Source organism: Anastrepha obliqua, chromosome 5, assembly GCF_027943255.1.
Source record: "Anastrepha obliqua isolate idAnaObli1 chromosome 5, idAnaObli1_1.0, whole genome shotgun sequence".
Classification (NCBI taxonomy): domain Eukaryota; kingdom Metazoa; phylum Arthropoda; class Insecta; order Diptera; family Tephritidae; genus Anastrepha; species Anastrepha obliqua.
Window position 1 is genome coordinate 109641756 of NC_072896.1, and position 72089 is coordinate 109713844.

General features: G+C 37.3%; 3 protein-coding genes across 3 annotated transcripts in view; all 3 read right to left on the reverse strand.

Annotated features, from left to right (window-relative positions):
- LOC129248456 (uncharacterized) overlaps window positions 1-12439 on the reverse strand; it is a 13178-nt gene extending 739 nt beyond the window's left edge. The window contains exons 1-3 of the mRNA XM_054888010.1: window positions 12099-12439; window positions 4868-5012; window positions 4255-4529 (exon numbers count right to left, since the gene is read on the reverse strand). Coding sequence (XP_054743985.1) covers window positions 4255-4529; window positions 4868-5012; window positions 12099-12299 — 621 coding nt within the window. The 5' untranslated portion in view covers window positions 12300-12439. The remainder of the gene's footprint in view (window positions 1-4254; window positions 4530-4867; window positions 5013-12098) is intronic.
- A 3364-nt stretch (window positions 12440-15803) lies between these two features.
- LOC129248459 (uncharacterized) lies at window positions 15804-22867 on the reverse strand. Its single transcript, XM_054888011.1, has 3 exons — window positions 22488-22867; window positions 22235-22376; window positions 15804-16722 (listed from the first exon to the last, which is right to left on the reverse strand). Exons 1-3 carry the CDS (start codon window positions 22704-22706, stop codon window positions 15815-15817), a joined length of 1269 nt encoding a protein of 422 aa, XP_054743986.1. The 5' UTR covers window positions 22707-22867; the 3' UTR covers window positions 15804-15814.
- Window positions 22868-29274: 6407 nt separating this feature from the next.
- On the reverse strand, window positions 29275-39349 carry LOC129249296 (sodium channel protein Nach). The gene is made up of 8 exons (XM_054889019.1): window positions 39187-39349; window positions 38994-39120; window positions 38635-38919; window positions 37224-37311; window positions 36296-36381; window positions 33194-33562; window positions 32933-33039; window positions 29275-29417 (listed from the first exon to the last, which is right to left on the reverse strand). Exons 1-8 carry the CDS (start codon window positions 39347-39349, stop codon window positions 29275-29277), a joined length of 1368 nt encoding a protein of 455 aa, XP_054744994.1.
- Between the last annotated feature and the right edge of the window lie 32740 nt (window positions 39350-72089).

The following is a 72089-nucleotide window of genomic DNA, read 5'->3' on the forward strand; positions in this document are numbered from 1 at the left end:
AAAATAAAGGATGTAATAGAAAATAAAAGCAATTAATTTAATATTATATATAGGTTGGCGCAAATTTAATCGTCCTAAGGCAAAATTTATAATTTATGCGAATTTAACGCTGTCTAGCAGCTGCAGCGTAAAAACAGGCAAACAATGGAGCGCGTGAAAGGTCAACATACAAATTTTCTTCACTCAAAATTATAATTTTTTAGTTAAAAAGTTACTCAAAAGCAAAATTTAATGATTAATTTTGTGCCACATTTTAGTATACAGAAAAATTCGTGACTGCGGATCGGTAGCTCATTCATGAGTTCATGGAGAGCCTAATGGACAGTGCAGCTCATCAAGAGAGAGCCTTCACTGAAATATTAGTGAAAGAGGAGTTGCAAAGGATGTGTTTACGTTGTGAGGGTATTTGAATAGTTGACTTAATTTTGGCTGCATTCCTCCTTGACGAGAAAAACAGCTCCTTTGTGATATCGCTTTAACGCTCGTTTTACGCCTTCCTGTTCTTTCTTGATTTTTTAATTGTATAAACCTTACAAATTCAAAGGCATCCACCGAGTTCAGGTTCATCAAACTACCAAAGATTTATTAGACTTTTTAAGTCGAAGCTACTGATCAGACCTTGCAAAATTTGGCTGTATAAATCTCTAGTCCAACCAGTTCTTTGCTGCGTATAGGTTGGATTATAAGTGAAAAAGACAAAAATAAATTTCAAGTATTCGAGAGAAAAGTTTTGAGGCTAATCTTCGGTATAGCCAAGTACAACGGCGACTGGCGTTTAAGAGGGAACCATTAACTGGACCAATTTATAAGACGGGAAAATGTTGTGCGGTTCATCTAAGCTCAAAGACTACGATGGCTAGGCCATATCACGAAAATGAACCACACGAGAGTTCAACGAAAAATAATTGACGCTAAAATAATGGAAGGATTGTCGAACTAGAAACCGACATAGGGATACTCAAGGTGAACAACCGGAAGGAACCAACCAAGAATCGGGGCAAATGTTGACATTTTGTGCAGCAGACCAAAGCTCAGACAGAGCTGTAGCGCCAAATGATGATGATGGATATTTAAAAGCGAACCTTCTTACCCTTACTTTCTTAGTGGCAGCAACGATCATTTCGACGCTTTCAATTTATTCGTTGGCACTATGAAGCTCATTTGCCAGCAAAGCTATTCTTTTAGCAGACTTTCTCTTACCTATTTTAGGCTAGATTTGCGGTGCTGTGCTACAAGTGGGTCTTGCCTAAAAACTTCTGTCTGCCTGCGCGCGAAAATTTATTCTGAGCCGGAACTTACCAGAAGCTGCTGGCGTGTACGCTTAATGAGAGGTGTGCAAAGGGTAGGAATAAGTGGTCGTTTGAGAATTCGAGTCATAGAAATTATCTGGCATTTATCTAATAAAGGAAATTGTCTATATGGACAGAGCAGTCTTTCGAGCAATTCATTCTGCAGCCCTTCATTCAAAAGATTTGTGGAACTCTAAGACTTTGAAACATTCGAATGACAATGACTGAGCGATCGCTGCTAATGGTGGAAGGTGCTGGAAGAATTAAAAGTGCGATACCGGCTCGCGGCCACCGTAGCCCAATAGTCTGATGAGAGACTAACGTTCGGAAGTGCACAGGCTCGAATCTCCGTACATGAAATACCAAAACGATAGAAAGTTTTTCCTAATAGCGGTCCACCGTCGATGGACAATGACAAATCTTCGGGTATATTTCTACCATGAAAAAGCTCCTCACAAAAAATATCTGTCGCTCGGAGTGGGCTTTAGTTCCGTCCATTTGAGGAATAACATCACACCACAATTAAGAGGAGGAACTCGACCAAGCACCCAAAGAGGTGTAAGTGCCCTTTAAATATATACATATATCCGACTTCCACTTGTTTTACTGTGTATTCCGCTCATTTCGGTTCTTTGATGGAATGTCTCATTCTTTACTTATTCCAGTAGATATCACTTTTGATATTATTAGCAGCTTTGGAACCTGTAAACAGTGCTTACTGCCAGTTAAAAGGAAGTATGGAAGCTTATCAGGAGCTTGGTTGGTCATTATAAAATCACAATCCGCATAGTGGCCGCCATAGATGAATGGATTGGTGTGTGACTACCATTCGAAATTCAGAGACTACGTAGGTTCGAATCTCCGAGAAACAGCAAAATGAAGAAAAAGTTTTTTGTAATACCGGTCGCTCCGCGGCAGGCAATGGCATGTCTCCGAAGGTATTCCTGCCATGAAAAGGCTCCTCATAAAAAATATCTGCCTTTCGGAGTCGGCTGTTTTTTTTTTGTTTTTGAAATCCATATATGAGCACCAGGGTTACGAAAATTACAATACCATCATTTTTATCTCCCATTCTTGCTGAGCTCTATGAAAGAATAAGAAAGGGCAACGCATGGGTTTGCCACCAAGACAAAAAGGCGATTCATTTCACATTGCCAATCAAGTGGTTTCTAGCAAAGCACAGTATCCCAAAGTTACATTATCTACCTTATTTGCCAGACTTTAAGCCATGCCACTTCTTTCTGTTTTCTAAGGTTAAAACTACAATAAAAAGGAGTAAGATTTGACTCCGTGAAAGCTGAGAACAGGTTATGGAATTCTTCTACTTGGATGCCATAATTACATCATCAAAAGTATTAACAGAAAACACCCACATAAATAAAGCAACACGAAACCCTGGATGCTGACGCAATGAAAGCATCTAAGCTTAGAAGGCAAAGTCCGAAATTATAAAACATGTGTTCGACCAGTACTCATCTATGCCGTTGAAAACCGAGTAAATACAATTGCAACACAACAAGCAATGAAGAAGGTTGAGGTGGCAGCATTGCTATCGATCATAGGACATACTCAGAGAAAGCAAAGATCTTATGAGAAATGGAGATACTATTAGAGGCAAACGCAAGGCATTGTTAGGCGGAGCCGAAGACGAAGATGAGAATTAAAAACCACTTGCCACGCATGCCCGACAATAGACAATGGCTAAATCAGTAATGACGGGAAAGCCGATGATTACGAGACCACCCGGATGCCCTTCCAAACACTGGAACGAGTGTTGAACAACCAGCTCTAATTTTCTTTTTTACTCTCTCTTGTACGCTGCACAACTGTGTCATTTACCAACCGATCGACTTCAACATATATGTTTTCGATACGTCAATTTAGTACAATCTCAACCATGCCGTCCATCAACGACCAAGACGTTCCAATGAACTTATTGAAGAAGTGAGGGAGAGCGTTGCTCGGGAGCCAACCGTGTTGTATCGTCGTCGCGCTCAGCATTTTCGCGTCAGTGGAACCACAATGCGGCGCATTTTAAAGGATGATTTAAATTTGTTTCCGCACAAAATTGGCATAAAGAATATAGCCGACAGACCATTCACGTCGCTTGGAATACGGCCAAACAGTCGCTCAAATGGTTGACACTGAACCCAATTTTTGGAAGCAAATTTTAATGACTAAGGAGGCACATTTTAACCTCTCTGGCAGGGGGTCGTCTAGTGTCAAAAAGAGACGACATCTACTGGCCCCCAGATCACCTGACTTAATCCAACCCCCACGGACTTCTTTTTGTGGAATTATCTGAAAAATAAGGTGTAGGCCAACAAGCCGCAGACTATTAACCAGCTTAAGGCAAAAATTTGTGCCAAAATCGATGCTATAAGACCCGAAATGCTTGACAAGGTGATGACAAACGCAGAAAAAAGATCGCCGTAATAAATTGTAAATAACCAAACCAATAAATAAATTGTAAATAACTAAACCAAATAAAAATACCTCACGTATACAAATCAGTTGTTTTTTTTTTTCAAAGTTATTCAGTGTTTTCATACCGACATAATAGATGGCGCATCCTGTACTTTTACTATTTCTTGTACAAAAATTGTTGAAGAATGGGATTTAATTCTATTATAATTATAAAGAAGAATAAAAAGAGGAAGAAGAAAAATAAGAAGAAAGAAACTGAGAAGTAGAAAAGTTGAAAGCGGCACGCGCAGCAATACTACATACAAATCAGAGCATAAAAGTTTTATAAAAGCATGTTCGCTATCTAATAGTTGCGTCTCGTTTTTAGTCAGCCAATGAATTGAAATTAGTTCAGCACCCGATATAATTTGTTTCTTTTTCCATGCAATATTAATAAATATTTATTAGCGAAACTGGTTTTAATTACGATTTTACTTGTATTATAATGTTCTTAATTGAATTGCAAACAAAGTAAGCAAAGGCAAAACATTTTACTTACCTTTACACCAGCTGTATAGAAAACCACTTTCGGCGACACAGTCATCTCCCGCAACACATCCCGCAGCTGCTCGCCAATATTCACCTGATTCCTCTCTTCATACGTAATACTGCACGCGTGCATTGTGGCTAAACTTTTTAAGAGTACATCCATTTGTGATTGTGTTAGAAACTCCGCCGGGTCCTGCACTGGCTCATAACCCAAATCAACGATATTTTGCATGACAAACAGATCTCGACGGGTGAAATAGCATTGGGCGCACCAGATGGTCGTTGCTGAGATTCGTTCACAAATTAGAAGAGATAAGTCTATTAATGTGTCATAAAAATATAATGGCACTAAAAACAGTGTTGATTTATGATGTAAATGATAGGAGTGAAGATAAGAGTTTGTTGGAGATACAAAACATAAAACAAACAAGAAACTAATTGGGACTACAAAGTGGGGAAGTGGTGGTGGGTGCTACTAACTACAGTACCAGTTCCTATTCAAGAGTGAAATTAGTTGGGCAGATAATATAAGCATCGCTTTTGAAAGCTGTTGAATGTGTGTGGTGTAATTTATTTTTATTTATTTATCTAATTATGCCTTCTCGGCTCTCCCAACTACTCACTCAATTTCCTCAGCTCATTCAAGAGTCGCTCATAGATCGCTGCCTCTTTGGTGAACATGCCACAGTCTTCAATAAACGCTGTCATCTTGGGATTATGGTAGGGCAATGATTTGACAAACACGCGCGTTGTTTGAATATCATTTGACTGAAATATAAAAGAAAGTAATAAAATAATTTAATAGAAATTACTTTGTTTTTTGTGCTTGTAAACTGAAATTGAAAACTAAAAATGTAGATGTAACTAAGTGTAAATGTGGACTGCAAGTACTCGTATTGGTAGTTATTAAAGCCTGGCCGGCCATCAGAAACAGGACGTTTCGAGGTTTAGTTTGGATTGAATTTCTTCATGGATAAAATAGAAAAAATATTATAGATCTTTAATTATTTAAGAAAGCAATAAACGAGGGTTTTTTGCTCTACAATCGATGCCATTTTTATTGTAAGACAAATTGCTAAGAAGGCAATCGAATCTAGCGGTGTACCATAATTTGTGTTAACGTGAGCTAACGTGAGAATGCGAAACATTCCAGGATAGCTGGTTGTGCGTTGGGTTTGGGACCCGCCACTTAAAAATCCCCCCCAATGAAAAATTTAAAAAAGCCTCGGATGAGACCTCCCTATACTGATGACGACCCCTGCAAACGAACTAAGGACTATGATTTGAGGGCATGCACCTGGAAGAGCGATATTAACATCATCGGCCTTAACAACCGCGCTGTTAGTTCTGCTTTCTCCAAACTGGATAAAGAGGCAAAGCGAATGGGTCTGGTGGTGAACGAGGACAAAACGAAGTACCTCCTGTCTTCAAACAAACAGTCGGCGCACTCGCGTATCGGCACCCACGTCACTGTAGACAGTTATAATTTCGAGGTTGTAAAAGACTTCGTTTATTTAGGAACCAGCATTAACACCGAAAACAATGTCAGACTTGAAATCCAACGTAGAATCTCTCCTGCCAACAAGTGCTACTTTGGACTAAGTAGGCAACTGAGCAGTAAAGTCCTCTCTCGACGAACAAAACTAACACTCTACAAGACTCTCATCATGCCCGTCCCAACGTGTGGCGCAGAAGCTTAGACGATGACAACATCCGATGAAGCGACGCTTGGAGTGTTCGAGAGAAAGATTCTGCGTAAGATTTTTGGACCTTTGCCCTTTGGCAACGTCGAATATCGCAGACGATGGAACGATGAGCTGTATGAGCTTTACGACGACATAGACATAGCGCAGCGAATAAAGATCCAGCGGCTACGCTGGCTGGGTCATATCGTCCGAATGGATACAAACGCTCCGGCTCTAAAAGTATTTGATGCGGTACCAGCTAGTGGTAGCAGAGGAAGAGGGCGGCCTCCTCTGCGTTGGAAAGATCAGGTGGAGAAGGACGTGGCTTCACTTGGTGTGTCCAACTGGCGCCGGTTAGCACGAGAAAGAAACGACTGACGCGCTTTGTTAAGCTCGGCCAAAATCGCGTAAGCGGTTATAGCGCCAATTATGAAGAAGAAGAATCTTACCAAAGCATTCGACAGAGTTAAGCTATGTGACGTAATCAAGTTATTACGCAGCTAAAAATATAATAGCGCTAATACAGTAAGCCCTGGGTTACATACCTTGTGTTGGACTAAAAGATCGAAATTTTTTTATTTCACATTCTAAAAGTACATCATCTTAAGAATATAAATTCAAAAAATCATAAAGATCGGAGCACTAGAACGAAAGTTACAGACCGTGGAAGCGCGCGACCTTTCTTGGAACGAGGCTTAGCGCAAAACTTTAGACGCGATTATCACGAAGTCGTGTTTTTTGAAAATTACCGTCGCGGTGATCATTATTTATCAAAAACTATTTGACCGATTTGCATAAATTTTTTTTTTAATTATTCGAAGTTATAACCTCGTGAATCTGAACGGTTCACTTTTTATAAATATTTGCATAGTTCGCTAGAATTAATTTTTTTTTTTAATTTTTCAACTCCTCAAAAATCGTTTTTTTTTTTGGTGCAAAGCGATTTTCATATCGAAATTTTTTTGGGTAAATAAACCGTTAAGATTCACTAAAAAACATTTTCCTACAATAATCATTTAATTTTTTTGAATTCAGTTGAGCTGCTCATGCGCTACCGTGATCACCGGAAGTCTCTTCTAAAAAACGGCGTTTCGGAGGAGGGGCGATATCAACAATAAATAATAACATTTTTTTAAATAAAAACACCAAAATATATTCTTCAAGAGTTACGCTTCAGTATGATATATGCCCCATTTGAATAAAAGTTCTAAAACATATATTATTTAAAAAATATTATGATAATCGTCCATTTTTTCGGGCTAGCAAGGTACATATCGTCCCCTTAGTATTAAAACAGCCTATAAATTTTTTGATGTTTTGAGAAAATGAATTTCAAACTTTTTGTCGAAAGTAGCTCTCACTCAAATCTCGTTATGTCTGTAAATATTTATTATTTTTTGACTGACATTTCATCATGGAACGCTACACACTTGAGCAACGATTGCAAATCGTGCAAATTTTTTATGAAAATAATCGTTCTGTTGCTGCTACTTTAAGAGCATTACGGCCATTTTACGGTCCATTTAACAAGCCGTCCCGTTTTGGGGTTATGTGAAGTCATTGGTCTACAGTAACAAGCCGGCGACGATTTGTGAGCTCAGAGCCAATATTGAACGCGAAATTGCTGGAATTTCGGCCGATATATGCAAAAGAGTGGTCGAAAATTTGGTTCAACGATTGGACTTCGTAAAACGTGCACGCGGTGGTCATTCAAAAGAAATCGAATTTCATACTTAAATGTATATGTTCAAACTCGATAATAAAAAAAGAATTAGTTAAAAAAGTCAAACCGTTTGTGTTTTATTCAAAAAAGTTCAAAAGTTGAAGCGCACTTACTGAAAACCCCTATATAACCCTTTAAATTCGGACTTAAAATCAGATCCAACACCTATTACAGTGGGTATTCGACTGTTTAGTGTCATGATGGATACGGCTGAAAAAGCGGTTGACGAATTTAATATGGGAACCTCGACTGAAAAAATCGAATCAATGGCAATAGGCTTACAATAAACTGATTGCAGAGGTGCTTGAATGCAACTATGGAATGCTAGTTACCAGAAACAAAGACTTAAAAAAGAATCGAAGCGGCTGTCATATCAGCAGGTTTATAACGAGAGCTGATACAACAGCAATACAACAACAAACAACAACTGCTTAAACGCATACACTTAAAATATCGCTGGGCCCACTCTGTACGATAGAAGACGATCGAGGTCTCTGAAGTTTGTGAAATCGATGATATCAACAAATTTAGTAGAAAGAGAAGAAAATATTGGCGGAATCATGTCTCTCACATAATATTATAGCTAAAGTAGTTTTGAAAGCTAAACCAAATGTTATAAGGCCACAAAGACAACCCCCCAAAAGATGAAACGAATGATGGATATCGAGCTCTCAAGACAATTTGACCTAACAGAAAACACAAACACGAAATCCATTTTTACTAACATCATATCTTACACCGGATTTACACACGGAGACATCCGGAAGGGAGACACTGGAAATTCTCTTTTCATGTCTCATTCGCGGCCACACGGGCAAAATTGTTTTCGGCAACATTTTGACGTCTACTACTTCAGCATCTTCTGGTGGAAACATATTCTACAAACCGCTAACATGTAAAGCGGAAAACGTTCGTCAATAATTTCTTAAATATATGAATGAAAAATGCGAACTGGTTAAATAATAAATAATTTGTTGTTTTTTTATTTAAAAATATTTATAAATTGTTGTACTTGAATAAAAAAAAAAAAAATTAAAAATACTTCATATATGAATAATAAACTTAAAATTAACTTGAGTATCTAGAAATGCGCGGAAAATTAGAATTCAACATAAACATGCCCCATAACTATTTTAAATTATACCTACTTTACTAGCAAAAATAATAGCGCATTTTCTAAGCAGCGTTCCGATGTTTGTCATCGTTGTTATCTTCCTTTTGCTAGAAAACCAACACATAACTCAGAACTTTCTCCCACAAAAGAAGAAAACAAATGAAGCAACTGTCAAAAATTGCTTTAAGATTGGAAATACGAATAAGAAGAGCAAAGCGTGTCGCCAGTACGGGAGACAAATTCCCTTCTCTCTTCCGCGGCCGTCCTTCTCCTCCGAACAAAATGTTTCCCTTCCAAATGTTTCCGTGTGTAAATGGGCACTTATAGTTTAAATATTCATACATATTTAGAATTAATTAAATATTCACATACATTGTATTTTTTAGTTTTAGCTATTTTTTGAATATTTTTTTTTATAAAAGTTTAGCTCATTTTCGAACAAAAACCACATAAATCCAACTTTCAAACCAAAACAAAAATTAGAAACTTTTTAAATTTTTAACAAAAATCAGCGGCTTTCAATTAGAATTTTAATAAAAAGATTTGGTATACAGTTTTATAGCTTATTAGATTTTAATGTATAAAAAGTAAGTTTGAATTACATACAAAACCCCTTTGTCTTTCAAAAAATTTTTGCTTTCCGCCGTTGAGCCTTTGCTTCTTATAACAAATGGGCGAAATTTTTTTCTGACAAGAACCAAATGTGCGGTAAGGTCGCGGAAAAAAATTAAAAAAAAATCGAGCAGATTTTTTTACAGCTTCAAATTTGTACTTTAATTAAAAATAAATTTAATAAGATATAAAACTGCATGCCAATAAACTTTTTTGGACATCAAAAGTGGCATACCAAAATCGTGAAATTGACATGAAAAGTTTGTGGAATTACTTTAATTTTTATATTCAATAGTTTTCGAAGTTTCACCGAAAAATTAACAAATTGCTGTTGCTTTCGAGTTCGAACTCAATAATAATTAACTTTCGTAATATACTTTCAGATTTGCCAGAGTTGTAACCTTTTTTCAATCTTTCTGTTGATTTATGGGTCCGCTAGTGGGTATATTCGGTGAATATTCCTATTGCAACACACTTTCTGCTGTCTTTTGCTAGTCTTGCAGTTTGCAAAACTAATATTACCCTTCAAATGGCCCCGCATTTAAAGTTTTATGCAACTTTCGAACCACAGACGGGATTTGGTATGAGCAACTTTTACATGGCTGAGTTGCACTCGAAGAATATCCATTTCCGTTGCCTTTGGCTATGAGAAAAGACGTTTTTTATCATTTGACTTTAATTTACTCATACATGACGTCGGCCTTTATATAAGGTGGCGCAAAATTAATCATCCAATTTCGTTTTTGAATAACTTTTTTACTGGATAAACAAAAAAAATAAAAAAAATTTGGGTGATGGAAATCTGTATTTGGACCATTATACGCTCCATTACTTTCTGTTTATATACTGCAGCTGTTTAGTTCACGTGCGTCAAATATGATTGACATGCGACGGCGTTTGCAAAAATTATAATTCTTCCGGTAGGATGATTCATTGTGTATTCACACTGTATTGCCCTTCCAGGCTACAGAGCAGTGTGTGCTTGGGTATCGTAGGTGCCATGAGTACAACATCTGGTGTTACCCTTAATGCCATTCTGAACTTGCAACCTCTAGATCTTCAAATTCGAAAGGAAGCAATGAATGCGGCGTAAAGGCTCAAGTTAAACGGAGTCTGGGGAAATGAAGTAAGCACTGGCCACTGTCAACCACTAGTTGTAGGAGCGGTGCACACTTTTCTCGATGCCGTTGGACAATCGGGTGCCTGTCGTTAGCTTCGGTAGGAAGTATGACGTTTTGATCCTAGATAGAGATCAATGGTTAAGTCCAGAGAACCTATTAACGGGATATCAACACACTTTCTACACCGACGGATCCAAAACCAGTGATGGAAGCGGATCTGGATGGTACTTAGACGAAGACACTAAGTACTCCTATGCCACAGGACAGATGGTCACGGTATTCCTTACGGAAGTCTATGCCATCTTGAATGTGGCGTACTGGCTAATTGAGAAAAAATGGCGGGGCAACAGTACTGGAATTTATAGTGACAGTCAAGCTACACTGAAAGCTAACCCACGCTGCTCTTCGAAGTTAGTCGGTAAGACAAAACTGACCAGTGTTGCAAAACACAACAAAGTTAGTCTTATTTGAGTGCCTAGACATTGTGGTATTGCAGGGAACGAGTTAGCTGATAAATTGGAAAATGAAGGCTCTGCAAGTATACCACTAGGCCGTGAACCCTGAACTTTCTAGGTGTCAATTCCGCATCGATTCAACTATGGATTGAGGACTTCATGAGGTCTACCCACAGAGGTCGTTGGTCTGAGTTGAACTCGTGCAGATTTGCCAAGTGCTTTGTGAAAGAACCAAACAGGAAAACAGCGACCTTTCTCCTAAAACTCAGCAGGAAGGACCTGAGAGTACTGGTGAGTGTAATCACAGGGCACAACGTATGTGGTCAGCATATGGCTACCGTGGGGGTCGTGGACAGCTCGATATGTCTATCCTGCCTTGAAAATGACGACACTGCATCGCATTTTCTCTGTAGCTGCCCTGCGTTTTCCAGAATCAGACTTAGGATATTGGGTTGCGATACACTGAGTATGGACAAAGTTCATACTCTTCCTCTTCCGGATCTCTTAAAGTTCATCAATGAATCCAAGAGATTTGTAGAAGAGTGACTTCAAACTAATTTATCCGTTTTTACCATCCACCTTTTATCTTTCCTATCTCTATTCCTTCTACTGATATCTATCCGGGTGTAGTACAATGATCTACTGACTGAGTGCTTGGACTTGCCCAGCCCGCCACAAATCTAATCTAATCTGCATTAAATAACTACCAGGAGTTATTGATAAATTTTGACGAATTATTTGTTTATATAAAATATGGTTCATTTCCCTCCAAAAACCATATAAATCCATGTGCCAAACTTTAATAAATTAAAAAAAATTCACGAACATATTTTTCTTTTTCCAAATTCCACAAAATTCTGTACCCATTTTAACATACGAGTAATCTATTAAAAACTCTCCGGTATGCAGTTTTATAGCGTATTGAATTTTGATATAATAAAGTGTAAGTTCTCAATGCATCAAACATCGCATTGGTTTTTCTGGCGGTACTTTGCATTTCCTCTAAATAAAGAAGACTCTACATTTTTTATAGTGAAGAAAACACCCAGAGATTTAGATTAAAAAGCGCACAATTTTTAAATTGTAAAATTTAACATTACAAAGCACCCTTTATCTTCAAATTTACGTCTAATCACACACTCACCTCACCAATTTTATACTTCAGTTGTAAGTGAAAATATTCACCCAAGTAACCGGTTGGACCGCACTCCGACACCACTTCGTACGAAACCAAGAGACCGGCCGATTCCGATTGCAACATATTGTTCAGTATTTCCGCCACTTCCGCGTGTGAGAAGAGCTCATTTTGTGTTTGAGCGCGTTGGAGTGCCGAAGTAGGGCTCATATTTGATTTTATTTCAGCTGAATTATTAATAAATTAAAAGTGATAACCAACTATAACTAAATTACAATCAACAATGCTTTGCTCTTCGTTGAATAATTTGTTGTAACAGAAAAACGAAGGCGCACTCACGATCGCATCTTCTCACTGCGGCACTCAAATAGCAACTAAATCACGGCAATTTGTAGTCTATTCGTTCCTTATACTAATCTCGTATGAGTTTTTGCATGTTTGTAAGCATGCATGTTGGTATATTGTTGTTGCAGCGATTCATAAACATACGAATTTATAGGAAATGAGCAGTAAGCGCTTTCAACAATTACTCGTATTAATTTTGTCTCATTTTTGTATTGCCAATATATGATAATAATTAAGAGAGTGCATCTGATAAAAGCGACTATCAGATAAGACAATTTGATAGAGTAGTTAAAACGAGGGTTGGCTAGCTGAAAAGTAATACTGATAGTGGCACAATATTTAACTAAATGAACTTCAGATTGTGATTTTTTTTTCTGCGAAAGAAAAGTTAATTCGCAGCTGGTATCTGTACGTATACCCTATGATCAGAAAGTACCGGGAAGGTGATGTTGACTGTTTTCTTCGATTGCCAAGGCGTAGTGCACCATGAGTACCTTCCATCGGGCCAGACAGTCAATAAGGAATATTATTTATTCGTTTTGAAGCGTTTGAGACATGCTGTGCGTCGCAAACGGCCGGAAATGTGGGCAAACGATTCTTGGATTTCGCATGTTGTTAACGCGCCATCGCACAGAGCCCAAATTGTGCTGGATTATTTGACCAAACACCAAGTAAATACCATCATGCAAGCACCGTATTCACCTGATATGGCCCCGTGCGACTTCTATTTGTTTCCCAAGTTGAAGTTAGCACTTCGTGGAAGGAGACAAAGAGAATGCAACGAAGGAGCTGAAGGCCATACGTACATCGTTGAAACTAAAATCTGAAAAATGTTTTTTTTTTTCAAAAAATTGCTCGATAAAATGAATGTATTGACAAAAACTGGCTAACTCTAATTCTTAAGTTTTGATCCAAGGCAGTATCAATAACTTTTCAATATACAGATTTGATGCTTTAGTGAATATTCGATATTTTTATTGTTTGTTGATATTATTCGACCTCAAAAATGATGTGGAAAATAGAAGTAAAATGGAGCATAATTCGAGTTAACTTTTACAAATCCAGCTTTGGACTTACTCTGGCCTAGGCGTATTTTTAGAAAATGTCAAATACGAAATCCGAGTTTTCTTTGGCTACGTGAAAATTGTCGCAGAGCATAATAGAAAATGAGGTCTAATGATTTAAGAAAAATGTGATCAGTCATAATCACGAAAACATTACAGATTGTGTTATCAAAAACATCAAAACAAATAAAAAACAACAAAAAAAAAGAAAAAAGAAATTGTTCGGTAATCAAGTATGATAGATTACCAGGTTTGGCCATCAGCTATGATGAAAAAAAAGATTGTGAGAGTAACTTCGGCTGCCACGTCATATGAAACTCAGCAGTAGAATTCTGCCCGTTCACAAGTATTCATACACTCGTCCAATCAGTCGTTGTTCAGGTCGATCAATGGAGAAGGCGATGTTGATTTTCTTCGCATATCACTAACACAATCTCAGTTTTTTTCATGAACGAACCGTTGCCATGACCCTTGTGATGGCAGCCTATCAGCTGATTCGTTCAAATTCGCTGAAAGCCGGTTAGCGGTCCGATCTTGGTCACGGCTCTAAAAATCTTTTCACCATGGCTCGGTAACATTACAATCCGGCATTAGGTAACTTGGTAAATTTTCTGCGTCTGAACGCACTAATTTCCCGTTCTTTCTCGGTAACGAGAAAATTACTGATTGTGGTAAGAATTTTTCCAAAATAAGCTAAATTTTATTTAAGTATATTATTTTAAAGATCTCGCTACTGTTTCACTCGATTGGAAGTAGATTAATGAATGCCAAAACAAACCGTTTGATGCATTACCAAATTGGTTTGCAACTTGATTAGGCTACCACATAAGCAACTCGGGATTAGTTTCTTCGGTGTTCGATAGGTTTGAGAATAGCAAAATGCATGAAAAGTTTTCCCACAGTAGGTAGTTCTGTGTTAATGGAACGACCAGGATTTTTATCTGGACAAAGACTGCCACTCCAGCAGCATTCCTCGTACATGTATGAAGAAAGTTTATGCTGCTAATTTATGCTGAAATTTGCACGAGATCACTCGAAATGCTCCAAATAAAAACTGCAGCTACACTGGGAATACTTCGATTGAATCAGTACTCCGAAATTTTTAATGAAACAAATAGATTTAATTAATTTTGATTTTAATTTTTTCACTACAAAGTAGTCTATATGGTAACCAACGATCCTCTCAATCTTCACAAAAATGTTCGCTTTTCGCAAAATCCTCCTTAAGGACTCAATCGTCTTAAAAAGCTATTCCCGTTATTACAGGGTCCGGCACTCGAAGTGTAATCAACTTCAAAAAGAAAATCAGTAATGGATTTCAAACGTAATCGTGTGATTGCGTTATATTTGGCTGGAAAATCACAACCAGCGATTGCTCGTGAGCTCGAACACCTTAAAGTAAATAAAGTTTTTGTTTCTTGCACCATTACTCGTTACAATGATACTGGTAGTATCGAGAAACGTCATAGAGGTGGTCATCAAAAAACTGCAACGTCATGTGAAATGGTTCAAAAAGTGAAGAAGCGACTTGAGCGAAATCTCCGACGAAGTGCCAATAAAAAGGCGAAAGAACTGAAAATATCTAACCGTAGCATACGCCGCATGCTGAAAAATGATCTCAAAGTCAAGCCTTACAAGATCCAAGAGGCGCATGATCTCACACCAAAGCAGAAACAAGTCAGACTTGAGAGAGCGAAGGAGTTGCTTCGCTTGGCCGAAAGCGGTCAATTTCCGAAAATTGTGTTTTCTAACGAGAACATTTTTCAAATTGAGCAATTCGTAAACTCCCAAAACGATAGGGTTATTTGAACGACCGTTCATACGCGAATTTGAGTCATCGTTTGGCCACCAGGAGGCAGCACCCGCCACGGGTAATGCTTTGTGCCGCTGTAACCGCAGATGGGCGCTCTCCAATCGTTTTCACCGAGCCTGGTGTCAAGGTAAATGCAGAATCTTATCGGGAAAGTATTCTGGAGGTTGCCTTGAAGCCATGGGCAGAAAAATATTTCAGTGGCAGACCATGAACATTTCAACAGCACTCGGCACCATCTCACAAAGATCGAGTCAACCAAGAATTCTAAAAAACAACATTCCCAATTTCATAACGTCACGTAGATTGAACTCGATTAAGGTCTTAATTGCTGAAATCTTCTAATTGCCTAAGTAAGGTCTGTCACATATGAAACAAGACAAATAAAAGTCAACTCGTTTGCGCCCATCTAAACATTTCAATTTTATTACTAGTAGTCATTAGAATGTGCAACATTTTCTTATCGTTATTAATCTTTGGATAGCTATTAAAACTTTTATAGTGTCTTACACTTTTTGTTCTATAATTAAATCTATCATTTCTTGAATGCTTTCTTCCAAACATATTCGCAGTTCGGGTAGCTCAGACATCAGCTTAAATACCATGGCAGTGCGGTCCACATGCACGTACTCGTTGGTCACACATTCCCTAGGAACCTTCAAAATAGTAGTAGCAATGGCTCTATAAAGCAAACCAAACAGCTGAAACTCCTGATAAGAAGCAAGCAACTCCGAGTAAGCGACCTGATCAGCTGCTGCAAACCCATTGGCGCCACAGTCGCGCTGTAAGAAGTCGTAATAGTAACACAAATATTCCAGTTCTTTGGCTTTTCTCGTGGCCTTATCTAGATTCATGAACAATGTGAAGACCACGTCGATGGCTGGTGGACAATAGCGCGCAGTTTGATAATCCACGAGGATGACAGAACTATTGTTGGCGCATGAAGTACCCGAAGTAGTTTCGCTGTACAAGATATTACCACGCCAAATGTCGCGATGGCAGAGCACATTTCGATACTTAGCCCAACGGTTAGTCATTTCGAAGACGCTTTTAACAACATCCGGTAGGCGCGACTCAACTGCTGCCCGTAAAGCGGGTGTTTGAGATTTCAATTGGGATTTCACTACAGCGAGTATGGCACGCAATCCGACGGTATACCAAGGTACTTGTGGTGATACTGTGATCTCCTGTTGTAATTGCGGATAGATGTCGCCTATGCAGATGCCTTCTTTGACTTCGAGTGCTAGAGAGGCGGCATGTTGTGCTGCCAATGCGCGTAGCACCCGACACAGGTAATGGTCGTTTAGATATTCGTTGCTTTCTGGGCAGAGTTTATAGTTGAGTGGATCCAATTGCTCAAGCACAATGAGGTCGTTACGTGCAAAGAAGCAGCGAGGTGACCAGGCGACAGTAGCTGGAAAAAGTAAAAAAAAATGAAGATACATAAATAGCGATATGTATGAGGCAATGTGAAATAAATATGCTAAATATGATTCAGTAAAAAATTGGAAAGTGTTAAGCTTTGCGATGTAAATTTGCAAGAAATTAACCCAAACATTAACGAGATGCCGTAGAGCATTTTTTTAAAGTCAATTATTTTAACTTATAAAATTTTGTATTTTCATCAACAAATCGAGAAATGACAATCAAAAATTGCGAAATTATTGCCAGTAGAAATAGGTGAGATGGTTGAAGTGCCAGTCTGGCACTCCTCAAGTAGCACTCAAGCGCTGTTTTGAAAGTAGAAAGTCATCGAAATAACTAAGTGAAATTACATTGTAAAACCTTAAAAAGATATTTCCAAGTGTCCATATGAGTAATTCCATATCACGTTTTGGACATTGTCGTCAATTTCGCTGAAAATTGTTGTATTTGAAGGATTGAATATAAAAAGAAGTAAACTGAAAAAATAAAAATTATATTGAGTATCGGAATAAGTTTCCGTCCTTTCTTAGCCAAAGTTACGAATTATTTAAATAATTAAATAATACATGATATTACGTGAAGTATGTGCCACTGGAAGCTACAACTTTACTTCAACTTCCTCTGACTTTATCCATTCATTGAGCCAGTTTGCGATGCTCTTCTAAGAAGTGAATCGCTCTGCAATAAGGGCTGACTGCATTGATCGGAACAGATGGTAATCCGAAGATACAATGTCTGGGGAATACGAAATCTTGTCCAAGATTTCCCAATTTAGTCCCTCTAAATATTTCTGTACCGAATTAGCAACCAGAGGCCTGGCGTTGTCATGCAGCAAAATCAGTTTGTTATGTTTACCTCCCCATTCCGGCCGCTGTTTTTTTTTTAGAGCTCGATTCAAACGCATTAGTTGCAGTCGGTAACGATCGCCTATGATGGTTTCAGATGGTTAAAGGAGTTCATGATAGATGACACTTTCTGATCCCACCAGATCGCGATCTTTATCAATCACGTCGAAATTGCCACTTTGGAAGGGTCGATACCAATCTTTACAAGTTGTTTTTGATGGAGCGTGATTGCCGTAAATATTGATCAATATTCGACACGTTTCAGCTGCACTTTTCTTTAAAAGGTAATAATGAAGCATGACTTCCCGCTAATGCTGTTTTTTAGGGCCGAACGTAGGCGTTTTTGACGTCAGATAAAAATAGGATCTTTACGCTTGAAACGAATGTCAACTACTACGATCGAGACCTCACATATACACCTTCAAATCTCCAGTATCTTACTAGAGCGAACACAAAAATAGTATCAACAGCGACACCTCCTTTACGAGGGTGGAAACTTATTCCCATATCCAATATTTTTGAGATTCATACAAAGTTGAAAATTTTGGTGTCGTATTTTTGAAAGAAATATCTTTGATCTGTCTTATAAATTTGGTTTTTTAATTGAAAGTTGTAAGCAATTTTTGTGACATATTTTCCATTTTGTTAAAACACACCCGCTAAGATGTTTCTCATAACGTTTTGTCCAGTTTTTTGGCATAATAAGGATGATTATTTTTGAAAAAGTATAAAATTTTTTGTTTTTGGCTTTTTTGACAAACTCACCCACTAATATTTTTTTAATATATAATTTTTTTTTTTTTAATTTTTTGGATAATAAAAATATACGATTAAAAAATTATTTGAGAAAAAAATAAGAATTTTTTGTTCGAAATTGTTTTTTGCATGTTTTTTTAAGTTGTTTTAAATTTTTTATGGTAATAAAATTAATTATTAAGGAAACATATACAAATATTGGAAGAACACATCCACTAGGATTTTAGTTATAGTTTTTCTTTTTAATTTTTCAGGGTAATAACACTAATTTTTTTCTTGTTTTGCGTTGGTTTCGTTAATCTATTTGATTTCTGACAGGGAAGGTGATTAGCCTGCCGCTACCATTCCTAAGTGGAAATGTCCACCTGTCGTTGCTTAGGAACATCTCCTTCTTACTGCTTGGAGCGCCATCTGTGTTTCACATTTTTCTGGCAGAAGGATCACACAGATGGTTGAGGACTTCGCTAAATGTGGTGTGTCTGCGCTATTACCGCGGTCTCCCGCTTCGTCTTGCTGGTGCCACTGATGCAATGTGTAACTGTTTGTTTTTGCTTGTTTTAGCAGCCACAATGCAAAAAATGCGGGAGTAAAAATGGAAAGAATAAGTTTTTGGTTTTGAGGAATGAGATTTTTTTTGTGTGTAAATTTGGAAAAGTACGAGGATCGTGTTATTCGAACCCACAACCTCTGGGATGGCAGGCTGGTACACTACGCTAGACTTCCGAGGCCGCAATAACATTAATTATTTGGTAAAAAGAGGTTGTCTGTAAAGTCGGTTTACTGACGATAGTTTAACGTGATAACGTCATAAGAAAATATTGATGGAATGGTTGCAATTTTCAAAACAAAATTTTAATTTTATTTGTTTGATAGATATTTTGTATGGATATAGAGGAGGAGGTAAATGGAATTGCAATGGAATATGTCAAGTTATATTACATTTACACAAACGTGAAAAATGACGAAACACTTATCAAATTCATGAAAGATATCTTCAATTTCGATTGTGCATCAGACGTTAATAAGTCAACAACACTAAGAGGCACCATCATCGATTTGCCTTTTTCAAGACACTTTACACTCGAAACACTCCCTTTCATTTCCTACTTTTTCTATCATCGTCCTATTCTCAACAGAGAAATGGTTCATTACCATGCACACAGGAAGAAGGCATATGCAAATACAAGTATGTGAATTTATATACCTACATATGCGCATATACATACATATATACGCTCACTTAAGTAGGAGAGAGCAAGACGTCGAACGTTGCCGTTCGTTTGCTTTGTTCGCTCCGCGCTTTCGCTTGCAGTTCATTCAAGGTAACGACAAATGAGCAAGGTAACGACAAATGAGCAAGGTAACGACACATTTTTTCGCGCGTGCAGCCGACTAAATCGAATTATAAGACGCAAGAACCCCCTCTTATTTTCCAAGCGCAACTTCGGTGGAGGTTCTGTTATGGTTTCGGGTGCATTTGCATCGAAAGCAACTCTTGATATACAGTCAACATCATCGCGAATGAATAGTGGGGACTTCAAAAACGTTTTGAAAAATAGTCTTCTCTTTTATTCAGGATAACCGAAAAGTGTCGTTCGTTTTTCAGCAAGACAACGCCCTAATCCATGTAAGCAGGGAAACAAGGCAGTATTTGACCGATAGTTTCATAGAAACTAAGGTCTGGTCAGCGTGTTCTCCGGATCTAAACCCCATAGAAAACATTTGGGATATATTAGTCAGAAGAGCTTATGCCAACACTCGCCAATTTGACAACACCAACGAGCTTAAAGCGGGAATTAAGGCAGAATGGGCTTCTTTAGATATATTATAAAATTACTTAAAAAGTTAGCAGAATCGATGGAAAAAGGTTATTTTGTGCCGCTAAAGAAAATGATGTTTCCATAGCTTACAAAAATATTCTAGAAGACAGAAAAAAAAAATTAGAAAAAAGTATACTTTTGATAAACGATCACTTTAATTAAACAGTGGCTTATAATTATGAAACGCCTGGAAATACGTTTTTGCTAAAACTTTTCTTTATGTATTGAAAAAAGTTCTAAATTCTGTAATGAAACAGATAACTTTTATTACTTTAATCGATGTGTAAAATTTGTATTTTCTTCTCTATCTATAAATTAAAATACTTTGAAAAATTAGGGGTGTCTTATGATTATGAAACACACCTTATTACTGAACATATCCTCAGCTATGAAAAACAAAAAATAATAACAATAAAAAAAATTCAAAAAATGATAAAAAAATTATTTTATCACAAACATTTTCATCAAAAATGTAAAAATTTCTTGCAGAATTTTTTTAAATATTTTATTCTCCAACAAAAAGAACAAACCACATTTGCAAAAGTGTTAAAATTAACCGCAGATATTAGACTTTGACTAACTAAAATTATTACAAATTCTCAACTTCGAATAAATCTCAAAATTATTAAAGGTTTTTAAACTTTTTTCAGGGTTCTTCTTATTAAGTCTACAATTACACCAATTTCCGGAAAAATTTAAGCCTATCTTCAAAATGCTTGCGTCATTTGACATGAAATCACTCACATGTTTTTGATCTTTTGGTTGAAGATTGATCCATCATCAGATTATCAGATCTTGATATCACCCTCATATGGAACGTCCTCATTAACATGTAGGACTTTTCATTCCTGCAATTTCTAATTAGTCACGGTTCACCGGTTTGTCTATGCTTTCTCTCCTTTTTTCCTTCCCACCATTACATTTCTCCCAGTTGTACAAAAAAGTATGGTTACATTCGCAAATATCCAAGTATGCATGTTTCCTTCTCCTACGGGGCAGCTATGTAGCCACACAGCGTAAACGTTCTACGCATTACCTCAGCTAATGCCTAAGCTATAATTAATATCACTAATCTGTCTTAAGATTCATGTCTTTCATGTTAAATTACATAGCAATTCAGGTTTGCACACTAGAGGGCGGCCTTTATACATTTCTGGCACAAAAAGTGTTTAGAAAAACGCATTGCCTAAGCGAAGGCATCTTTAAATTGTGTGGTATTCAAATTAGTTTAGAGGAAAGCGTCGCCCTAAATCGGTTTACACATAGATGGGTCGAAGCTTGCGGATGGTAAGACTGGTGCGGGTGTCTTTGGGCTGAACTTTAAAAGATCGATACCAATGGGCGGTTATCCCGCAAATCAAGAGGAGATCTATGGCATAGAAATATGTGACCGAGAATGCTTTCGTTGACATACTACTTTGAAGCACATCTACATATATTTTTTTCAGCTAGCTAGGCAGCCTTATGAGCGCTGCAGTCTCGCATAATACTATCTAAACCCGTTGAGAATTGTTTCACTATTCTCAGTACCCTACGAGCGAGCAACACCGTCTAATTAGAATGGGTAGCAGAGCGCATGCTCTGCGACTATACAGCTATCGCAAGACGAAGACTCACTCACCTCGTGACTCTAAATGCACTGGTCATATTTATCAAAAAAGCTGAGGAAGTGCTCAAATGCATATAGACAGCTTCAATTATAGACTTGCGGTCATGTACATTAGGCCACATAAGAGGCCGTAGTGCTGTGTATGGCTCAATAAAACTAAACTAAACCGGTTTAAGTTATATGGATCAAAATACTATGCTTTTTGTTATTTATTCAAAGTTCAAACTAAGATTCAAAAAGAGTGGGTATGTTCAACCTTAAGGAGTCATATCTACTTTTTAAGTCAGGCTTTACTTTCAATTTGCGACATTCAAAATAGGCAGCTGGCATCGAAGTCAAGAAAAATTGCTTAGCAAGTTTTTTAAGCTACTAACATATCAAAAATGCATATTTTTTTGACATGTAGCTTAGCTTAAATACAAAAACAAAAACATTTCTTAAAATACCACACACATCAAAGTGAGTACTTACCATAAGGCCGCAAACGTTCCAAAAGTGTGCCATATAATGCAGCCTCCTTACGAAATATGGCCTCCTTCTCTGGCTCCTCATTCGCCTGGGGAATGCCTTTGACAAATGCGTGCAACTCGTGCAATTGGCGCCTATCAGCTAACTGTGTTTTGCCCACATATATTTGTAGATACATACATATGTATAAAAATATATAAAATATTTACTCTCTGCCTAAATGTATGCAACACTTCTAACAACGGCAGCAACTTACATTTTTGTTTTCATCTGGTACAGCAACGCTATAATGCACTACCAGGTGATAATATTCGCCAAGAAAACCGCTCGTATACGCAGCTGGCTTCAAAGTGAATTCTTTTAACTGCAAATTCGTTTCACTGCCGCAGGCTTTCGCTAAAATTCTTTGGCAATCCGTGTGGCTCAATAGCAATTCGGTCGAAGTTGTGAGAGGCTCGGCAGTGCTGAGTGCCATTCTTTTTATTTTTTGTTTTTCTTAAAGCGGTTTTAATTGAAATGTTCACTTTTGTTTTTCAAACCACATTAGTTTTTATGCATTTTTCTCTTCAATTTTACGATGTAAAAGAATTTTTGTTTATTTATCGGTTCTCTATTTGGCGCCCATCCAAATTCAACGAGCTTCCCGTTCTGACTGCTGGCGACTGGGTAATTGTGGACCGTCGCATTGGGCGATATCCATTTAGTCGAACATACAGATGTACATATATATGTATGTAAGTGGGCTATTTGCGCAATACATCTGTTTTAGTTTAGCGAATTTCGCTCAAAGTATTGAGCTATTTTTATAATTTTTTTTAAGTGATAAATAATCGGATCCACTTTGTTTAGTCTATACATTGGCACTGATAAGAAGTACTTAGTTGGCCTTCAACAGATAATTACACTATCTAAACATCTAAGGCTGTAAAAATTGGCGTTGTATGGGGTTTTCCAATAAGGGTGCGTCGAATTACAATAAAACAAGATGTTTGTGAGGTTTAACGATTAATTTTTCTAATATGGAAAAAAACACATATGGCCCTTTATTATCCATTATTCCAAGAAAGTACCAATTTTCATTGCCTCTGCTGCATAGATTCGAAAAACTTTTAGTAATAATAAATAAATTTAGTAATAACCAGGATCATGTTAATTTTAAGCCTATCGATCAATTGGTATAGGCGTGCAACCTCAATAAAGCCGACAAAAGCGTATTGGCCAAATATATGGACAGCCATTAGTGCTTTAAATAGACCTCTTATTCGAGGTTCAAGACTTTGGAGTCTGCGAGTACGCAACTTATGAGGCTCGTATGATCAATTAAGGGAACAAATACCTGTAAAATTTCGAAAAAAATGTTTTTTTTTTCATAAAATGTTAATATAATCCTTTAACAGTATTTCAAAAAAATTTCAAAACGTAAATTTAAGTATTTCTTATACAAGGTGGCGCAAAAGTAACCTTGCGATGTTTTTTGGCTGTAATTTAAAAAAAAAATGAAAAACTTTGATTCTTCTTGTGGAGTATTTTTATTTAGTCTTTTAATTTTTTTTTACATCAAGTCGAGAATATAATACCACGTAAATGGCCGCCGCCACAGTTGATTGCCATTTGAGCCCTTTTTATGGCATTTTCCATCACTTTGGCCAAAACTTCCGCCTATAGGTCTTCACATTCTTGACGGATATTGTCTTTAAGAGCTGCAAGAGTCTGAGGCTTGTTGACATAAACCCGCGACTTCAAAAAGCCCCACAAAAAGAAGTCTGGAGCGATCAAATCAGGCGATCTTGCTCGCCAGTGCAAATCGCCAAAACGGGAGATTAGGCGCCCAGGAATTGCATCCTTCAGCATATCGGTTGTGACACGTGCAGTGTGTGCCGTTGCACCGTTCTGCTGGAACCACATGTTTTCCAATCCCATTTCATCAAGTTGCGGCAAAAAGAACTCGTTGATCATTGCTCTGTAGCGCTCACCATTCACAGTAACCGTTTGGCCACGATGTCTTCGAAGAAAAAAGGTCCGATGACTCCTCTAGCGAAAACTGGACACCATACAGTGACTTTGAGCGGGTGTAATGGCTCTTCGTGGGTTACACGCGGATTTTCAGTGCCCCAGAAGCGTAAATTTTGCTTATTTACGTACCCGCTAAGATGGAAATAGGCCTCATCACTCATGATTATTTTTGATGAAAAATCATCTTCCTCTTGGTGGTGATTAAGAATGGCTTGAGCGTATGTTAGACGCGATTGGCGGTCAGCAGCTAACAGCTGATGCACCGTCTGGACTTTGTACGGAAACATCTTCAAATCTTGTACCAAAATTCGCTGTAAAGACCGTCGACTGATATCCATTTGCGTGGCACGTCGTCTGGCCGATATCGACGGCGCTTCCATGACATTCTCGGCTACAACAGCAATATTCTCTGCAGAACGGCTACTCCGGGGTCTGCCACGCCTGGCAGCATCTTGTGTTGCGCCAGTCTCTTCGAGGCGAGCGGCTAAACGTCGCAGTGTTTCACCAGTAGGCGTTGGACGGCGAGGAAATCTGCGACGAAAGTCGCGTTGTGCCAAAGTCACCGACCGATTATTGGTCAAATAAATAGTCAGCAATATTCCGTGTTCTGGAGCAGTGTAGCGTAACATTGTTTATTAACGTGTATTTCGCATGTGTTTACTACACAAATGTCAAAACAGAACTGACATTAGGGGCCAATCGCAAAATGTATAGCATTTTCTGATAGGAGGATTACTTTAGCACCACCTGTTATTATAGATCGTCAACCGTGACGACTCTATTCTTTGCGTTCGAGCGTTGGGAGAGGTATTTTCCTGTATTCAAACTTTAGACGCGTTTTTCTCAAAACTATATTTTTCTAATTGGCGTACACGATAACTCGAAAAGTTATTGGCCGATCTGACTGAAATTTCGCACATATCTTTTTTATGATATTACTTTCTATGTGAATTTATAAGTTTTCGAAAATTTTTCGTTACAATTTTCGTAGCAAAAATAGTAGGAAAATTCGCCCCAAACTCATTTTTTTAAGCATTTTATTCCGCGAATTTATTTTTTCATTTTTTTTTAATTCACGTAGAAATAATGACATTTATAAACAAAAAAAAATGTTTGGGTTTTGGTATTCAGGTCACTGACGCCGAAACTACAATGCCCGCCGATTGAGAAGCTCCGCCGCGACCTTCCTGGAAGAATTGAGAGTACATCCGCCATTTTAAATGATTAAAATAAAAAAAAAATAAATTTATATAATTTTAATATATAAATAAACTGTATGCCAATTTTGAAAAAAATATATTGACTTCTTCATTTTAAATAATTTTAATGAAAATCAGGGAAAATATGGCCATTTAGGTCACTGACGCCGAAACTACAATGCCCGCCGATTGAGAAGCCCCGCCGCGACCTTCCTGGAAGAATTGAGAGTACATCCGCCATTTTCAATGATTAAAATAAAAAAAAAATTGTATATTATTTTAATATATAAATAAACTGTATGCCAATTTTGAAAAAAATATATTGACTTCTTCATTTTAAATAATTTTAATGAAAATCAGGGAAAATATGGCCATTTACAGGTATCTGGCCCCTTAATACTCTAAGTTGCGAAGTTGTAGTAAAAAGAAATCCTTTATTTTTCCAATAGATGGCTTAAGCTTAGCTGCACATCGTGCTCGGGTTATGTTAGAAGGCATTAGAGATGTCACCAAAAAAAACAATTTTGTGATTGCTTGGCTCAGTATTGTTTAAACGCATACACCAATGAGGACATCAGAACAGAGAACAAAAGCACATAATTTACTAATTTCTTGCACTTCGACAATCTCTTAAGCACCTTCCTGATTGAAAAAAACTCGAATAAGACTAGACTTAATACAAAAAAACTCAATGTTCGGTCCCCCTACGAGATAACGCAGAAAAGAACTTCATTGACCGTATCTATGAATCGCTGCTGAATTGCAACAAAATCGACCAATTTCTGAAGCGGATGGTGACTGGTGATCAAGAAAGGGTCTCTTATGATTAAGTCAAAATTAGTTGTGGTCGAATGACAGTGAACCGACGCAAATAGTGCGTAAGTGACGATTACGGTTGCTATGTGTCTGGTGTGATTGGCAAGGAATTATCTCCCAAGAGATATTTTTCTCTGGGCAAGCTCTTAATTCGGATTTGTACTGCTACCAATAGAATCGTCCGAAGGCAGCAAACGCCCAGAAGTGACCAGCTTTGGCTAACCAGCTTTGCTTTTTATTGACGCAGTAAGTGATTTTGGCCGAGTTCAATAAAGCGCGCTAGACGCTCCTTTCACTTAGCTAATCGACGACAATTCGAAAGGCGGAATAATTGCAAGAGCTACCAATGTATCCAGAAAAGGTCAGAGTTTGGTGCGGTTTATGGGTTGGAGGTATCATTGGATCGTACTTCTTTAAAGATGGTGCGAATCGTAACGTAACTGTGAATGGTGAGTGCTACCGAGAAATGATATCCAACTTTTTTTTGCCCAAAATGCAAGAGCTTGACTTGCATGATATGTGGCTTCAGCAAGACGGTGCCACATGCCACACAGCACGCGTAACAATGGACTGGTTGAGAGGCGAGTTCGGTGAACATTTTATTTCACGTTCGGCACCTGTCAATTGGCCACCCAGATCGTGCCATATAACGACTTTAGATTATTTTTTGTGGGGCTATGTTAAAGCTCATGTCTATTCAGACAAGCCTGCTTCAATTAACGTATTGGAAGACAATATTAAAGCATTTATATGTGAGATACCGGCCGAAACATTGGAAAGAGTATGCCAAAATTGGACTAAGCGGATGGACCATTTGAAGCGCAGTCGCGGTCAACATTGCATGAAATAATCTTCAAACATTAAATTATATGGCCTGTACTATCGATTTAAATAAAAATTTCATGCATTTTTCTGAATTTTACGTGTGTTTTTTTGAATAGGTTTCCTATAGCCCTTAAAAAATCACCCTTTATATATAATATATAATTGGCGCATACACCCATTTGGGGTGTTGGCCGACCTCCTCCTCCTATTTGTGGTGTGCGTCTTGATGTTGTTCCACAAATGGGGGGACCTACAGTTTCAAGCCGATTCCGAACGGCAGATATTTTTCTTATGAGGAGCTTTTTCAGGGTAGAAATACACTCGGCGGATTGCCATTGCCTGCCGAGGGGCGACCGCTATTAGAAAACACTTTTTCTTTATTTTCATCTTCCACCGAGATTCGAACCTAAGTTCTCTCTGAATTCCGAATGGTAGTCGCGCACCAAGCCATTTGGCTACGGCGGCCGGATTTCGGAATGGAGTTTCCTAACTATGCTAAATAAAGTCTTCCATATTGCGCAAAAGTAATGGATTCCTCTATACTGGAATTAGATATCTACATCTCTGTTACGAGCAGAATATAAAAAATTAAATGAATATTTAAATATATAAAGGTTAAAGAAAATTATATAATATACAAAAATATAAGCAAAGGTGGTTAAGTTTCAAGGGCTGGTGTTGCTTTTGCATAAAATACAATTTTTTTAAGAAATTATTGTCATTTCCCCTTATTATGATAATATTGGTATGGCTCAATTATGTGTGGAACAAAATATCTTCTAACTGGCCGTCGCGGCCTCGGCTGCACACCGACATCCGATGGTCCCAATTTTCGATGACTCTGAGGCATAATTGAGGTTATATACCGTTAATGTGCCGAATTGTCTCATCCTTTAGCTCTTGAATTGATGCTGGCTTATCGATGTACACCTTTTCTTTCAAATAACACCAAAGAAAGAAGTCCAACGGGGTAAAATCACATGATCTTGGCGTCCAATTGGCATCGCCGCGACGTGAGATTATTCGGCCATCAAATTTTTCGCGCAAAAGAGCCATTGTTTCGTTAGCTGTGTGACAAGTGGCACCGTCCTGTTGAAACCACATATCGTCCACATCCATATCTTCCAATTCGGGCTATAAAAAGTTCGTTATCATCTCACGATAGCGAACACCATTCACAGTAACTGCCTGACCGGTCTCATTTTGGAAAAAATACGGCCCAATGATGCCGCGGCCCATAAACCACACCAAACAGTCAATTTTTGTGGGTGCATTGGTTTTTCGGCAATCACTCTTGGATTATCATTCGCCCAAATGCGGCAATTCTGTTTATTGACGAATCCACTGAGGTGAAAATGTGCCTCACCACTGAAGATGATTTTCTTAACGAAGTGCGCGATATACATTTTGATTTGAACGCCCGTTTTCATAATAAGCCTGAATAACTTTAACGCGTTGCTTGATTGTGTATCTTTCCATGGTTCAAATTGAGTTAGTCTGAAATTGAAAAATGTCAAATGAAATGCAGAAAAAAACTTGACGTTTAGGTGTGGTTCACATTCAACATCGGCCCTTGAACCACCCTTTATTATCTTGGTGGACATTCCAATTATTATTTTATTACAAAAATGTTTCCTTTTTCGTGAAATGGCAGTAATAGATCAATAATTTTTTTTAGTTATCTAAATCTTAGCGAACCAATTTTTCTCTATATCTATCGATATTTATTACTAACTCATTATCTGTAATACAAAATTGTTCATGCTTCCCAGTACAGTTCGAAATGTGCAACAAAATTAGATTATGTGATGAAGTGGAATTATTTTAAAATACCTGGCACGGAATTTTATGAAAGATAGGCCGAGCATTTCGCTGATGATACCGAACGCAAGAGCGCAGCTGTTAAAGACGTAGAAAACTATCAAGCCGCTGACGATAATAATAAGAACTAGGAATACACCAAGTAACGTAGAAGCATTCGTTCATTTTATTATTGGCTTTTAATCTTCATGCAGATACTCAAACGCTTTAGATCAGTGCACATATGAAATGTACTCACAAAGTGGCACACATACAACTACACAGAATAAAAACTAAAAATTCATATCTAAATTGAAGCAAAATCTATGAGCGTTGCATTATTGTTATGTGCTTCCGGGCATTTAATATCATGTAAGTACTTGTTTTATCTCAAGACGCTTGCAATTGCTGGCGTATTTGACGCTTCTCCGATAGCATTGTGCCGTACGGGCGAATTGTGATGTAGTAGATGATTTCCACGAAACTCAAAAGACTGGCGCCAACGAAAAGGCCGGTAGTGCCACCAATGGATACTAGAGAGGGGAGAAAATATGAAAATTGAAATATATAGTAAATTGTACAATAGATATTTTATACTAGAAAAATTGTTGGAAGTTATAGGGTGTTACCAATGGAAGTCAACAAAGAGAACAATAAGTAGCTTTTACAGTTTTTCTTTGATAAAGGCGAAAATGCAAGCCAGGCCGCTGAAATTGTGAAGGGCACTGAAATTGTGTAACAGCTAATTACGTTTCGTCGATTGCGTTCAGGAATTTTTGGTGTTAAAGAAAATGTCGATAATGTGGAAAATGTCGATAAAATCACAGTAATATTCGAAGTTGATTGGCATGTTAGTAGTCATAGAGCTAAAGATCGCCCATAAAACAGTTTTATACCATTTGCGCAAAAATTTTCGGAAAAATAATGGATTTCTTTTAGCCCAAACTAATATACCCTATGATCAAAAAGCACCGGGAATGTTTAATTTAAACGAACCGCGCACGTGGGAACCGGTCCATATTTTTTTCTTATGTTGGTAGGACTGTAAGACACACATCTGTCACTGTTTAGCGTCATCGAATTATTAGCGTCTGCCTGGCCGGCCGGAAATGTGGGCAAACAATTCTTGGATTTTGCATGATGATAACGCGCCATCGTACCGAGTCCAAATTGTGCTGGATTATTTGACCAAATACCAAGTAAATACCATCGTGCAAGCACCGCATTCACCTGATATGGCCCCTTGCGACTTCTTTTTATTTCCCAAGCTGAAGTTACCACTTCATGGAAGGAGATTTCAGTCGATAGAGGAGATCAAAGAGAATGCGACGAGGGAGCTGAAGGCAATCCCTTCTTCGGCCTACCAGCGGTGCATGGAGGACTGGGTTAAACGTTGGCATATGTGTGTTGCTTCAGACGGGTCATATTTTGAAGGAGATAAAATAAATTTGCTTGAAATTTAACTCTGTTTTTTTTTTATATAAACATACCCGGTACTTTTTGATCATAGGGTATTCCAAGCAGCGACGTGATTATCCAAAGCTTTCAAGAAATTGGACTACAGTAAATTATCGTTTTTTTTTTTTGGCTCTTTATTTTTATATGAATGTAAGTTTTGTTGAAAGTCTGGAGATTTTAGGCGATTCTAACCGAAAACCAAAACGTCGAGAAGTATTTTTTGTACCAAAGCTCATCTTAGGGGCGACTTTCATTTAAAATAAATTACAGACTCAGACTCGTCGTACTCGAAAACCCCAAGAAAGAACATTTGATGGTAAACATTTTTGCATTTATTTTTGTTTTAAATACTCCTCCGCTTAAAATCGCGAGCGCGAAAAGAAAAATTGTTCTATGTATAAACAACGTTAAATAACTGGAGCAGGTAATTTTAATAATTTTTTATGAAATTATATTGTAGTTTGTACACCTACAAAAAACCCATATAATTCCAGGTTTCAAGTCTTGTGCAAAATTAGAAAATAGAAATCAGAAATATTTGAAATTTTTTATTCAGAATTTTTAGAAAAATCAGGTAAACAGTTTTATTGCCCATTAAGTTATGGTATTATTAAGAACCGGCTCCTAGGGTAGTGGCTTCTCCAAAAGTTTAATATTTGACTCTAAAGCAGTTTTGTATTGCTGCCAAACAAGGTATTTCCTTTTCAAAAACGGCAGTGAGAAATTTCGAGGGCTGGAACGTATTTTTGAAGTGAAAACTTCTTTAGAATCGTTGGGAGTGATTTGAGACTCGATGAAACGAAAAAGCGACACTCTTGGCTACGAAGCGTTATATGTTGATATACGTATGTATATGTGTGTGGCTGCGTACTGCTGAGCCACGCTAGTATAGTGAGTATTGTAGTATGTATAATATACTACACTGCCTATTACTTGCTTTGGTGTTTAATTCAAGCGTCATACGTATGTATGTTTGTATGTATGCTAATACGTATGTGTGCGCGCCTGCGTATTACGGAGCCACGGTGAGCGAAAAGGCATTATGTATACCTATACTACACTACCTAATAAATACTTGCTTAGACCAAGCGTCCTACGAATGTTTGTGTGTATGTTAGTACGTCTGTGTAATATACGCGTTACGACGCTCATAATAGCAACCGCGTGTGCTGTATTGCGTCCGTATTTTTATATTCGTAAATATTTTCATTTTTAAATATTTACCGCAATTATGCCGAAAAATAATGCAGAAAAGTGTCGTGAATATCGACAGAAAAAAACAAAAAGAAAATAAAACTAAAAAAACCGCAAAGACTTCAACAAAACGTGTAGTGAATTTCGTGCACGCCGAAAAACATTACGAAATGCGCAACCTAGTGTTTCTATTGTGCATAACAATGCATCCACTGTGCAAAATAGTGAAAACGATCATCGTAAGTACTTTAATATTTTCAAATTAACAAATTTTTCTGTTTATGCTCATAGATTAAATGCATAACCTACATGCACCATGTGTATAACCTTATTTGTCATTGTCTTTTCAGACGATTTCCAAGTGGATGTATCACATGTGCAAGGCAATGCTCCAAATGAACATGATAATGAAAATGATCATTGTAAGTACTCAAATATTTTTGCATATGTAAAACTTTACTTTCTCAATTGGACCTTATTACTTAACGCATAATATAAATTGCTTTTCAGGGGACCCTCAGACAGATGTTCAACCTGAGATTCCATACTCACAATTTCGTCGAAATAAAGTTGCCCATGAAGAATTCCGCAAAAAGTTTTTGGGCAATCCCTTCGGTTATGCGTGCTCTGTGTGTGATCGATTGTGGTTTAAAAAATGTGTAACAATCGCACTAAATCGACAACACGATCAAAAACAACAATTGACGCGGTATTTCAAAGATATGTTGACAACATCGAAACCAAAGCATTTGTATCATATTTTAGCTTTCATAAGCTACTCGTATCATTTGTTGAAATTGAAAACATTGAGGATGAATAATAATAAAATGAATAATGAAATGAATGACAAGACAGTGTTTAGACAGACAATAAATGACATTCATCGGGAGACCGTCACCACCTTCTTAAGCTCTCGGCCACCGAATGCGGTAATCGGAGTCCAACCAGCACCTACAGCAGATGAAGAGCTCAAGCTTCCCCGTGAGACCCGCATAACACTGGCACAATTACGTTCTGCATACTGTGGCAGGTTAAACTCCTACTTATCCAGAATTGGCCCCCACATACCAAACATATGACCTGCATGTGAAGGCACCCCGCACGACACTAACCACCTTTTCACATACCCCTTAAAACCCACTCATCTAACCCCCTCTCCTTCTGGACCCAACCTGTCGAAACAGCATGTTTCCTGGGCCTATCTTTAGATGAGCTAAACGAAGATGACCGGTGATATACACTAAACTAACAGGGCTTGTATTACTGCTACAACAACAACAAAAACAACAACTGATTTCCCGCATTTTTAAGACAAACCTACCACAAACCAAGGGTAAATGTATTTCAATTCTGTAAATTTTTACTCCAGTTAGTAAAAAGTATGCAACCCACTCACCTACTAAATCCAATTTTCCACGCACCACATTTCGCTTATAACGCTCTGTTGGCAACTCTATCAATGAGATCTCTACTTGAGCTAAAGGATTTTGATTTTCATAAATGCTGCAGTTCCAAAAACAAAACAAAAATAATACCAATAATAATAATTACTTAAATGGCACAAGCCTTTGCTTTGTGGTAAGCAACTTGAATTCAGATTTTCTTTATCAAATTCTAGTTTCCATTCCATTCAATATTTTCAATTCTCTTCTCATACTTCTCTTTGCTGTCATGTACGGTGGATATATCGACTTCTGTGCAGGATGGCAAGCAATCGCACACCAGCCCCCTGCGTCCACGCGACCACTTGGCTATGATCACCGATAAGTCCTCATAATTGCGATTCAAGCATTCCAACCCATCCATATTGCACAGCTGCCAATCTGGTGTATTCGGTGAGAGATGACTGGAACAGTTGCATAGTTCGATTTGACGATCCTTGCGGCATTGCACCGTGCAGGCGGAGTAGCTGTAGTAACGATGGACATCCAAATTATTTTCATCGCTGAAGCGGCAATTGCGTTGTGCTACACTGGTTGCGCGAATTTGTTCATCGTTTTGAATGTCGCGCTTGGAAATGTGGCGACTGAGAAGAGAGAGAACAATTTAGTTGGTGATAGTTATAAAAAGTTTGGTGATAGTTATAAAAAGTTTAAAAAATGTTAGGTGGAGTATACAGATAATTTTGATTGTATTTTTTTAGGAAATAAAATTGCATTTGTCAAACTTCAACCTGTTGTACTTAAACTAATGATGTGAGAAAAAAGCGCTTCAGGCATAAATATTTATGGGAAAACAAATAATTTTTTTGCAAAATTTTTTTCTTATTTTTTCTTTAATAAAAAAAAATGTATGTTTTGATTAAACATTTTTGGGATTTTTTTTTATATCACTACCTATTTTTAAAAAACTCCGTTTCTTAGATTTTTTTCTTATTTTTTTATTAAAACCCCCTCTCAGAATGTTTTCTTATATTTTCTTATTAGCTGTGCTCAGTAATACGTGAAAGTTTCATAGTTTGATTCCCATAACTTTTCGAGTTAAATTCAAATGCATGCAGCGAAAAATAGGTACGGTGAAAAATCGGTGCAAAATACTGCTTTAGTGAAGCGCACGAAGCGGCCTTACGTAAACATTAATAAGCAGATACACTCTCAATATCTTTGAAAATTTACATTGGAATTATTAAAAAAAAGTTGTTTGATGAAGACCTTTTTTTTCTTGTTCACTCCTCTCAGGAGCAAAGGGTCTCAACAAAGATTCAGCCTTAGTTGGTTTCGTTAATCTATTTTGATTTCTGACAGGGTAGGTGATTCGCCTGCCGCTGAAGGCCATTAACTTAGCTAAATTATGAGTTTATATTTTATTGTTTTGTTTTTTATTTATTTATATAGATATTGTCAAAGCTTTCAGAACTGCTTATATATTTATGTTAGGTACGCAATAATCTTCCAACATTCAGATATTGAAGGTATAAGTTTACGTGGCACTTGAGATACTTGAGTAATCATAAAGGGTGGTTAAATTTAAAGGGCCGATGTTGAATGTAAACCACACCTAAACGTCAAGTGTTTTTGCATGTCATTTGACATTTTTTAATTTCAGACTAATTCAATTTGAATCATGGAAAGATACACAATCGAGCAACACGTTAAAATTATTCAGGCTCATTATGAAAACGGGCTTTCAAATCAAAATGCACATCGCGCACTTCGTGATTTTTTCAGTCAATTTAGTCGTCCAAATGTGCGTACGATAGGAAAAATTGTGCAAAAGATTGAACAAACCGGGTCTGTAGGAGATGCGAAAACACCAGTGCATGCTCGTACAGCTCGTACTGCAGAAAATATTGCTGTTGTTCGCGATAGTGTGGTTGAAGAGCCGTCCACCTCAACTTGTCGTCGTGCCCAACAATTGCACCTCTCACGCTCGTCGTTGATGAACATTATGCATAAAGACTTGCATTTACACGCTTACAAGGTGCAATTGGCTCAAGAACTAAAGCCTCTTGGTCTTTTCAAGCGTCGTCAATGGTCAGAATGGTGGCAAGAAATGGCAACAGTGAATGACCAATTTTCGAAGAAAGTCATCTTCAGTGATGAGGCACATTTTCACCTCAGTGGACTCGTCAATAAGCAGAATTGCCGCATTTGGGCGAATGATAATCCAAGAGTGCTTGCCGAAAAACCAATGCACCCACAAAGAGTGACTGGAGTTTGGTGCGGTTTATGGGCCGGCGGCATCATTGGGCCGTATTTTTTCCAAAATGATTCCGGTCAGGCAGTTACTGTAAGTAGTGTTCGCTATCGTGAGATGATAACGAACTTTTTATGGCCCGAATCGGAAGATATGGATGTGGACGATAAGTGGTTTCAACAGGACGGCAGGACGGTGCCACTTGTCACACAGCTAACGAAACAATGGCTCTTTTGCGCGGAAAATTTGATGGCCGCCAAGATCATGTGATTTGACACCGTTGGACTTCTTTCTTTGGGGTTATTTGAAAGAAAAGGTGTACGTCGATAAGCCAGCAACAATTCAAGAGCTAAGGGTTGAGATAATTCGGCACATTAACGGCATAGAACCTCAATTACGCCTCAACGTCATCGAAAATTTGAACCATCAGATGGAGGTGTGCCGCCGTAATTGAGCTATACCAATATTATCATAATAAAGCGAAATGACAATAATTTATTAAAAAAATTGTATCTTATTCAAAATCAACACCGACCCTTGAAACTTAACCACCCTTTATATATTCATATGAATGACAGCCCACACACAGCGTTGCAATTTTAATCTTAAACAAAATCGCAGCATTAATGAGCCAGGGCGCGCAAATTGATCAGTAGATAAACAACACTTTTTATCGGAAATTTATAATCAATGTATTTTTTTTTAAATGTAAACATTTTATTTAATTCAGATTAAATTGGTATTTAATCAATCCATCCACTGATGCAATACCAAAACATATAAAGCGTGGGCAAAAGTAGAGCTTTTTACGTATTTTGATGATTTTTATGTGTCAGTAAATTTGCAGTCACTGAGCAGAGTTTTTTTAGAGCCTCTTGAATAAATGGAATCTAAAGTTGTGTTTTCTGATTTTTAGCCTTTTTCATATTGTTTGATAAATTTAAGTAAATCAGTTTTTCGGTAAACAATTATATATTAGTTTTAATTGTACGGTTATAATGAAACCTAAACCTTAAAATAAACGGCCTGTCAATCAAGGAAGCTGAGTTCAATTGTATTATATTTTTTTAACGCTTTTCGACGAATGGAAAGCTTTACTTACGTTCTTATGGTAGGTACTTACACAAATGAGACGTAAGGTCCAACCACTAGATAATCGGTTTTGGGTGTAACTAAAGTCGGTACCTCCTCTTCGCCAAGTATGAAAACCTAAAATTAGACAAAAAAAGGTAAAAAAAATTAGGCAAATGAAGTATGGAATGGTTTAATATAATGGAATAAATTATACGCAGTTTTACTTAGTCAAAAAAGAAGGTCTGAAGAATTTTACCTAAAATTGGGCATTACATTTTACACAGGTTAGGTTGTAGAAGTTAGAACACAAAATCGGCCTTTGGTGGTACCAAGAGATGAGAACTTACACTCTGAATTTTAATAATCCCTCATCGAAAGAAAAGTTCCAAAACCAAGGTACTTAAGCCTACCCCCCCTTACAGGGTCATATTAGATACTTTTTTATTATTTATTATTTTTTAATAAATATTACTCAATTGAAATTAGAATGGTATTATTTGAAAGCATCATTTTTCAAGGACGTAGGGTTGAGTCTCTTTATGCAAATATTGGGTTGTGTTACAAGAGAAGCTCTAGAAAACCGACAGTATTACTTTATATTAGCGAACGTCTAAACATCAATTTTAAGGTCCATCCGAACCGCTTAAACTTCGGCCAGTTTCAGCCGAGGCCCACCCGAAACCAAATCGATCACTTAAAAGGTCCAAGTAATAAACAAGCAATGCTTTTTTAAAAATCTAATATTTTTTCTAATAAAAAACGAAAAGAAGGTTGATAAATTTCAAGCACATTAATTTCAGATCATAGCATATACTTGGCGATATCTATCAGCATTTCATTGTATGAAAATTTGCCTTTACTTTAACTCAGCGAGGCATAGTAAATTGAATACTCTGAACCTCATTTTCTCGACACTTTGGTTTTTGGGCAGTTTGGTATGTTAGTTATACCATAAAGTAGTTATAAATGTCACTTACTGTAGCTTCCGTGTGCAATTCCATCTTTAGAGATCCAAGTCCGGTATATCGATTTGAGTACATGTTCAGTTTTGCGCCAGTATTTTTGCTAAAAAAAACAGTAAATTAAAAGGCACATAATAGGATTCATATTTGTTAAAAGTCTTTATAGAAACTGTCATGCCATTTTACGTACATACTTCTCCATATGTTTTCTCTCATAATAAATAGATTTTTTTTTATAAATATTCGAAATTGTGGTATTGTTAAAATCTACTTGGAGCTTGGAGAAGGGGCTCGGCCAAACATCTAATAGAAGTGCACGCGCCAATTACCTATGTATTTATGCATATACTATATATATTTTTTTTAACTGCTTGATATTTTTTTTTTTTTTGCGAAATGTGGCATTTAAAAATTTTGTACTGCAAAATTTTGTATTAGAAATTCTGAAAACCGTAGGGATACGGAAAGAAGTGCGCACTTTTCTCTCACTTGCTCTCAAAATTTTTAATACAGAATATTATATAAGTATATAAACAACGTTAAGTAACTGTAGCCGGAGATTTTACTGAGAAATTTTTACAATTTATTTGTTTCATATTGAGTTTTAATAGTTTTTTAATGTAAATAAAATTCATTCTACTATGAAAACCATGTTAATTAAAATTTCAAAAATTGTGAAAAAAAATTTAACAAAATTTCATCAAAATTTCAAACTTTTTATTCAGCATTTTTTTTAAACATTTCGAATATATATTTTTATACTCCATGGACTTTACAACCAGTTGCGGACTAGTCCCATTTGAAAATGCCATAGATTGTGTAAAATGCCACTCCTAGTAAAAAATAAAAAAAATGTACTTTGCGACCAGTCACGGACTCATTCCCGACTGACTAGTCCCATTTTTTTTATTGTGTAAAGTAACTATCCAATTATTAAACAAAAAAAAATTCGCAAGGCCTTTTTGAGAAGTATTGAAAACTTTTTTTTTGTTCTCATGTAATTTTAATAATTTTTTGCGAAAATGAAGTTCATTCTACCACAAAAACCCATGTAGATAAATTCAAGTTTTCACAATTTTTTTTGTTGGCGGTCTTGTGCATCTTCTCTACTTAACGAATGCTCGACAGTTTAGTTTTTTGGAAACATAACTTAGACCTTTTTCTTTACAGTACTTAAAAAATAAATTATTATGGTCAAATGAAATTTGCATAAAGAATTTTTTACCAAGAATATTAATTCTACATTACTATATTTTGTCTTTACAGAATTTTAAAAATACGGAAAATGAATCAAAGGAATTTTTTCTGTTTAAAATTTGTTTTACCCTGAATTCCAAAAAAATATTGAATGCAGAATTTAACACATTTGCCATAAATTTTGATATATTTTTATATTAGGAATTTTTTCTGAATTTTCCACTCTTACCCTGCTTGCAGTGAATTGATGGCATAGCAAATGCCCAGCTCAGTTTCCATGCGATGGAAGTATTTGCAACATTCGAACGCTTTATTATTCCACATACAGTTCTGTATGGAATCCTGGCAGCTGCTGCGCACCAGTTCAGCGTAGTACGAGAAATTTGAGTAGAAACAATTTTCTGCAGGCTCTTCCCCGCCACACTCATGCACCGTGTGATAGGATTCGCCGCGAAAGAAGGATATCTCGCTAAGCACCTCCTCCAGTGTGAAGTCGTGATCGGCGCCCCAGAGTCTAAAGGAAAAGTCAGAAGCAAAATGATAAAATAAATATTCTGTCAAATAGCAGACGTAAAGTTAAGTCCTCACCGTTCGGCCACTTCTTGTATACGATCCATATTTTTTGACTCACAAACAATAATTGCTGGAAAATTAGTATCCCAATCGCGATAGGAGCTCTCTACACCAAAACTGATAGCATTGTTTTCGAATGCATCTATAGAAATATTTTATTTAAACAAACTTCTTTTGCTAAAAATCGTTGACACGAAAATTAATTTACCCAGTGATATGTTAATCAATCGCCAAGAGGCTAGCCAGGATGCTATTAAGCATAGCCCCCAAAACAATCTCTCCACCCACGATGCATCTTTGTCCACAATGAATTTTGCGCCATGCAAAGTCGAATTTTCAAAATATTCCTCAACGAGTCGCCGTAAACGCATGATTTGCTTCAAGCGGATATGCGAGATTGACCAAGCGAGCAATGGGTACTCTCCTGGCTTCTGTGAACGGGGCAATGGTTCGTGTGAAGTAATTGCTTAGGCTTTGCAGGAAAATAATACGACACTTATAAAGCAATTACGGTTTTACGATTATCTCTTATCTAAGCATGTTTTATGAAACCATTGAATGGCAGCCATTGGTTGGCAGGTGTTGCAGTTCACATGAAATTAGAAGTTTGGAGCAAAGCTGTGGATTGTTAAAGGAAGTGAACCACTCGCAAAATGACTAATCAATCAATGTTTTTGCAGGTGAAAGATAATGAATTTCCCCACAAACTGTTTCTGAGAAACTGATTAATTTCAGATTTTATTTGATTTATTTTTTTTTTGTTGTAAAAAAATGTAAAATCTCGTACTTGTACTTTTTGTATATTTCTTTTTCTGCATCTGCTCTCTTAGAAAATAGCTGTATTTTTGATTTTTTCTTTGTTTTGCAGACGATGTTAGGCGTTTACTTCCATAAAAAAGCTGTCGTTATATGGAGAAAATACGCAAGACCAGCAAAGAAATATTTGTAAAAAATCAATGCGATTTTTGAGTTACTTCAAACGTGCATTTTATTGAACCAAAGTTCAATGTAGCATAACCCTGCATGAGTATTGGAGCTTTTTGTAAAAATTCTGAAGAAAAGTTTTGAAATTTTCCTGAAAATTTGGTAAGTTTTATTTTAATTTGCGCTAAGTTTGAACTTGGTTTTATATGGTAAAAAGAATTTTTTTTCTCAAAAAATTCTTGGAATTGAAAATTAAATAAATTCATAAATTATAAATAAATCAAAATTGTGAATAAGTCCTTGCTAAACATTTTTTATTGGAGATTTCAAGAGACATTTTACACAGTCACATGAAAAGTACATGAAAAGTGGGACTAGGCCAAAATGGGACCTCGGCTGGTCGTAAAGTAAAATGTTTAATTTAAGTTATTTTTTGAGTTATTTCAAACTTACTCTTCGTTACATCAAAGCTCAAAGTGCCATAAATCTGCATATTGGAAATTTTTGTAAAAATGCTGAAGAAAAATTTTGAAATTTTAGTGAAAATTTGTTATTTCTCTTTATTTTTCACAAAGTTTGAAGCTTCGATTTATAGGTATGGTTTTCGTGATAGGACGAACTTGCTTTTCATAAAAATTTATTTAAATTAAAAACGAAAAAAATTAATTTTCAAAACTTGTCGATAAATCCGTAAGAAGCATTGATGTATTTGTTGTTTGGATAGATATTTTATACCATCAAATAAAAAATGGAACTAGTCCGGAATGAGTCCGTGACTGGTCATAAAGCAAAATTTTTTTATTTAATATTTAGAGATACATTTTTCTCAATCAAATAAAAAAATGGGACTAGTCCGGAGTGAGTCCGCAACTGGTCGCAAGGTAATTTTTTTTTATTTATTATTTGGAGAGAATTATTAGAATGTTTTATTTAATATTTGCAGAGACATTTTACGCAATCAAACAAAGAAATAGGACTTCTTCTTCTTCTTAATTGGCGCGATAACCGCTTACGCGATTTTGGCCGAGATTAACAAAGCGCGCCAGTCGTTTCTTTCTCGTGCTAACCGGCGCCAATTGGACACACCAAGTGAAGCCAAGTCCTTCTCCACCTGATCTTTCCAACGCAGAGGAGGCCTTCCTCTTCCTCTGCTACCACCAGCTGGTACCGCATCGAATACTTTCAAAGCCGGAGCGTTTGTATCCATTCGGACGACATGACCCAGCCAACGAAGCCGCTGGATCTTTATTCGCTGCGCTATGTCTATGTCGTCGTAAAGCTCATACAGCTCCATCGTCTGCGATATTCGCCGTTGCCAACGTGCAAAGGTCCAAAAATCTTACGCAGAATCTTTCTCTCGAACACTCCAAGCGTCGCTTCATCGGATGTTGTCATCGTCCAAGCTTCTGCGCCATACGTTACGACGGGCATGATGAGAGTCTTGTAGAGAAATAGGACTAGTCCGGAGTAAGTCCGCGACTGATCGTAAAGTACAATTTTTTTTATTTAATATATGGAGAGGCATTTGACACAATAAAATAAAAAATGGGACTAGTCTGGAATGAGTCCACAACTGCTCGCAAAGTAGCATGCGTCTAATACCTTTGACTGACTCTTTCATATGGAATGAACTGTTCCCTCATATTCGAGCAATTTCTATCTTGATACTAATTATATAATTTAATTTTGCAAAATTTCCCCCTGACGGTTCAATCATTTGTGATATACAGCCGTATATCAAAATTTTTTTTTATTTCTAATTAAAGCTTAAAATTTTGATAAGTCTTTTATGGAATTTTCTTCTTTTTTTTTGATATTCGGAAAAAGTTTTTTTTTTATTTTCGGAAATTTTTTTTTGTTTCCTATTTTATTGATTACACCTGTCGTATGACACTAAGTAATTCTTTCTACAGCTTGGATTTCATAACATTAATCATTGTCAATATTACATTTTGGTTAAGTTTTTGTGTGAGTTTACAAGTGTATGTACATAGCTTTAAATTATTCTATAATAGTTATTAGGTGAGTTGGGCTTGGTCGTTTGAGCCGCCTGGAGTTTGCCCTTTCTGTTGATGGAAGTTGTCGCATGTCAGTATTTGTATGGTTAATTAAACGGACAATGTGATTTGTGCTGCGTTTGCGGATGATTTCTGCTACTGTATCGATGTTGAGTTCGCGATGAATATCTTCGTTTGCGACGTACCAAGGTGCATTGGTTATAGATAGTTCTGATTATTTTTGATCATAGTTGTTGAATAATGTTAATGTTACTTTTACGTGCAGTTCGCCAGATTTCTATGCCGTATGCCCAGATTGGCACAATTACAGTTTTGTATATAGGGGTTTTATTCAGCAATGACAGTTTCGAACGCCTGCCAAGTAGCCAGTACAGTTGTGGGAATCTGTTTTTTACCTCATTTCTTTTCAACGTGATATGTTCTTTACAGAGAAGTTTGGAGTCAATAGTCATTCCAAGGTATCTTGCTTTGGTGTCCATCGGGATTTGTGAATTGTTTATTGTCAGATTCTTGTGTCTTACTTTCGTGCTAGAATAAACTACATGAATTATTTCGCCACTATTGTTAGTGTTTTGTTGGAAATCTGTTGTTACTTGTTTGTTGCTGCTTCTAAGGTTTTATGAGTTGCCAATAGGACGGTGTCATCTGCAAAAGTTGCTATCATGTCGATACTTGCAGGCAAGGGAATATCAGCTGTTTACAGCTTATATAGTACAGGCCCTAGTACACTGCCATGAGGTACACCGGCTTCCATGAGTTGAAAGTTAGAGTATTTGTCTCTATATTTCATATAAAAGTGTCTGTTTGATAAATAGCTTTTCATTAACAAATAGTAGTCAAGTGGAAGATACTGTTTAAGTTTAAATATTAAACCCTTGTGCCACACGCTGTCGAAAGAGAGAACTTGGATTTATATGGCTTTTGCTTATAATTCAACTTTGCATTTATAAAGTATTAGTGAATATTAAAAAAAAACAAAAGAAAGAGTCAAAACTGGTCAATACGTTGAGGTGCTATTATTTTGACAAGCGCTTTATCTTTTATTCAAATTTTTTGAATATTCATTTTCATTTCATATTCAAATTGGGTGAAGGAATTTGATTTATGTTTTAAGTTAAAAATTACTTATTAAATTTATTTTCGTCTTCTTTTTAATTGCCGCGATTTTAGTAAATTTGTTTTACTTATATATTTTAATATTATTTGAAAAATTGTGCTGCATTTATGGTTCATACTTATGGTTACTATAATCATAACATAAAGCGATTTAAAGTTAAATTACACCACGAAATAATTTCTCTGTTAGTTCTGTATTTGATGAAGCCAGTTGAGCATTCGTAAATACAGATGAAAAAAGAGAAAATTCGACACATTCTTCAGTAGCACTACGGCTATCCCGGAAATTTGGAGTCGGCGACAAAAAAAAGTACGCTGCTCATGGACCCAGTGGAATATCGAATGCAATAGCAAAACGCTGATTTCATGGATTCAGTTCGGGTAGGTCATTCGGCGAAAATTTTAAAAAATCAGGGAAATCGTGGAGTCGATACGGCATGGGATCTCTTATTTCTTTTCCCATTGAAGTTTATTTAGAAGACTGTTTTAATCATTTGTATAAGTCTAAATAAGACTACATCAATTTTTATTTAGTATTTATTCATTTTTTTGTTTGTTTTTTTATTTATTTTATTTTTATTGATTAATTCTTTAATTTTTTATTTATACATTTTTTGTTTATTTTTTTATTCTTTATTTATTAATTTTTTATTTTTTTTTTATGTATCAATTTTTTTGTTTGTTGTTTTTCTTATTTTATTTTTATTTATTAATTCTTTAATTATTTATTTATAAATTTTTTGTTTATTTTTTTATTTATTGATTTTTTATTTATTATTTTTATTTATTTATTTTTATTTATTAATTCTTAAATTTTTTATTTATAAATTTTTTGTTTATTTTTTATTTATTAATTTTTAATTTTTTTTTTATGTATCAATTTTTTTGTTTGTTTTTTTTTTTTTTTATTTATTAATTCTTAAATTTTTTATTTATAAATTTTTTGTTTATTTTTTATTTATTATTTTATTATTTTTTTTATGTATCAATTTTTTTATTTTTATTTTTTAATTCTCTAATTGTTTATTTCTAAATTTTTGGTTTATTTTTTATTTTTTATTTATTAATTTTCTGTTTTTTTTTATCTATCAGTTTTTTTCTTTGTTTTTCTTATAATTTTTTTATTAATTCCTTAATTTATTATTTATTAATTTTTTGTTTGTTTTTTGTTTTCTTTTATTTGTTTTTTGTTTATTATTTCTTATCACTAAAACACAGCTGTATTCATAAACATTTTTAGTATTGTATAAAACATCAATTTCATCATCGTAATTAAGTGAAAAAATGCTGAGAATTTTTTACTCCACCAAAATATATTTTAGCAACAACACTCAACTCATTTTCACACTACTGACGCTTCTTATTGAAAAAACTTAAAACTATCGCTATAAATTATTATGTACATATTTGGAATTTTCTTGTTTTTTTCCACCTCATTCTTTATTTGCTTGATGCGATTAACAAAAACAAAAGTACTAATTGTGAGCTATTCAAAATGCTTAATAAACTCATTAACTGCTGTTTCGCTAACTAATCTTTTACATAAATTATAATCGACTCATTAAACTTCACAATCGCCGATCAAACGTTCTTTTCCTGGTGAAGACAAATTGAAAGACACCTTTCTGATTAAATGACTCAACGGATTCTTTGCTTGCTAAGTTTAGAAAAACTTTTTAATAAAACGAGTTGTTTATGTTGTGATAATTTGTCATTAATACGAGAGGCACTATTAATATTGTCAGACTAAATTATAATAAAAAACCTAAAAAACGTATTAACTTCGATTAGATCCGTTATTCGTCAGCTGTCATCCGCCTATGTATGAAAGTTGTTTGCAGCTCCAAGATAAATTTATTAAAGGAAGTAAAATTAGTAGTAAACAATTTTGTACCGTTTTATGGTTTTTGCTGGAGCCAATAGTTGATGCGAAGGGCATATAGCTTGGCACATCAATGTTCTACTCTATCGAATATTGCAACAACAGCAACAGCCTGAGCTAGATGAAAGTTTTTCTTCTCAGAGGCATCAGAAGCCCTTTTACTGACTTCATCATAACAAGAATTTCTACCAAAATATAATATTAACACTCCAGAGTCGTAGAGTGTAAATTTTCAATCCATTCAGCGGCTAACAGATTTTCTATAAAAAGTATTTGTTGACGGTACGATAAGAATAAAATTTTTTAGTTATCCAGGAAAAATTTCATTTTCTGATGAATTCAATTTCTTAAAGGGCTTTGAAGTTTCAAATCACTAAATTTTTCAAACACTGGTTTTAAATAAAGGGTGATTTTGTAAGAGCTATAGGAAAGCCTTTGAAAAAAACACACGTAAAATTCAGAAAAATGCATGCAATTTTTATTTAAATCGATAGTACAGTCCATATAATTTAATGTTTGAAGATTATATCATGCAAATGTTGACCGCAACTGCGCTCTTGGCATACTCTTTCCAATGCTTCGGCCGCTATCTCACATATAACTGCTTTAATGTTGTCTTCGAATGCGTTAATTGAAGCAGGCTTGTCTGAATAGACATGAGCTTTAACACAGCCCCACAAAAAATAATCTAGAGGCGTTATATCGCACGATCTGGGTGGCAAATTGACAGGTCCCGAACGTGAAATAAAATGTTCACCGAACTCGCCTCTCAACAAGTCCATTGTTACGCGAGCTATGTGGCATGTGGCACCGTCTTGCTGAAACCACATGTCATGCAAGTCAAGCTCTTGCATTTTGGGCAAAAAAAAGTTGGATATCATTTTACGGTAGCGCTCACCATTCACAGTTACGTTACGATTCGCAGCATCTTTGAAGAAGTACGGTCAAATAATACCTCCAGCCCATAAACCGCACCAAACTCTGACCTTTTTTTATACATTGGTAGTTCTTGCAATTCTTCTGGCTGATCTTCAATCTAAAATCGACAATTCTGCTTATTTACGTACCCATTGATCCAAAAATGAGCTTCCTCGCTGAACACAATTTTTCGATAAAAAAGTTGATCTTCAGCCTTTCGCAAAATTTTCCACGTTGTTGAATAACAGAGGCCCAATTGCTGCGAACGGCAACGGATCGATAATTGATGGTCATCATTAACACTGGCGAATACAGCTGCGATATTTTCTTCAGTTCGCACTCTACGTAAGCGTTAAGCGATAAATTTTCTTAACAGAACACGCATTTTTATAATAAAATTCAATAATTTGCAAGCGTTGTTCGTTTGTAAGACGATTAATGGTTAAATTATAGACCAAACTGAAGATATTTGACAGTGAAACAAAACACGAAACGTGAGTCAGCTGTTTAAACCAACTGCTTAAAAAGATAATAGCTAAAAAATCACCCGTTAGTTAATCAAATTTTTGACGAAAGATTTTCTTCGCATTAATTTGCACTGATCCATTTAACTGGCTTCTAATACAAAAGCTAAATATTTCCTATAAAAATTCATGTTCACATATTTAATTTAATTCTAATACAAAAACCAAAAAAAAATATATTTTTTTTTACATTTTTCACTCGTGCAATAAATTCCAAAAGTATGGCCACTAAAATCTTGTTTTGGCATCACTAAATTTCGGACCTCGCATTGCTGCGTATTTGAAAAAGTCATAATTCGGCTTATTTGATAACAGATTCGAGACAAATTAACCTCACGTGGAAGGTCGCTTTTTACTACTTATTTATTACACATAGCGAGTGACGTCGTCATTGAACATGTCATATGTTTTGCTTCTTAATGTTAAAACAATTCAAAAGTCAAAGAAAAGTTAACGCAATATGCAATTAAGCGCATATGTTACTATTGGTGTTGCAGCAACAAATATGCGTCGAGTACTCACTTAAATGCATAATGCGTTTTGCCAAGCAAACCAAAGGTAATGGAGTCACATACTCGTACATATCGAATTCATTAAAAGTGAATGTAAATAAAGTTTCAGTGGATTTTCCCTTAGAAGAAGAAGTTAAAGACCTTCCTTCAAGTGGCAATGTTTCCAGCGGAGGCAGGCAATAGAAATTCCGGGCCGACAATGGCCTTGTGCGATGGCCATTATTGTTAAAAAAATTGATAGTATTTCACAAATGGAGGGACCTAAAGTTTTGAGCCGACTCCGAACTTATATAATAACAGGCGAAAATAATAAGGATATTAAATAAATATTCAGACGTTAGGCTGATGTATGCCACGGCTGCAGAGACGAGGAAAAGCTGAAGAATGTTCTATACTACCTCTGCGATTATTTCACTCTACTCAAGACAAACCAGCGTTACTATCATCCAACTTTTTCAAATGCCCGTATGAAATATAGTCAGCAAATATTCGCAGTTTTTTGGGCCCCAAAAAGGGTACTCATTGGCACAATTTTATTGGAAGGTATCGGGTGTTTTTTTAGCTGCATAAGAACTATCGATATAGATCATTATGGTTTGACAGTTGAGAATGATAAACTGACATTTCTGTTCAGTAAAGTTTGGCGAGTCATCTTGAATCGATAAACGCCAGAACAACGCTTCCAAATTGTGGAAATATACTTAGAAAAAAAATAATAAATCTATGCACGATATTCATAGAATGAAGTATTCTATCGTTTCCTAAATGTCGATTCGTTGTCGTTTTCAGCGTCCTGGCCTTTGGACTACGCGGAAAATTTTACGTAAGCATCTTGGCTTGCGTGCCTATAAAATACAACTTGTAAAAGAATTTAAGCCAAATGATCATCGTTTGCGTCGCATAGTTTTTTTTTTTGTTAGCCGCGGCGGACATATGCCGGATATTGTATTCGAAAAATAAAGAGCTTTATATTAGCCCTGAGAGTTGTGTCCGCTTACCGCACAGTATAAGCGGTTCAATGCCGATAGATTTACTAGCTTTTGAGAGGAAAAAGTTATAGGCATTAAAGGAAGAGGGAACGGAAGAAAGAGTTAGCAAACCTGCAGCTTACGAAATAAGGGATGAAACGCTATGGCAATGGCAAGACCGCTGGATTAACGAAACACGCGGTAGATGGACGGCTAAGCTAATAAAAGGCGACACTATATGGCACAGCAGGAACTTCGGTGTAGTTAATTTTTATACAAGCCAAATGCTTTCGGGGAATACCTTTCCAGAAATGCCTATTCAAAATAAGGAAAACCGAACACCGCGGTGATGCAGCCGAAGATGGCGCAGAGCAACTCTTTTTCCAATGCATGCGTTGAGAACAAAAATGTCGAATGCTAGAGAATGCAGTCGGTCACATAACCACTGAAAATGTAATCGACAAGATGTTAAGCAGCGAGGAAACGTGGGACATCATCATTCGCGGAAAGAATTCTCCGGACAAAAAAGCGGGACCTGTACTCGGGCATATCGGCACCTTTGTAATGAGGAAGGTGGAATGCCACTCTGAAGTAATGCGAAAGCGGTTCCAGGGTGGGCGACGGTTTCAAACGAGGGGGCGTTTTTTAGTCTCCGGACATACCATTGCTGCAACGACAGCTTTGATGATGCATTGGGTATTTTCAGCTCCCTCATACGCAAAAAACAAAAAAAATGCCAAAAATACTTCTGTTTCTTATTATCATTTTAAGTTCTGAAGCTCTTAAAAAACACTCGATACAAGGTGGCGCAAAATAAAACTGCCTATGCGTAAATTTATATTTTTTGCAAAGGTCGAAATAAAGATTTCCATCACTCAAAATCTTTTTTTTATTTAGTAAAAAAAATTTTCGAAAACCAAATTGAATATAAATTTTGCACCACCTTGTATAAAAATTAATGACAATACGATTTAAACAGCTTATGGGAGCCGCGATAAACTCTGTGCACGATGGCAATCACCTCAACTTAACTTCACTTAGATTCTCATCAGTAGAATTATTGCATTAAATATTTATTTGAATATTAAAATTTGTGCCTACTTTCAGCTTTCCTAGATTTAGAACCATCTGTAGCTCTATCGATTTAATCACGCTCTCCATACATTTACCCCTTTGTAGGTACAGACAAACATGTAAACGCAGATGCAGACCGCAAATTTTTGGTATGTTTGTGGTTTTTTTTTACGAGGAGGAAGCATCGAAAGCCTAACCTCGTCAGTGTGGGACTTTAGCCCGAACTAAACCTCCTACAGTCAAAGTACCGATCGCCCCGGTGCAACCGTTAAGTATTCGTCGGGAGGTGGTTTGAACACTAAGCTCAACGTCCGTTATTGTCCTGATGCAATACATCGAAAGTAGCATCTGCTTGTTGCCACCCCCTGTTTAGGTCATTTGATGAGAGAGACACCCCTGCCATAACAGTACTCCCCCACCCACCATACCTCTGTCCATACAATAGAAAAGTAAGTTTCTATGTCCGGTATCGTCAATTTACCTGTATCCAAATAAATTTTTCTATGTACATAGAAAGTGGTCCTACAGCACAACCGTAAGCTACTACATACATCTAACACTACAGGAAAGGTTACTATATCTCTTCCTCTTCTTAATTGGCGCGATAACCGCTTACGCGATTTTGGCCGAGTTTAACAAAGCGCGCCAGTCGTTTCTTTCTCGTGCTAACCGGTTCCAGTTGGACGCACCAAGTGAAGTCAAGTCCTTCTCTACCTAAGCTTTCCAACGCAAAGGGGGCCTTCCTCTTCCTCTGCCACCACTCGCTGGTACCGCATCGAATACTTTCAAAGCTGGAGCGTTTGTATCCATTCGGACGACATGACCCAGCCAGCGTAGTCGCTGGATCTTTATTCGCTGCGCTATGTCTATGTCGTCGTGAAGCTCATCGTTTCCTCGCCTGCGATATTCGCCACTGCCAACGTGCAAAGGGCCCAAAACTTTGCGCAGAATCTTTCTCTCAAACACTCTAAGCGTCGCTTCAATGGATGTTGTCATCGTCCAAGCTTCTGCGCCTACAACTACAGAATTTCAGCTATTTAGTACTATGCTTTCGCTTTTTCGCCTCCTCTCCATTTGTCTCAAATCATTGAGTACGAACGCAAACAATTTTTTAATACAATCCCATATTTCTCTAGATTGCAGCATGTGTGGAACAACATTGTCCGGTGTTATTGGTTCTGCTATTTGGTTCAGCAAAAACCCTCGTTCTTTACTATATCTTTGGCAGTGAAAGAAAATATGCTCCGCATTTTCATTAGCCTTGGCACAAAATGAGCATATAATTCCATCATCATGGCCATACTTGTGGAGATATTCTCTAAAACAACCATGTCCTGTCAGGAACTGCGTCATATAAAAGTCGACATTACCATGTTTTCTATCGACCCATGTGTGCACATTTCTAATGAGTCGGTGTGTCCATGTCCCTTTGGATGTTATATCCCAGCGTCTTTGCCATTGAGATAGACTCTCGTATCTGATTTCTTTGCGCTCCTCAGCTACTAAGGACCTGCCAAGGCTTCGACTTTTCTCTTACTTTCCACAGCCATTATATCTGGGGGCATTATGCCCAAAATTACCCAGATAGTTTCATGGGATACAGTGCGAAAAGCGCTTGCGACTCTAATAGCGCTCAGTCGAAACAGAGATTTTGTAATCTTGCCGTATGTTTCGTATTTTAGCGCTTGTCCCCATACCGGTGCAGCATACATTACAATGGATTGGGTAACTTTTGCCAGTAGTAGCCTTCTATTCTGGCTTGGCCCGCCTATGTTAGCCATTATTCGAGATAGCGCCGTGTTTACCCGTGCTGCTTTCTCACAAGCTTTTTCAATGTGCACTTTGAAGTTTAGGCGTGCATCAATCATGACTCCCAAGTATTTCAGGTACGGTTGGGTGTTGATGTTATGCCCATCTATGCTTAGTGTGATGTTCTCAATTTTTTTCTACTTGTGATCAAAACTGCCCATTTGGGTCTGTTGGGTGTACGCGTATATCTGTAGGTAGGAGGCAGACGCATACTTGAAAGTATATTTGTTTACAGATAATCAGCCGCGCAGTTGTGTTTGCGTCTGGTGGCGGCTGCCTTAGTTGAGTAGGGTTGTGCGTGACACATGCGGTGTCGAAGGCCGAAAGCGTGGGTTTTAAACACTACTTCCATTAAGTTATAATAAAATTGTAGAAAAAACAGTTCGCCCTTGGAAAATAATAAAAAAAGGCTCACTTGCTTCGAAGCTCCTCATGAAAAAAAGGCTGTTCCAAACTAATTCTCTGTGGGCAGCAAAGTGTTGGTCCCTGTGGCTGTACGAATAATCGGACGCTTACAAAAAACTGGTGGAGCAATTCGGCCTGAAACTGTCAACTTTTTATGCGCCATGTCAGTGTTGCTTATACCTTTGCAGATGCCAGCAATTGTGTTTGTGTACAAGAATGGCTAATGAAAAGCACTTATGTACTTGTTCTTGTTGCTATTGTTGTTGTTACTGTTGCTATTATGCAATTTTATGCAGATTCACATTACTTGTGGAAGACACCTCAGCCGTGTGGCAACATGTCATAAGGGTACTATTCGAATATTGTATTACTATCGAAAGAGTTATGCCTTGATTGATTGCACTTTGGTTGAAGGTGAGCTTTTACGCCACTTTAATATTGCTCGTGTCCATGTGTGTGTGTGTACATATTTTAACAGGTAATTTTGTAAGAACGTGTAATATGCAGAAATATGTAAATAATTAATGATTTATTTTACAATGCAAAGTTATTGTTGTTTTTGCAAATGAGTTTGATTAATTAAAAGAATATCGATAGCAGATGTGCATGCAATTTAAGCGGTAAGACTACTTAAAATTAAAAAAAAATTTATTTTTCTAAATTTTATAGCTAATATTCTTAGGAATGTCTTAAGATGAAGAGCGTAGAGTGCTTTCGTATTTCCATTTGCGTTTTTTCTCGAAACCATAATTTTTTTAAATGTGCGTTTTAAACCGAGATTAAACTAAAAATTGGTACACAATTTCTTAAGTACATTCTACAAAGGCATTAACAGGTTCGTTAATTAGAAACGAATTTTTAAATTTTGAAACACATTTTTTTACTAGCCTTTTTAACCATCCGTTTGGCACCCAGGTGTGGCCACACTTTTTCGACTTTGGACGTGAATTTAACATATTTCTATTATAACTGGCTTATATCGTAACTGTCTTTTATTTTAAAATTTTTCATCGACATAACCTTTTGGCCCCAGTACAATATACGAGAGACTCAGAAAGTCCTTTGGACTCCTCGCCATTCAATTTCCAAACTTGTAGCTGTGTTTACCCGTCACTGGACGACTAAGGTCACTGGGTGCTCCTTTCTTCGACAGACTGGGGCAATGCGCCAACCTAAATACCATCAATCTTCTCCATTCTATCAACAACTCTGGCTGGCTGTAGATATCTGCCTGTTGGAGGTCTCATAATGGTATCAAAACGGCGCTTTATTGCTACTTGACTGGCACTTCAACCATATCACCTACTTACCATTACCTCTTAAAAAAGATCCTCGAACAGGGCGAAAAACGCCGGTCATGGGTGCTGGACCGATGGTTTTGAAAAAGGTGTCCAATGGAGGGTGAGAAAAAGAAGACATTTTTAAAATGCTCTTATGTAAGTTAGGTTATGTGGCAGACGATCTGTACGACCTACTCACTTAAACCTTACAGGTCCTTTGTTATACCACTGTGCGACACGGAAACCTTATTTGATGTTCTTCATGGAACCATTTTGTGGCACTTATGAAGCGCAGAATTGGTCCCATCCCCACGCTAGACAGTTCCGTAAGAGAACTGAAAAAGTATCTACCTAGAAAACCTGCTCTGATTTTAGCTAAGGCTGGGCAATTGTAAAGGAAGTGTTCAACTGTTTCTTCCTTTTCCTCATCTCTACAACTTCTACAATAATCATGGGAGAAAACTCTCAGTCTCAAGGAATGCCTACCAAATATCCAATAACCAGTTGCACAAGCCACGGCCTTCGAGACATCATCGAAAATTCCCCTAATCCGCTTAAATTATAAGAATTAAGTCTTGTTGTCAATCCGCTTTAGTTGCATTTAATTATTGAGATAATTCCATATACAGTCGTTAATACCCGAACGGAAATTTAGTCATAACGTGTAAAAGTGAACTTGGTTTTTTCCGATCTTAATAATATCCATATTTGATCGAAATGAGGTGGGCAGCAATATGTGTACCCAGTGTGGGTGAGTTTCCTTAAGTCGTTATAGAGATGCACGCCATTTAACCATGAGCGAGCGAGGCACTTTCCAGCTTAAAAATTTTGTTCATCATTAGTACCAAATTTGAAAAATGTTTTCTCGTTTACAACAGGGATACGTCTTTCATTTTTTCTTGTTTTTGAAAATTACAATTATATGACCCATGGTCGTGGTTATTGACCGATTTTGCTCATTTTAAATGTTAGGCTATCTTGGACAAGTGACTAGAATCACTGAAATATATTAATGTTTGCTCGAGTTCTCTTGTGCACGAACAGACAGACGGACGGATGGCTAAGTCGACTGCTCTCTTCAATCTGAGCATTTTGATATAAGTATACACCTGTGTTCGAAATAGTAGGAGCGCGTTGAGTTACCAAGTTTTGCATTTTTTTTTATTATGTTTTTTTACATTTTTATAATAAAAGTTAAGTACCTAGAAAAATGCATCAAAATTTTACTCAGAATCCTTAGAAAAATTCTGGCTATGCAGTTGTATAGTCCATTCAATATCAATATACCAACCTGTAAGTTTCAAGTGGGTTAAAATTATCGTGAATTTTTAATTTTTTTTTTTTCTTTTTTGTTGTTTTTTTTTGGCTGAAGTGCTGAGCATTTTCTTCCATTTAAAAGACTTCCGAACATTTGCTTTATATGGAAAATAATTGTCAACATCGCATGAAAAAATATTCAAAAAATTAGCTCAATTTTTGAGAGACTTCCAACTTGCACGTTATTGAGTAAAATTGAGTGGGAAGAAAACTGCGTACTTGGAAGTTTTCTAAAAGCTCTGAATAAATAATTGGAAATTTTGATTTTTTTTCTTAATTTCTCAAAATTTGTCTATAATTTCTTAAAGTGTTGTGAATTTTTTATAATAAAAATTTTTTTTTATAAAATTATATATAATTGCAGAATGCAGTATTTTTTTTTTTTTTTTTGTGGAAGGGGTAGGGTTCACAATGCCTTCGCACTTACAGCGACCGTCGCACACTGGGTATTTAGCGGAAGAAAGTCAAATTTGCAACATACCACCTACGCAATGTTTAATGGTATTTCTAAATTCCAGAATAAAACCAACAATACAATCAAAAAGAATTACCAAAATTCCGACTTACAGTTTTTTTTTTATAGATATGACAAAAGTAAAATTTTTTTATAGTATTGAACTGACTAAGAAAAAACTTCAAAGCCCAAGGTGGTTTTTTTTCCTTTTGCTTGAGCCGACTTCCAATTTTTTATTTTTCATTTAGGGTACGATATTTTTATATATTTTAGCTGGAAGAACAAAGGCTGTGAAGCATTTGATTATCTATTTATAATTAATTTTACGAAAAAAAAATCATATTCTTTCATATTCTTGGATCTGCAAGTTGAGCTACATTTACCTACGGTCAGAAACTAGTATCAACGTGTTGCTTAATAGCGTCTCTTTCAGTTTTAATCAATTGCAGGTGCCACCAGGCGCCACTGATTGTTTTTTGGCAATGATAATAGGTAGGTAGGTTTGGCAGCCGCATCGCACATAGAGACAACGATGCCACTTAGACCACGGAATGGGTCCGTTGTGAGCCGCGGGGGCTGGGCTACATTTCCCTTTCCATATTGAACCATCCTGAGCTTTTGACAAAGCGTAAAAGGTTGTTGATACCTAAAGTGTATAGATTATCTATGTTCGTTAAGAAGTACGATTTTAAAAATCGGTTTCTGCTTCTGGATAGAGCCGGGCATGTGCAAAAGAGGTGTTGAATTGTTTCCAATTCCTCCTCATTTCTGCAGCTACGACAGAAATCATGCGTGTATACGCCTAATCTCCTTGCATGATTTCCTATGAGACAATGTCCTGTGAGGGCCCCTACTAAGGTCCTGATTTGAAGTCTACTCAGTTTTATAATACTCTTGGACAGACGTAAATTAAGCCTTGGCCATGTTTGCCTAGCAATTTCGCAGGTGTTAGCGCTAATCCATCTCTTAATGAGAAGCTTACAAGTTGCGAGAGGTATCTCCATAAAATTACTTATGTCTGGCATACAGGTACCTTCTCTTGCAAGTTGGTCTGCCCTACAGTTCCCTGGTATATCTCTGTGGCCTGGGACCCAGCATAATATTATACGATATTGTTTGGCCATCTCATTTAGAGATTGGCGACAACGTGAGACACTCCGTGATGTTGTTTGGAATGCATCCAGGGCTCGTAGGGCAGCTTGGCTGTCTGATAGAATGCAGATATCCGTTGATGATATTCTGTTTATCTTTAACCATTTCAAGGCTTCATGAATAGCGTTTATTTCCGCTTGAAAAACGCTACAGTGATCCGGTAATTTAAAGGATTCACTAATAGAAAGCTCTTCGCAAAATAACCCTGATCCTACACCGGTGTCCATTTTGGATCCGTCCGTGTAGATCTTAACGGGTGTGTTGGGTGTTGGATCTTCTTCAAGCCATTCCAGCCTAGAAGGGATTTTCATTAGGAAATTCCTTTCGAAGCAAAGAATGGGAGGGTGATAATCACATTCACTGGGTATATCCGTGTAGGAGTCTAAAATGGTTGAATGTCCATGTGTGACAGTTCTCCATTGTGAGCTCGCTTTGAGCCTTAAAGCGGCGCAGGCCGCTGAGTATTTGCAGAAGAGATCTAGGGGTGGCAGATGGAGCATGATGTCCAAAGTCATGGATGGCGTGGTTTTCATGGCGCCACATATTGCTAGTTCCGCTGATCTCTGCACCTTATTCAATAAATTAGAATAGGTTTTTTTCTGCATAGCACACCACCAGACAACATTTCCATATAGAAGAATGGGTCTGACGACAGCAGTGTAGAGCCAATGAGCAACCTTAGGTTTAATTCCCCAGGTCTTCCCTAAAGCTCTCTTACAGGCATAAAAAGCTAGGTTCGCTTTCCTGACCCTTTCTAAGGTGTTTGACTTCCAAGTTAATTTCCTATCTATGTTTAGTCCCAAGTACTTGATTTCTTCCGAAATCACAAGAGCTTCCCCTTTGAGCGTAATTGGACTTAGCTGAGGAATTCTGTGTTTCCTAGTGAACAATATGAGTTGTGTTTTGTCTGGGTTGACTCCTAGACCACACTTTCCTGCCCACCTAGAAAGTATATCTAGAGCATTTTGTATTAGGTCTCTTAATGTAGATACAAATTTACCAGAGACAGCAATAACAACATCGTCGGCGTAAGCTATCACCTTACAGCCCACCGATTCCAGTATTAACCGAAGTTTATTTACAACTGCGTTCCATAAAAACGGTGAGAGGACTCCACCTTGCGGTGTACCTCTACTTACCGATCTCCTGAGCACCGATTCTCCTAGTTCCGCTTCAATGATTCTGCTATTTAGCATTTTGCCAATGAAGCCTACCAAGCCCGGTTCTACCCTAAGATCAGTGAGTGCTGCAGTAATTGCCCCCCCTTCAACATTGTTAAAGGCCCCTTCAATATCAAGGAAAGCGGCTAAAGTAAATTCCTGTTTGTGCAGTGAACTCTCTGCCGTGTAAATAAGGTTATGTAGAGCTGTCTCTACCGATTTCCCTTTCATGTAGGCATGTTGTGACGTAGAGATAAGATTTCTATCTATAGTTAGGCTTAAGTGAAATTCTATCAACCTCTCCAAAGTTTTCAATAGGAAGGAGGAGAGAGATATCGGTCTTAAGTCTTTTGGATGGGTATGTGAGTTTCTACCAGCTTTTGGAATGAAAACAATTTTGACTTGTCTCCACTTAAGAGGTATATGACCGTAGAGAAAGCAACCTTTGAAGATTGCTAGTAGTCCGTGTGCTAGATATCCGGCGGCCTTTTGCAGTTCCACCGGGTAAATGCCATCTGGGCCCGGTGATTTAAAAGGTTTGAAACTTTCAATCGCCCATAAGAGCCGATCCTCAGAAATAGCATCTATTCTGACTTCACGACAGTGTGCTGTATCTTCCATGTCATGCCCAGTAATGTCTGAGCAGCCTGGAAAATGAGTGTCGAGTAAAAGTTCTAGAGACTCTTTACTGGTTGTAGTGAAAGTATCATCACTTTTCTGTAGCAGTTCCCAATTTTGAGGGCTTCCCGCTAAAATCTTACGAAGTCTGGAGGCCTCAGTTGCCCCCTCAACCTCTTCACAAAAGGATTTCCAAGATTGCCTTTGGGCAATTCTGATTTCCTTCTTGTAGATTCTCAGAGCATCTTTATAGCCTTTCCAATCTTCATCGAGACGTGTTTTCTTTGCCTCATTAAAAGCGCTTCTGCTTGTTTTTTGAAGCTCGCTTAGCTCAACCGTCCACCATTTAGGCTTGGGTTTACCCCTCAGTCTTCTTATGGGACAGGCTACCGCCAAGGCAGCATTCATGTTGTAGGTAATCTTGTCAACCAAATTTTCTAGTCCTTCTATGCTTTGTGGCACCGCTGATGGACATGTTCCTAGGGTAGCCCCGATACAATCTATATACCTTTCCCAGTCTGTTTTCCTGATATTTCTACCAGGCTTAGGTTTCGGTAGATTTTTGCTAACCTCAAACGAGATATATCTATGATCAGAAAAGGAATGTTCTTCCAAAACTTCCCAGTTCCTAATTCTGTTAATAACGGAGTCAAAAGCAAAAGTAGCGTCTAACACTTCCTGTCTATTACTAATGACAAAAGTAGGTTTATTACCTTTATTGCAAATCTGTAGTTTAGTACCTATCAGATAATCGAAGAGACACTCACCTCTAGCGTTAGTATCAGTGCTGCCCCATATCTCGTGATGCGCATTTACATACGCACCAATGATTAGCTTTGCGCCAAGCTTCTGCGCCTGCGCTACCAGATCTTTGAATATTGGTCTCGGTAGCTCCTCGTGGTCATGTGCGAGGTAACAGGAAGATAGCCACATCCGTTCATTTCCCGACTCCAGGCTAATGGTCAATTGATCGGTGTCGCTGTAATTAGAGAGCATGAAAGCATTTATCCCTTTTCTTATTAGTACGCACGCTCTAGGGTTACCTTTGTTGCGAGCATACATCAGTTTGTATTTTTGAGTCCTTAGTCCGCACACAAGTCCATGTGATACCCATGGTTCTTGAATCAGGACAATATGATGTCCACCTTTGGCCAGGTGGATTATGAGGTTGGCGGACGCAACCTTTGAGTGGTGGAGGTTAATCTGAAGAACCCGTAACATCATGGTTACTGGGCTTCCTCTCCACCACCGTTTTGTTGGGCTCCTCTGAATCTGACGCCAGTAGCTCTTCCTCATCAGTGAGAGTAGTATCAAGTACTCTATCTAACAAGGAAGAGATACTGCCGTCAGCAGATGCCTTCCGTAGCGCTGTAGCGGTGTTAGGACCGGAGCCAGATTCCGCCGTGAGGCCTATCTCAGCTCCGACCGGGTCCTTTAAGTTAGGCGCCTTGTCCTTATTGTAGACCCTCAGAGTTATGGACGAAAACCCATAGCTTACTACACCGTCAGATCGCGCCAGTGCGTCCACCGAGTCCTTGCAGACTACGAAAGTAACGCTTCGGTACTCGCCCTTGGGATCGTCCAGCTTTGTGACCTTCCAAGACGATGTAGGAAGCTCTGGATTGCATACCCGAAGCATTTCAAGGATTCGTTGAGGGTCTGATGGCTCCGCTGGTAACCAGGCCCTAGCTCTTGGTAAACTAGGGATGTCATCCCTTGAAATTACCTCGAGGTTAGACCCAGGCCATACTTCGCCAATCCTTGAGATGGCTATTTTGTATAGATCAGTGGATCTCTGATCGGCACAGGCGATTAGCTTCACATGACTCTGATGCCATCCACTATCGCGACAGAAAGGAGCTGGACCAGGATTCTCCTTCAGAATTTGGAAGAAGACGCTTGAGAGCCTGGCTTCCACTTTCTTCCAATTGTCAGGCGAAATAGTGCCGTCAGGGTTGCTTTTATCAACCACCGCCCATAGTTGTTGGCCTTTGACAGCTTCGCTGTACGTAGCTGGAGAAGTCTTGTTGATTCGGGGCTTCTTCAACGTGCTGGGGTTGCTGGGTGGGTCGTCCGACAACTGACGTTTTGGGTTCGGTTCAGAACCCCGAGGGGACTCCTCCGTTACCCTTGTCGCCCAGCTAAATGAGTGCTTCTGTTTAACAGACCACTCCCCCTCTGGAATCGTTTTCAGGCGCTCCAGTAGCCTGAAGGCAGCACGTCTCTCCTTGTAGCCATGCCGTGCAGGCTCTGCTACTGCGGAGGTATCAGTCGTTTCAGACTCAGCTTTGCCACCTTTACCAGGGCTAGTCCCGGTATTGGTGGTAGAGGAAATTGACTTCTTGGCCGTCGTTTTGTTGCGAGTACCGCCACTTGCCAGGTTTGTCCTCAGCACCAGCTTCCGCCGTACGAACTGGGCTAGCCGTGAAGGGCTTCGATGTACTGACACTTCCACTAGGTTTAGTTATCCCAGCTTCCGTCGTACTAAAAGAAATCTGGTTTGATCCAGATTTGGGAGTGGAAGCTATAGCCTCCTTTGCATTTAGGGACTGCTTGTCCATTGAGGTTTTTTGATTGAAAGACTCCATCTGTTTCTTACGATCACCGTCCACCGTGGCAGACATGGTGATCTTATAAAAAGGAAGGGGAAACATGATGGTCGACCGTGGCAGCGCCCCATACCACGGCAAGGTCATGGTTATACCCCGAGGTGACCCGGTATCGAGGTAGCTCCGTAGAAATACAGTCACAGACAGAAAACCCCCTGACTGCAAACCACCCAATAGGCACGGGTCGCATGACACCTTGGGTTAGGGGGGGGGTGAGGAGAGGAGATGATGGGATGATGAGGGTTAAGGATTAACAGGTGCGTCGGTACGGTGATCTTCATACGGTGATTGGATGGCCACCAATTTTGCCATGAAGCGAGTGGATGGCTAGCCAATCCTCATATGGAGCTTCCCTCTTAGTTCGTGATGGGTTGGTCCCCATGATATGGGGGTCAAACCAACACTTAAGCCTCATCCCCGCGACAAGGAGACCAACATGATGAGGTGGCAATGATAATAACTAAACGCTTTCTAGTGTGTGCATAATGATAACGAAACACTTTTAATTTTGTTTTGACATTTTGAGGGTAATTCAGAATTATGAACTTACATGTATCCTGTGCGTAAATATTTGCTGGCTTATATTAATAAGAAAACAAAAAAAATTAAAATTTATGAATTTTAAAAAAACATTGTTTTTTAAAATTTTTTTAAAAAATAGTTTTTAAACATGTTCTTTTCATACACAAATATATACAACTTCGTTAGTAGTAAAAATGTAAACATTTTTTGGGATGTATACTGTTTTCCGCATCTCTGTACAAAAATCCCCAGTGTGCGTCGTCGACTACGTCGTGTGGTGTGGCCACGAAAACGATCCCTCCTCTCCTTCTGGGGAGACACTCTTTCCGGAACTGTTTTCTATATTAGTTCCGAAGGGCCCAGAACGGCATCCATAAAGGACCAATTCTATTCACCCACGTCTGGGTCCACCATATTTGTAGCCAGCTTTCATGATATAGGCTCGTCTACTTGTGTCTCTATCTGTGCGGCTTCACTTTGCTGCACTGTGTCGAGGTCGATCTTTCTTTTTTCTCGATGTATTTCTTTACCGCGTTCCAGCTGTCCTCGCGTTCGAGCATTTTGCTGATTATGTTGCTCGGTGCGATGTCGCCAATCTGCTCCCTCAAAGCATTTCTCTCCGCGAGCCATCTATGACAGCTAAAAAATGTGTGTTCAGCGCCATCGCTCAGCGCTTCGCAGTATATGCACTTGGAATCGATTACCTTGCCCATGCGGTATAGGTATCTCCGGAAGTATCCGTGGCTCGAGAGGAACTGAGTTAAGAAGAAGTTCACTTCCCCGAAGTTTCTTTGGACCCATTTGTCAATTGATGGAATAAGTTGCGCCGTCCATCTGCTACTCGATTCAGTGTCCCATCGGCTTTGCCACCGCAACACGGTTTGGCATCTCCGTTCTCAGAAGCTTGTGATGACGTGTTTCTTCTTGGAGTCCCACACATCCATTCGTTCCCGGACCATGAGTTCGATGGGTATCTGCGCGCTGATCTCGAAAATTGCTGCACCTGAGACAGTGCGGTAGGCTGAGGCAACTCTAAGTGCAGCTGTTCATTGCACAGCCCCCAGTGTTTTGCGCTTCGCTTTGCAGTTTAGCACAACTCCCCATACTCAGCTGCCGTACAGGAGAATTGAGCTTGTGGCCGCCATAATTAACTTTATTTTGCTCAGTGTTGGTCCACCGATGTTTGCCATTAATCTACTTAGCATACCCGTGACCTTTGCTGCTTTGGTAGAATGCAGTATAAGTTTATAACAACTCAAAAAATTAAGTATAAAACAAAATATTTAAAACTTGGTAACTCGTCGGGCTCTTATTATAATATTTTGAACACAGGGGTATATAGCTGTGCCGATTCATTTATAAATGTATATGTATAATTGACACTTACAACCTCTTTGCGTGTTTGACCTATTTGTGGCGTGCGTCTTGATGCTGTTCAATGCAGACTTCGAACGGCAGATCATTTTTTATTCATTTATGTTGTTATGTAATAGCCTTGGGTACAATTACGCTGATATGTATGTTACAGAAGTTACACACAAGAAGTATGAAGAAAAAATAATCCTTAAATGGGATTTCTTATGAATTTGTTTTTCCTTTTTCTTATTCCTTCTCTCTCCACTTATGTACCACAGCCCTAATAAATGAGATCACCTCAATTTCTTTTAGTCGCATCAATCGAGTTCAAACTGTACTGTGTTTGGTACGCATGCACCGCTAGGTTGACCTAATTTAACATATTTTCCGCACCACTTTTGAGGTCAACGATGTCAATTCACGTAAAAATTCAACAGCTTATTTTTTCTCAGCTATCAAGTGCGTCTTCGAAGCCACGATGACAAGGCCGAATCGACTACTTGACTACCGCAAACTGCAAGCTCATCCTCCCTGTGGATAGAGCTGAGTGCATTTTCATACTTACCATGGCGAATGCACTTATCAGATCAAATCGCAAGTGATGCAACAGTTTTGGTAGATCATCGATTTCAAGCGCTTTTCTGTTGCGGCAACGTTGGCGATGGTAGCGGCTGGTTAAAAGTTAATTATCTCGTCATTGCAGTTTTCTTAGCATGACTGCTATTTCTTTTTGTCTCTATTTGTCATAGAGTAGTGACGTCATTACCAAAAAAATAACTTCAGGGCATAAAAAATGACTTCATGGCTTATTAGAGGTCTTCATTAAAGCTTACCAAATCACGCAAACACATTTGCGGAAATTTTTTAAAAATATACAAAAAGGTACACCTAAGTAGTTGTGTGTGTGTGTGTGTGCAGTGCATGTATGTTGATTTAAGCCGTTGTTGTGCAGAATTTTGCTGAAAATTTTAATTTTCCCCATCTACATGCATCTAAGATGTTGATTTGCATCTCAAATGAACACAAATTTTTTTCATATATTTTTTGCACTGTGTCAGAAATTTAGCTATTTAAGTACCGCACGCTAATATATTAACATGTATGTACATATGTATGTACACATTTAGTGTGTGTTGGAGATACTTTATACGCGTATCAGATAACTTAATGACCCCTTCAGTGATGAGCCACCCTAATAGTAAAACAAGCACTCTTATTGCCATCAACCACGGTGGTTTGCTTATAGCGCAAACAATTTACACACAATGCCGCAATGAAGCTGCTCATTAATTACAGCGAGCGTCTGGCTAGAAGTGAATTGTCAGGTGTTGGCTGTCAATGCTGACATAAAATGACTTTTTAAGTTCCCCTATCTGCACAATTCATAAATATGTATAACTTCGCTGAACTTCTCAACGCCGCACGCTGACTGTAAACCACAGTCCCACAATTCGTACAAATCATCGTTTTTCGATACAACTCAAACATACACACATACATGCATACGTATACGTATTTGTAATTCCAAACATAATGCCAAGGCTGCCGGTGGAACATCGTTGCTTAATTTCTTTAATTTCGCATACATACTTACATATTTAGGTACTTAAAAGTTGTGTGAGATTTTTGAATTTTGGTTTTCTTGTTTTTTTGTGAAAATAAAACCGATTTCAGTCGGTGCTATCGATCAATAATAAATTGATTTGAACTCTTGCTCTCAGCGCCGAAAATTTCACGCTACTTATTTTTAATATTTTCTTTTTTTTCATAATTTTTTAAAAACGTTATTGCAACAAGAAGTGTATTTTTTCATGCATCTCTTGGCGTTTTATGCACAGTTTTGTAAAACTGTCATACATTTTTTTAAATTTTCGCTGTAATTTTTCGCATTTTCTTCGCCATATGAAAGATTTGCGGACGTATCCTTTATGTGGAAGAAAATTGTCAACATTTTATGCAAAAAAAATGCCAAAAATTAACGCAATTTTGCAAGGCTTTAAACTTACATTTTATGAGATTGAAATTTATTGGGCTATAAAACTGCATACCTTGAAGTTTTCTAAAAACTCGTAATGAATAGTTGGACATTTTTAAGATTTTTTTTTTAATTTCTTAAATTTTTGTAATTTTTGTACAAAGTTGGAAGTTTGATTTGTATAATTTTTGTTGCAGAATGCAGTAGAGTTTTATAAAACCGTACAAAACACAAAATGAAAATAAATAGTTAAAACTTGGCAATTCGTTGCGCTCTTAATATTTTGAACGGAAGTGTATACTTCTGCTCAAATACGAAAGAGACGTTATCAATAAAACGGTCCGCGGATGACATATGGCAAACATAATTTTTTTGTTTTTTGGTAGGACTGCTATAAGCTTACATGGCAAACTTCAGCGTGATAGTTTGTTTTCTGTGCTACTGTAAACAAGTCAAGCTCGAGTGTGTTCTTCGAATTCTCTTTTATGACTTCAATTGTCTCAAAATGTTTTCCACGGAGCGGCAACTTGAGCTTGGGAAACAGGAAAAAGTCACATGGAGCCATATCAGGCGAATACGGTGCTTGCGGAATGATATTAACATTATTTTTGTTCAAATAATCGCGAACAAGTGTGAACTGGTGCATTATCGTTATGCAAGAACCATGACTTGTTGTCCCACAATTCCTTCCTTTTAACACGAATGTTCTCGCGCAAACGCTTTAAAACGTCTAAATAATATTCAGCGTTAACCGATTTTGAGATTTGTGCGATTTTCAAGCACAATTTCTTTTACTTTTCCGATGTTTTCGTCGTTTACTGATATTGCTGGACGACGTTCATGAGGCAAGTTTGCAACGGATGTACGGCCCTCTTTGAACGATTTGTACCACTGGAAAACACGTGCACGCGATAGTTGTCTGCAACATTTTTAAGGCGTCTGAAGCCGAAATTTTGTTGGAATAACAAAATTTCAAACAAATTCTTTGTTCAACTTGAATTTCCATCGTTAAATTCGAAGAACACACTCGAGCTTGACTTGTTTACAGTAGCACAGAAAACAAACTATGTGACATATCACGCTGAAATTTGCCATGTAAGCTTATAACAGTCCTACCAAAAAAAAAAAAAAATATTTTTGTCATATGTCATCCGCGGACCGTTTTATTGATAACGTCTCGTTCATATTTGAGTAGAAGGTATTTTGAACGCAAGTGAATAAGACCAGTAACGCACTATACACATGAAAAAGATGCTGGGAGTTACATGGAATCTATCTCCTCTTATAATGTATTGGTGCTACTCAGCTGTAGTAAAGCCAATATTACTATACGGCGCTCTGGTGTGGTGGACTGCGTTATGAAAACCGACATAAACCGTCTCGGTGCACTCTGCAGCAACAGACTCAGCGCGACAGGCGAATTTACCTGTAAAACATTCGGACGTTGCACGTAGGTAGATTTTGCATAATTAGGCGGCCAAAAAGATTTTTTCAATAGAATACATTTTAAATGAAAAGAATAATTAAATATAAGTATTTTCTGTTAAAATACATTAATTTACGACATTTACTTTTATTGGTAGGTACAAAAAATTTTTTTTAATGTACTTTACTAAAATGGTACAAAATTAAAGTTTTGGCTACTATCAAATAGGTCATTTATTTACAATAGGTTTACTTTAAATATAATATTGCAAGAGCTGACTTAATCTTTTAGGTTTATAGGGCTTATAAAATAAAGAATAAAAACACTTAACATATTATATTACATCGCTTATTATCAAATTCAAAGTTACATAAATAATTAACACGAAAACTTATTTTAAATGAAAGATGTTTCTTCTGCTTCCAAGTCCGAGTCCGTTTCCGCGCAGGTAGCTGTAATTTTCATAGCCGTTTCAGGTGGATAGCATTCTTTTTTAGCTCTTAATAAAAGATCATAACAGGGATAATGACCTTTGTTTGTTGCCCTTACTATTTCGCATTGTCGCCTTGTGAGATCAGCCTCAACAAACATTTTGAGAGCTTGAAAGGGGGTGAGTGGAGGAATTGTCTCATTACTCTTAGAGTATGACTTTATGTATTTGCTAGCCCGTGTAGGTGAATAAGTTATGTCCTTAAGGACTTTAGAGGCATTTCTTTTTCCCTCAGTTTGTAAAATCATTTGCGCAGCATGAACAATCACCTCAGGATTTTCCAAACTACGTATTTCCTTAGTTTTCCTTCTCTTGCTTCGATCACTCGATTCAGAAAACGATTTACATGGACGACCTTGGCGATAAGATGAATCCATTGGTATTTCAAAAGTCCCTTCTAACCATGAATGATTATTTTTAAGGAATACTTCTTTAGTTTTTCCTGCTCCTGACCATCTTTGTTTCATTTGTGATTTAAAATAGGAATATTTATGCTTTAAAGCTTTTTTACAATTTTCAGAAACTTTACAACACTCGAGAAGGTAATTTTCCAAAAAATCTAATTTTTTATCCAAGGTAGGTAAGTTTTGACCTTGCATCAGGTCAAATAAATATCTTCGCGTCACTACTTTCACACTAGAGGCGCTTGATGAACCTACGACAAAGAAAAACTTACTTTAAAAATAATGTGCTAATAACATAATTTTTTTAAGGTATTTCCTTTAAGTCTTTGATTAACTAGTTTTTGTTAATAGGCGGGAGTTGGCGGCTAATTATAACTTTATATAATTGTTTAAACTATGCACAAATTATGAAATTAAAGAATATTACAGGGACGAACAGGGAAAATAGTGATAAACCCCTTTAAAATATTTAACTTACAAAAATCTAACTCAAAAAACGTGATCTTTTATAAAGATTCTAATATATACAAAACAATCTTAAAATTGGTGACTACTGCATAACAAATGAAGATACATACCTGGATTATTGATATCCATCACAATCACTGTGAAAATAAATTTGCAAAAATAAATATTGACTTTGTAAAAATGTATCACGGAAAACGCCGAGAATTATATATGCACACTGTGAATGACAATTGAAATCCGACTACTTGTAATTCGGCGCGCGCGCTATTCTGAGAGCTGAAATTAATGGGGTGGGTTTTTAAGAAGTGTCAGGTAACAATGTGCATCAATAGTTTGTTCTTAAGTTGATTTATTTTTTTAACTTTTGGCCGCCTAATTATGCAATGTCTGTGCGTTGGTTCGAATCACGGTGAAACACCAAAATTAATAAAAAAAACATTTTTCTAATAGCGGTCGCCCCTCGGCAGGCAATGGCAAGTCTCCGAGTGTGTTTCTACCATGAAAAAGCTCCTCATAAAAAATAAAATATCTGCCGTTCGGAGTCGGCTTGAAACTGTAGGTCCCTCCATTTGTGGAACAACATCAAGACGCGCACCACAAATAGGAGGAGGAGCTCGGCCAAACACCCAAAAAGGTGCCAATTATATATATATATTTACTGATGGCTCGAAAATGTTAGACGGAGTAGGGGCAGGGATCTATTGAGCGGAGCTAGGCATCAGGCAGCCATTTAAGCTTGCTGGCCACTGTAGTATCTTTCAAGCAGAATTCTCTGCTGTAGGTAAGGCTACGAAAATAGCATTCGCAAAGACATCAAGCAACTCCAAAATAAATATATACGTTGACAGCCAAGCTGCGATAAAAGCCATAAACTCATATGAAATTTCATCTAAAAATGTTCTAAGAAGCAGGGAAGCTATAGAGAGATTAGCCGCAGGCAGACGGTTGAATATATATTGGGTACCCGGATATAAGGGCATTGCAGGAAACGAAATTGTTGATGAGACTGCCAAGGCGCTGTTTACAGACAATTCGAACAAGAAAACGACATACTCAAACCTTTAAATACGGTATACAAAGAAATCGCTGCGGACATGAAAATACGGATAGATAGGAGGTGGAAAAATCTAGCCACTTGCAAAACAGCGAAAATCATGTGTACACAGAGTGCAGATAAATACGTCCTATTCGTACTAGATCTGTCCAGAAAAGAAAGCAGAACTATCGTAGGTATGCTGACAGGCCACAATTTGCTAGCGGCGCACGCATACAAGATAGGAATTACAAACAACGATAGCTGCAGTTTTGCAATGAACTAGAAAAGAGGGAAACGCTAGAACACCTTCTATGTTCCTGCCCTGCATTAGCTAGCATCAGATTAAAATTCTTAGGAGCTTTCCAATATGAGAAGTTAGAAAACCTCTCGGGATAGAGCTCCAAAGTTTACTTAGAATCGCAAAAGACGTAGACGTATTACAAGATGTCTACATACTACAAAGAAACGTAAGGGTCTATCTTCATCTGGTACCTCTAAGGATTAATAGGTCTATGTGATGGCTTTCAGCCAGCTATACCAACGATTAATTTGGTCAAATGCATGAAACGTTTAAAAACATGATTATTTTAGACTATTCGTTCCACAATGGTTAAAAATGCTCCAACTTTTCGTATCCCCGTGCCTTAAAACTCTTTTACACTCCTTTCGTTTTGAGCCACGCTTGCATAAACTGCATTGATTTGGATGACACCTCACGAGTTTGCCAAAGATGAAATTGAGCGTATAAAAAATACTTTCCCTAAGCTCACTCTTATATTTCTAAATTTCTCCTATCTTCTCACTTCCTAACATTCAGGACTCCTCCTCACTAATCCATTCTTTAGCCTTTAGAAACCAGAAGATCTACTCTCTCCTATCTTTTAGGTTTGGTGTAATAAGTTGTGGTATGAATTGCCCCTCCAATGACAACTTGACTTCACCACCAATTATGCGAAAATGCCCGTTCAGTACGCCCACATCGCGAATTCCTCAAGTTTTCGAAATCTGTTATGCTTGATTTTTTAATGTCTATCTATTTGTTATTTAAAACTAAATTGTTGTTTTATTAAGAAAGAACTTTAAAGAATTTTATTGAAATTGTAATAAATATAAATGCAAAAATAAAAAAAATCACAATGCACCCATTTTCTCATCAAATCGTTGCTCACTTTAAAGTACCCTTTGACTCATTTCGTTTTCTCATCCGAAATCCGAACGATTTATCTATTTTAAAATTACAATTTAAACTCAAATTAACAGCGATTTGCTGTTCGTAAACAAATTTAAAAAAATTGAAAAACAAAAAACCAAGCTACTTAAAAGCTTAAGGAAATATCAAATAGCCTTGAAATGTTTAGACGAGAGAGTTTAATAAACGCTTGAGAAAACAAAAATGCGTTTACCCCCACGTCAAATGGGGTCTGTAAAGTTAGAGTTTAGTTGAGAAAATAGCCTAAGTGGTTATAACTGGAGTTATATTACATGATTTTTAAAAGAGGCGCGTAAGGATATACTCGTATGTAACTGTAAAACTATCTAGTAAAGGAAAAATGTCATGCTTTTTCAAAAGATAAAAGGTCTAATTTATAGAAGACCTTTTACAAATATTTAAATTCATTTAAAAAGTGACATTGGTTTAAGTATTAAAGGTATATTCCCTGTAAAAAAATCAATAAATAAAATAAATAATTTAACCGATAACTCTTTGAATGGTTGGTTGGCTGGTTTAAGTGGTGATTCTTCCAGAATCCAAATAGCGCTTCCGCACCATTTTGTTGCCACATCCTCGTTACCAAATTGTTAAACAGTTATTTTCAGCAAGACTATATCCAGTCTGTGCGGTTCAGGAACCTTATCAGGTTGTTGACTCTCGAACAGCGGTTTCTCTGGGTAAACCTGTCCTTCCATAGGGCAGGGAATTCGCAGAGGAAATGGAAGATTGTTTCCTTTTTCTCCGGTTGTTTACAACTATGACAGTATGTGTTGTGAGGGGTGCCCATTTTGGCTGCTTGTTCTCCCACAGGCCAAAACCCAGTTATGACTGCCGTTAGTCTCCAGGCGTTCCGCCGTTTCATGTTTATCAATGTTGACGATTGCTTAAGGTTGCAGGTGCGCCATAATGTTCTGCTAATTTTACATTTCGTCTAGTCTCTCCATCTACTATACAATCTGCGATTCGGAGGTATTTTAGAGAAATTGCACTCTTGACTGCACCTAATAGTGTGAATACCGATTCTGCAAGTTCATCCGCTTTTTCATTACCTTCGATACCCCGATGTCCCGGGACCCAGATTAAGGTAACTTTGTGGTTTTCGCTCAAGGTGGTAAGGCTAGTTAGTCCTGCTTTGTTCCCCCACTTTAGAGGTTGTTGTAGCTGAACCCAGAAGGAAGAAGAAGAATAACTATTAAGTTTTTTGTTTTATTGTTAAACTGTACACCTTTCTTGGTGTTTGGCCGAGCTCCTCCTGATGTTGTTCCACAAATGGAGGGACCTACAGTTTCAAGCCGACTCCGAACGGCTGATATTTTTTAAGAGGCGCTTTTTTATGGCAGAAATACAGTCGGAGGTTTGCCATTGCCTGCCAGGGGCGACCGCTATTAAAAAAAAGGTGTATTTTTTTCTTTTTATTTTGGTCTTTTACCGAGACTCAAATCTACGTTCTCTCTGGATTCCGAATGGTAGTCATGCTCCAACGCATTCGGCTACGGCGGCCGCCGTAAACTGTCCTTGAGCTTCAAAAGTAAAACGAATAAACCTGAAAAGCAAAATGTTTTTTGGACTAGCCATGGACTAGGTTTCTTTTCTAAGTTCTGGAGCTGCTGTGACCGAATTTGAGAAAATATTTTTTTATTTCCATTTCTATCTATTGATTATTATTACCTAAAAAAATCAACAACTATTGAGACTAACGCTACCAGCGAACGCCAGCTATTTGCGACGCCTTCTCTATCGAAAGCAGTACCTCACTTCTGTAAGCAAATCAGTGTAGTCCTCGAAGGTGTGACCTGCATTAAAAGGGAAAGAATTTGAATCTGTTGAAATTGTGAAAGAGAAAGCGGCTCGTGCGGTGCAGAAATTGTCAGAAGAATACTTCCAATGCTATTTGAAACAGTGATTGTTGTAGGTGAGCCTATTTTCAATTTTTTATTGGTAGAATTGGACATCTTTTTACTCAAATTTGTACTGCGTTCTTTAACATTTTCTGATTCTGCTTATTCCTATGATTCTGGTCTGCGTTTACGCCACCTTAAATCTCTTGAATCCAGAAGATCGATTATATCTCCACCCTCTGGTTTGAACATCATTAAAGCAATAATCGACTGTCAGTCCTTTTTGGAAAGCAATCATTTTCTTACGCATAATATTTGAAAATTTTGTTTTTATTGTTTTTGTTAAATAATCAGTTTTACTATACCATGTAAATCCAACTTTGATGTTTAATACAAAAATCAGGAAAATTTCACAATATCTTCAGCCCAATTCCACGGTTGTCTATTAAAATATCTGGAGTGATTTTAGGTATGCAGTTTCATAGTCCATTAAATTTTAATACCATAAAGTGCAAGCTTGAAGTGGCCCAAGATTCTCTTTGATTTTTGATATACGAGTATTTTTCCCCTGAGAATGCTACACAGTTTCATTCTTTTTTAATACGAAGCAAATGCGGAACAGCGTCCGCGAAAAAAATTGTGAAACATCCACGTAAATTTTAAGCTATAATTTTGCCACCGCGAAAAAAATTGTAAAGCATCCACGTAAATTTTAAGCTATAATTTTGCCACCTTGCCGCCTTATATAATTGATTTTTCCTAATTTCAATATGAATTTTTATTTGTTTTGTAATTATGGGTAGAATTTACGATAGTTCTAATTTTTTTTTTTTTTGTAATAAAAGTGAATTGGTTTTGTTTTATAAATACTTATGTATAGTAATATGGATTTCATTATTATTACCACATGTCGCATATACTTTTTCCCCCGATTTTTTTTTTTGTACCCTCATTTAGGGAACGTATTTACCGTATTAACGAAGATTTGGGTATACAATATAATCTCACTTAAGTTCAGTAAACTTATTCTAATTATAAATTACATACATAAAGATATTGTCACTATAATGAATTTCCGGAAGCTTTGCAAATACTGTTCCCAATCTGAAATTGCTGAATTTTTAACAAATGCTGCACTTCTTTTCATACTTTCCATATGCAATTATTTGCATAAAGTACTCGTATGGCGTGCTTTTTCATCTGAGATGCCTGCCTATCAGTAAATTCACTTTTAGTCAAACTTTTATTTTCATAAAGAATACCACACATTTGCTCAATGAATTCTGTAGTCGTTGCACTTTTTGACGTCCACCACCACGCTCTTCATCTTTCATGCGATACGACCTGCTTTAAACTCTAAAGCCCATCGCTACTTTACGGAATACTGTGTCTTCATTACTTTCTCTAACACTTTTACCATTCTTTTCATTAGTTTTTGCTTGCGAGAAAGCTGCCAAAACAAAAAAATTGTATCACTGTCCGATATTCGATTCTTTCAATTGCACAAAAAAGGCACTGATACTCCAACTTCAAATGACTAGTAAACAAAGAATAAAGCGACATATCGAAATAAAATTTGTTTGTTTTTTGTTCAAATGACAGATGAATTATTAAAATAGCGTGCAAATGTTGATTCCTCCACC

Coding starts and splice junctions, on each gene's coding strand:
- LOC129248459 (XM_054888011.1), bottom strand. CDS start 22,706: ATGGCACTCAGCACTGCCGAGCCTCTCACAACTTCGACCGAATTGCTA. Junction 22,377..22,487: donor TACCAGATGAAAACAAAAAT/GTAAGTTGCTGC, acceptor GGCAAAACACAG/TTAGCTGATAGGCGCCAATT. Junction 16,723..22,234: donor GGAACGTTTGCGGCCTTATG/GTAAGTACTCAC, acceptor TACTTTTTCCAG/CTACTGTCGCCTGGTCACCT.
- LOC129249296 (XM_054889019.1), bottom strand. CDS start 39,349: ATGCGTTTACGGCGACTCGTTGAGGAATATTTTGAAAATTCGACTTTG. Junction 39,121..39,186: donor ATTGATTAACATATCACTGG/GTAAATTAATTT, acceptor ATATTTCTATAG/ATGCATTCGAAAACAATGCT. Junction 36,382..37,223: donor AATTGCACACGGAAGCTACA/GTAAGTGACATT, acceptor GTCTAATTTTAG/GTTTTCATACTTGGCGAAGA.